Source organism: Beta vulgaris, chromosome 1, assembly GCF_026745355.1.
Source record: "Beta vulgaris subsp. vulgaris cultivar EL10 chromosome 1, EL10.2, whole genome shotgun sequence".
Taxonomy (NCBI): Eukaryota; Viridiplantae; Streptophyta; class Magnoliopsida; order Caryophyllales; family Amaranthaceae; genus Beta; species Beta vulgaris.
The window spans coordinates 33,365,217-33,437,305 of record NC_079202.1 but is presented as its reverse complement, the minus strand read 5'-3'; the positions used below and the strand labels follow the sequence as shown (position 1 = coordinate 33,437,305).

At 33.1% G+C, this 72,089-nt stretch overlaps 1 protein-coding gene across 1 annotated transcript; it reads right to left on the bottom strand.

The window, feature by feature from the left end:
* Nucleotides 1–24,415: 24,415 nt before the first annotated feature.
* On the bottom strand, nt 24,416–25,075 carry LOC104898121 (uncharacterized). Its single transcript, XM_057391781.1, has 2 exons — nt 25,009–25,075; nt 24,416–24,888 (listed from the first exon to the last, which is right to left on the bottom strand). The coding sequence occupies exons 1-2, from the start codon at nt 25,073–25,075 to the stop codon at nt 24,416–24,418; spliced, it is 540 nt and encodes a 179-aa protein (XP_057247764.1).
* Between the last annotated feature and the right edge of the window lie 47,014 nt (nt 25,076–72,089).

The following is a 72,089-nucleotide window of genomic DNA, read 5'->3' as shown; positions in this document are numbered from 1 at the left end:
ATATATATATATTTGTTATGTATAATTTATAACAGTTAGGTTAAGACATGTTATTTAATGTTTAATATTTCTTAAACATATACAATGAGGATAACCTATATGGCAATCAATGATATATTTAAATTTTTCATAAACAATCATGTCGTAACCACAAGAGTTTTGAAATGAATGTATAGGAGAATAACCAAATCCTGAATAAATGTATGCAAATTGTTTAGAAATATAAATAACAACCAAATTAAAACGTTCATCTAATAGTCTATAGATAGACTTTATATATAGTTCTTAATTCAACGACAATATCTAGAGTCCATCTTCTTCTTGAGGCATAACAGACTTGAGTTTCTTGTTAGTTGAAAGCTGCATCCCTAAGGGTGAATGTTCATCAAGTAATGTTGCTCTCTTTTGCGGTGTGATGTGGGATAGAGAAGAGTCTGTCTCCGATTGAAAGAGATCCTATTGAATATGTTGAAAAAATAATGGTTGTTAGAAATGCTAAAAAACAATATATATGTAGATAAATGTGGGTAGACGAAATTAGTTGAAATAGCTAAGTATTACCATGTTCTCTTCACATTCTTGCACGCTTTCTGCCTCACTCTCCTTTTTCACAACAATAGAGTTCTGTTGAAGAAAAAAGTTTACATAAGTAATTACCAATTACTTGTTTACATAATAATAGATAATGAAACTAATTGTAAAATCCTTAGAATTAAATCAAATACCTCCAACTTAACATAAAGTTCAAACCACTTGTTAATTAATTCAGGTTCATCGGACGTAGAATTCACAGTGTAGGAATAATTTTGATCAATGCCATTATTATATGGCACAGTGACCTTAAACAAAAATCTCTTCCCCAATAGACTTTTGAATTCTTCAGGAAACTCATTGTTTTCTACCTACATGTACTTTGATGTTAGCATTTATAAATGTAAATAAGAAACCATGTATTATAATTGACAAATAAATAATGTATGATAACGAACCTGATTTTGAGAGGCAACCATTTCTTTTGCTGTTCTACCAACTAATTTGGACACCTCTTTATCAAACATCATAAAAGTAGCATCTCCAGATTTATCAGCAACAATCAATTTTATCTTGAATCTATAAGAATTTTTAAAAATAGCTATTAAACTATAAAAATGTTCATTTATTGAAACTTGATATTAAATATTACTGTATACTTTGTTTTTATATTAGTAAATTAGAAATAATTACCTTGGTGTTGTACTACGTAACACTACATTCTCCTTTCTACACCGGATGACATCATCTTCCCTAATAACTCCACTCATACATCTGTTGCATCCATCGTAATACCAACTATAACCAACATCTATGTCCTCTATTGTGGCTAGGCAAACGCATACACAAGACTGAGAAATGAAAATGTATACTAAGGATAATTAGTCATTTTTCTTGTGATGTTAATATATATTGTTGCATGAAATGACAAAATTCTCACCTTCTTCATGTTCATAATGTCGAAAATATCTTTTACATATTCTTGCTTCAAAAAGTCATCACTCTCATTCGTCAGTTGAGTTAGTTGGCCAGATATTTGTTGAGTTTTGCAACACATGCTGGAAAACAATCATGTAGCATAATCTTAGACAAATCGTGCTACATGTGTATGCATTTTGTATGTTCCTACTATTTGTATGAGTTTTTTTTATTAATAATGCATTTTCCAAGAGATGATTTTCCTATTTATCTAATAATATACTCAATCTTTCATATGTTCTCATTTTACAACCAAAGTTAGTTGCTAATATATAATGTAGACATATTTGTAGGATATCATGCAACAATATAGAGTCCGAAACTTACATATTTGGTGATATGTGATGAATCGCAGGTATAACTTCTTTAACTTTATATGACACAACATAAATTACATTTATTATTCTATCTATCAATACATGCTTACTATGTGATCCATAACGTATATTTAATTGGTACAATAAATTAAATAATAATACTTAACCATGTTGGTTACTATGAATGGGTAATTATTTTATTCCACCTAATATTAGTTTACTCTATATGTAATTAATAGTTTAAAGCGATGTAATTTGTTGTTAATTTTAATTGTAATAATTATGTATTTGTATTTGATATGATTAGGTGGAATAAAATACACTCATATTCATAGTTCACCTACATGGTTAAGTACAACTATATGACATGCTAATGAATATGCTGTTTTATACAAATAATTAGATGTAGTCACATAATCTCAAATTATATTATTGTGTTAGATAACTTATAATTACATTATATTTTGTTGTTTTTTTTTGTGTCAATTAGGGCAGTTCATATATAACACTAATCATCGCTAAAACTTTAATTATATAAATCTTTAATTATATAAATGTGGCTGATATGTCATCTATTTAAGTGAAAATTAATATAACTTACCTATCTTTAAAAGCAATAATTTCAGATAGTTGTGTGTTAATGAACAATCTTGAAGCATATCGAGAATTTTGAACACGAACACCACCTAGTATAAAAAAAACAGATAAACAAATTTATATCTATAACACAAAAAAAAATTTAAATGAATTAAATCGAATCTAATATACGTATATAATATACGAAGTAGTTACGTTAAATATAAAGTTTAATCACTTTTCTTAAATTATCCGGAATAATAAAAGTAAGCCTGATTATATTTTACTTTTTGCTTGATTCTTCAATACATATTTAATACATAATTAGTACGAACTTTAAATATAATAAAAAGCTTATACGAAAATTAAGAAGCTAAAAGATATTTAATACGAAAAATAAATCGAATCTAATATACATATAAAATACACGAAGTACTTACGTTAAATTTACCATTTAGTCACTTGTATTAAAATATCCGGAAATAAAAAAAATAGTTGTGCATTACATTGAACTTTTTGCTTGATTCTTCAATACAAATTTAATACATAATGAGTCCGAAATTTAAATATAATACAAATCTAATACGAAAATTAAAAAGCTAAAAGATATTTAATACGAAAATTCAAATCGAATCTAATATACATATAAAATACACGAAGTACTTACATTAAATTTTCAATTTAGTCCCTTTTCTTAAAATATCCGGAAAAAAAAATATTAAGTCGTGCATTACATTTAACTTTTTGCTTGAATCTTCAATAAAAATTTAATACATAATTAGTCCGAAATGTAAATTTAATACAAATCTAATACGAAAATTAAAAAAACTAAAAGATATTTAATACGAAAATTGAAATCTATGCGTGGATTAAATAAAACTAAGATTTACCTTTATACATGATTCGTTTTGCAAACTGTAAGATGACAACAATTGCACCATTAGCTCCCTCAGCATTTATGTAATTTATCATCTCATCAGCATATGTGCCCCATAGAACACATGTTAGGTTGTCATTCCTATTTAGAAATAACAATGAAAAAGTTCATAAGTTCTTATATTGAAATTTAAATAAAATTTTTAAAAAATATATCAAAAAAGATGGTCAATAAGTAACAATTTGGTATACACATACGTTGTGTCCATCAGCTCAATAGTCATGCACCTCGATTTAGTGGTCTTGGTTAGTTCACCATACGCAGTCACTTGCCCAATTATATCTATAGGTAGTAAAAAAAAAATTACAACTTAAGGTGTACGTTTCAAAATACCCTAAAAATAATAGAAATAAGGAAATAATTATAGAACAAATTAAACATACCAATGAGATAAACATCAGACCTTTTTTGGCCAAAATATCACCAAATGGAACAAATTCAAAACCATATTGTGGGATATCCAAAGCATTGCAATCCACTATGGACGATCCATAATTCATTGAAATGGTGAATTTATGTTGCGTAGTTAGCTCGTATCCAACATTATCACGTAGCAAAAAATTTAAAATATGTCTAAATCCTCCTTACTCAATCTTAGGCCAGAAAGCAACCATTAGGTTCCTCCGAATACTGGCATGTTTTTTGTACCCTAAAAACACATATAAAATATACGTGAACTATTAGTAAAAGAGACAAATACTCTATAAACACGTATAAATTTTATTTATCTATATACATCCATTAAAATCACTTACATGTACATCCATTAAAATCATTTCAATACTACCAACTTCCAGATTGTTCATAAAGTTTGGCTTCTCATAAACCCGTATTATCCGTACTACAATAGTGATATACTTTGTTCCCTTAACCAAATCAGAAACATTAATTATTTTTTTAATAGGGGCATCATTTTGGGATGTCATTTCCGTAGAGAAATATTATTTTGAAAGATGAAATGAAGAGGTTTTCGAAAAATATGAATTAAGATTATGAGTAATAACTTAGTGTGTATTTATATAAAGTGACGTAAAAGATATTTATGAAGTAGTATTCACGTTAATATGAAGCTGTTTAAGGAAATGATTTGCCATTAATCTAATACCCAATTCGTATAGTGATTGTAAAATATGAATCTATTATTATAATCAACGACAATCTTAATCACAGATTGATAATTGATTACAGTAAGTATTACCTTAATTTATATCATTAAATCACTCAAAATCATATCTTAAATTACATCAATTAATAAGATGTCTCGCCTATTTTAACACAGATAACCCATATATTCCTGAAATACAATTCTTTTCTAAAATTGTATTATTTAAAAGATATTTTTAAAAATATATAGCATCATGATTCTTTCTGAATTAACGTTGAGATCTTAACATTATCTATATATAATCGTACAGTGATTGTATGAATTATTTACCTAAAATATGAATATCTCATAATCAATGACAACCGTAATCACTCGCACATAATGATTTTTTTTTAAATATAGCAATCTTAATCACCGATTTCTAAATTGCTTATAATAAGTAGTTACAATCATTTAAATCATTAAATAACTATTCCAGGATATTATAAACTGCCATAATTAATAACATATATAGCTTATTTTACATTCGAGTAACCCATATATTCCTAAAATACAACTATTAGGTAAATTTGTATTAGTATAAACGATATTTTCAAATTACAGTAGTATCATGCATATATTCCTAAAATCAGATAATCAACTAATAAATTACTAATATATTTAGCCTATTTGTATTTTAGGAATAAAACATATATCTTTAAATACAATTATTACGAAAATTGTAGCATTGAAGTATATATCTTGCGAAATCTTTCCCCACAAAAATCGTAAATTTTGTTTTCTTGTATAGCTAAAAACAATATAAGACATAGAATAACATTTACATAAATTGGCGTAACAATATACAATAGTTGATTGCATTACATACAAAATAATTATTCATTCCATATGTAATAGTGATTTAGCATCGAGAAAACGATCCTTTATTTGGTAAGTATATATTTGAATCTTAAATAAGCGAGCTACATAAAGTAACTTCTTTAAACTTAAACACTTATAAATGTCATTAATCAACAACAAAATTCAAAATTTATTTCAACCGTTTATAAGTTTTTAATTATAAGTGTTTAATTAAATATATATAGATTGCTCTGATATGTGGTCAAACTGAATATAAGTTCATCAGAACTGAACAAATATGATTGTCATTTAGGGTGCGTTCTGTTCAACTTAAAAAATTAAGTTTCAGGTCCAATAAGTTCAGATAAGTTCAGATAAGTTCAGATAAGTTCAGATAAGTTGCAATAAGGTCTAATAAGTGCAATAAGTTCCATAAGGTCTATAAGGTCCAACAAGTTCCAATCAGGTGCAATAAGTTCCAATCAGGTGCAATAAGTTCCAATCAGGTCTAATAAGGTCCAATAAGTTCCAATCAGGTCTAATAAGGTCCAATAAGGTCCAAATAGTCAATGTTTAATAAACATTTGTATTATTGTCCACTATTTTGTTATTCATAATTTCATATTACTATTAGCGGATTATTTATTATTAGAATTTCAATTAAAGTACCACAATGATCATATAGTATTATACTTGTATTAGTGTATATTATTTTATTATTTATTTGTATTATGTCTATTATTTAATTATTTATTTGTATTATGTCTATTATTTTATTATTTATTTGTATTATGTCTATTATTTTATTTTCATATTACTATTAGCTGATTATGTTATTATTAGAATTTTTTATTAAAGTACCACAATGTATAGTATTATACTTGTATTATTGTCTATTATTTGTTATTCATATTGCTATTGAATAATATATATATATGGTCAAATAATTAAGGTTAACAATAATAATAATAATAATAATATATAATATATAATAATAATAATAATAATAATAATAATAATAATAATAAATATAATAATAAATTAATTTTTTGATTTTCTACTAGTGTTTTATAAAATTAAAACAACAACTATTAGATATATTAGTGATGAAAGTTATGTATAGGCAAATATATAAATAGTATTTTTTTTGTTAAATTAATTATCATAAGAGATAATTAATAATAATTATTTTTTAAAGGACAAATTATAATAATAATTATTCCATAAAAAATTTTGAGGGGTAGTATTTACATTAGTGGTAATATTTATGTTATTCATGGTCAATGTTTTTGTCTAATAAGGTCAAATAAATTTCAATCAGGTCCAATAAGGTCTAATAAGTTTCAATCAGGTCCAATAAGGTCTAATAAGTTTCAATCAGGGTCAATAAGTTTCAATAAGGTCTAATAAGGTCAATCAGGTTCAATCAGGTCTAATAAGTTCCAATCAGGTTCAATCAGGTCCAATAAGTTGAATCAGGTCCAATCAGGTCCAATCAGGTTTAATAAGTTCCAATAAGTTCAGTTCAGGTTCAATAAGTTCAGTTCAGATAAGTTCCAATAAGTTCAGGTCCAATAAGTTGAATAGAACGCACCCTTAATATGAAAAATATATAAGATTAATACAAACTTATATTATTGAAATTAAAACTCTTATTATGACAATAAACTTAATACAACTTAAAATTAACCTAGAAATCAATATAAAGCAAAAACTTAAAATAACTATTTCATATCTAAGAAAATCTAGTGGAGCAAGCGTAGAAAAAAGGCTGCTTCGCGATTACATAAGTATGCATCACATAAACTTTTGAGATCATCAGGACCCCATGCGAAGTAATCCCATTTGTCCACAATGTTGTCATATTCATGAAGGTGCTCTTGATCACACTTTACGAATTCATCAGATTCACGAACAGTGGTATTATTTAACCAAAGGGACACCATCATATCTCGTAGAGTTTCTCTTAATTGAACCACTTTATCTATTGGATGCTTGTGAAAAACACTTAGTAATAACGCTACACCCCTTTTTTTGCGCTCTTCATCTGCATTGAATATAAGCAAAAGTCCCAATAAATAGCTGGCCAACACATTGCCCTTTGAAATGTGCCAAGTCGATGTTCTTTAACCCTTCATCTAACATCACATATGTGAAATATTGTACGTATACAAATATAGTTAGTTATGTTCATAATGTAAATAAATAAATAATATACATTTGATAAAATTGCGTTAGTAAAAAAAAAACAACTTTACCATGCCATAACGCAAAAGTGCTTCTGGATTCTTGTATTCCAAGCACAAATCAAAAAACTTTGCTTTATTTTCATCATTACGCATTGAACGCATGTAAAGGTGTTCAAAAGAAACCTTCTTATATATCTTCCCATCGTGTGAAAGTTTATTAATAGCCTTGCAACTGAAAATAAATTAATTTCATAAGATGATAATGTGCAAATTTAAATCTCGTAAAAACAAAAGAATATAAAATATAAAACTCACGTCATTCTGCATGCAAATAAATCAGGAGCATTTGCAGCACCAACGCGTGAAAGAATTTCAATAATAATTTCAGTAGGAAGGGAATGAACAATGTTAGGCTTCTTTGCATTTGGGAATCCCATGTTTGAGAGTGTGAGAATGAAAAAATCGAAATTTTAATTTGGAGGGTGTATTTTGGTTAAATGAATTGTAAAAACTATGCATGTATATTTAGATATATATATATAACATTCATAAAAAAGGCATGCTTAGAGAAAATGAAAAGATGTGTCTTTTGGGAATAATATTTGAGACAATGGAAAGTCAGAAATTAAAATCTAATCATAGCAACATTTCGTAACTGCCAAATATCTATGTATATGCCAATTAATGCTATTTTAATATATGAATTATTAGGAAATTCATAAATAAAAAAAAATTCAAAATTGGTTTTTATTTTTTGTAAAAAACAGGCGGCAGTATTAATGTAAACGTTTGGTAATGTATCAATTTTCTAACCGGAATATATAAATCTGTATATATTTATATATATTTACATTATTATAAATGGTTGTGTCTTTTGGCAATAATATTTGACAAAATGGAAAGTCACTACTTATTGGCAACACCTACCAAAATTTCGTAACTGTCAAATATAAAACTACCCCAATTAGTGCACTATTATATAGGAAATTTTTTCTAAATTCAATTACAAAATTGACGCCAGTTACATTTTTTTTTATTAAGAACGTGACTAATAATTGTATATGGTTGTTTATATATACGTCCAATATTAATTATTGCACTAACTTAGTTTATTATTTTAAGTGTTTGGTAATAAATCAAATTTATAAAGGAATATATAAATACGATTACATATAATATATATATAGATATGATGCTTTATTGGTATTAACTTTTCATTCTATTATGATTTAAGACATAAACAAAGTGCTCGAATTATATAATTAATAACGCATAACAAAAAGTAGTAAACTACATTATAATTGAAACATTTGTAACTAAGAAAATTAAAATAACAAATAAAATATAGAAAAGATTTATATTTTGTGATCCATTTGTTTGCTATAAGTAGGCAACTTGCAAGTAAATTGATAAGCACACTCTTCCGCCCAGTAAACGTGTGTAACATCCACAACTTTATGAACTTTAGATTTAAAACATAGCAATGTCGCTTCAAGTACGAAAACATATGCATCTCCAATATGAGAGAACAGTTTGGTCCGTATGTTGTCCATGTATTTAACCTACAAAAAACAATCATTAGCGATAATGCGAAATTTATATTACAAAGTTGTAGTTGTATCATAGAAGATTATAATATTAACATACATATCTCTTCAGTTCGTTTTGGTAGATCAAGAGTGGACAATTGTAATATAAAACATATTTGCTTGTGAGATAGTCCAACACTTAATGACCCACTTATATCCTTTATTTTGATATGCATGAATACGGAATTCGAACTATTGACTTTATTAATATCATCTATTCTCCCAACAACCCTACACTTGCATCCCTACAATGAAAGAATGAATTTAATTTACATATCTATATAAATATAAACAAACGAATTTAAGATATTATAAAGTAAATATCAGATACGACATACTCCGTTGTATTTGTGAAACTCAGAAATGGATAACCGCATTGAATTCGAGATGCATAGTAATCTATTGAGCGGAAGAGAAGTCTTATTTATCCATAGTGTCTTGTGTCGGACAAATTGGTCGTTACGAAACCTAATTAACCCAATCAAAACATGTATTTAAGAGAACACGTTAAGTTGCGCATGGTTGAAAAAATGATCAAATCGCATGTAAGTATACATAGTAGCTTACCACTGTTTTAGTTTGCTTGCAATCTTTGTCCTAGGATTGATCATGATTTGTGTGTTTCAACAGATTGCAAATAAATGCCTATGAAATGTAGTAAAAATATATACGTAATTCAAATACAGAATTTGAACATATGTTACCTAAATAATACAATTTTCATGCTTACCGTCGTCATTTTTCAAAACCAATCCTCTTGCTAAAACAACCACAACGTCTTGTAATAGGTCAGAACTTAATTGTTGTAAATGGTCAAAAAAATTGTCGACAACACATAGTTTCATAGCAGTATAACTGATATAAGTAGAAACAATGAATCAATTATTAATTATGGCAAGAAAAACGAAAATAACTACAATTACATGTAATATAAATCACGAAATTATAAAATTACCTCTTGTCAATTAGTATGATATATTGTTTTTTGCTTTGTTGATTAATTTTTGATTGAAAACGTCCCATATAGATGAGTACTCCAACAACACCTAACATGTCATTTTTTTAGAATTACACATTTACGAATATTGTCTATTTCACATGCATATAAATTTATGATACTAATAATACTAAACGTGGACAAAAATAAAGAAAAAATCAAACAGAACAAAGAGGCGAAAATTGCTATACTTGTGATAAAAAATCGAAAAAGGATTTATTTAACCTACAATGTAACGATTTCTTATTTACTTGGGACTTCATGTAACAATTTTTTTTGTTTTTTAGAACTACAATGTGATAAAAAATCGAAAAAGGATTTATTTAGGCTACAATGTTTTAACAGAATGTAAAAAAGTAAGGTTTAAAAAAATACGTGTGGAAATAATAATATGGAGTTATATATTATATACCTATTTCCTTATTTTGAACGCGAACTTGCCTCATCAAAGAATTTAGCAATGTTAACTCATTTTTTCGCACCTTATTGACATGAGGATCCATTCACAAAAGAGTAAAACAACTTTTTTGTATGTTCAATATATAAAAAAAAATACAGCAAATAAAAGTATGTGTTGCTTGAAATCACTTAATTTCGGAATCAATCAAAAAAAAAATCACTGGAATATTTCGTTTCAAAACTGCTAAATATAAATGTTCGTAATTAGTGTTTTAATGCTTATGTTTGGTAACGAATAAATATATTAAAAGGTAAATCAAATCAAAATCTTTAACACATATAAGAGTATCCCACGGTGATATGTTCATTGTTAGATCGAAATATACAAACTGATTACGTTAGATTTAAATTTGTAGTCACGTTTTATTTATAGATCCGGAAAAAAAAAAAATCGTGATAATTTCTTTTTCTTTATTGAACTTAATTAATGACCATGATAACTAAAGAGATATACATAATACATATTTAAAATTAATTACTATGAAATTTCACGTAATTAATTTAGTCATGTAGTGCAAGACTTTTGCTGTAATAAACAAAATTCATGACCATCAAAAATAAAAAGAGATATGGAATACATAGTTAATACGGAAATGCAAAACAATACATGAAATAAACTTGAATAACACCACCTAAACTTGAATACTTTTTTTTTCTTGAAGACATAACCTCAGCTTTTCATCCCCAATCGTTGAACACGTTTAAGTACATTAATCATTTATTAGGGAATCCAAATACTGAACTCTTTCCTTTGCTTCTATTGTTGCAAGTTCAATCTTATTACGAAAGGAGATAATCATACCAACATAACCCATGGTTTCCACTTCATCTTCATCATCTAATTTCTCTAGTGCTTTTAGAGATTTCGAAATCTCCTCATCAATGGCAGACCATGCTTCAAAAAATTCATACATAGACTCGTTAATATCATTGACATGTTTTGCAACTCTAGGATCCATTTAATGAAATAAGTTGTTTTTGAGAAATTTGAAGGATAATTAGCTTTGATTTTTAAAACCGGTTTTGATGGATTGGAAGCAAGAGGGTTGAAAAAACCGGATTTTTGCAATCTATATAGGCAAAAAATTTATCATTTAATGTATTGCGCATTAGGTGGTAGATAATATTTAATGGCTTGCATGCATTGGTTGGTATTTAAAAGCTTGAATTTATTACATGTATTAATCACCAACCATGAGTTTTTTTTTATATTAATATTACTACATTAATGTTATCACAAGAGAATTAACATACTAAGAGAATTAACATACATGTATTAAACACGTATATATTTATATTAAGAATAAAAAAAAAATACAACTCTAATTGGACTTATTTTGTAATTCAACTAAGAGAATTAACATACTACATTAATATAAAAGAGTATGTAAAAAAATTGCTAAATATTCCTTGCACAATAATACAATAAAGTTTTATTTCTACTTAATTGAAGAAGATTTCCGTCGACCAAATTCAATTCTTCGAAACACTCATCGCACACTTTATGAATCCTTGGAGGAACAGTGTGTAGGTAGTACGCATCATGTTATCACAATCCAAGTGTACCCTAAACCGAGGTTTTGATGAAGTAACGTCTTCAATAGTATCCATATAGGCGAATCATAACATATATCATGCGTGAATTCTTTTGATACCTTATGACTCAAAAGACGACCCGAACGAAATAGTGTTAACACCATTGCATCAACATCAAAAAAATTAGAATGTGCCAATTTCGGATGCCATGTATCTTCAATTGAGGCGCATTGATTTTCACATGGGACTTCATGAATTACATCTTCAATTACGGACATATCACGTTTATGGTTATTAGATTGATTTCTATTTAGTATTTTTGTGAAGATAATCTCATAAAAACGCATGAAAAAAAATCGAACAAACTGTTTTATAGTGTGCCATGACCATCCTAAAAACGCCATTTGGACTCTCCTCTAATTGTAAAAATTACGGAAGTTATGGATTTGGTGTGGTGTGGTGAGACAAAGCCAAAGAATCATGGATATTTATACTACATATGGCCGAGTATAATTACCATTTTAAATTAATTTTTTTTTTATTATAGAAATGTAAAATTGTTTCCTTAATATTAGCATGGATTGTTGGTTGATTATCAATTACAACCATGATTTATTCCAAATTGATTCGATATTTTTTTGTTTCCATAATACTGTTATTCATATTCATATTTCCTTAATTGATTCCATAATTTATGCGAAAATCTCTCAATTAAGATCGTGATTGATATTTTTTTTTCCTAATTTTCACGTGCAACTTGCTTGACACACATTACGTTATTCCAATAAACGTTTCCTTAATTATGTAGATCACATATCGATTTAAATCCTTGATTGACGCCAATTACATATTCTTTGAACCGTGTGACACGTGGACACCCTCATTGAGCTCGAAAAAAATACTGATCAAAGGAGCATGCCACGTCCTGCCACGTAGGATTGAAATCGATAACAGAACGACATGTGGCCTCAAGGATCCTACTTTAAATATATATATAGATTTTAAGCAAGATTGGAGAGTAAGCTCTTCTTGTTGTGTTATTCATTTTCTCCCCAATCTTCAAAAATTTGATATCTACAACATTCATCATGTTTTTAGAGAAGCAAATTTTGCTGCTGATTGGATGGCTCATCATGGTCATTCGACTACGAATTTGTGTTGCTATTTCACCCCCTTGGATAACTCTTTTTCCCAGATCATCCGTAAGGATGCTTTAGAGTGGCCCGTTAATTGGGTTCCTCCCTAGTTTTCTTTCTGGCTAAAAAAAAAAAATTCATTTTCTCCCGCGAAGTGCGGTATATATAGTGCCGGGTGAATAATTCACCCGGTGATATATCATATCACTGCATAACTGCAGTGTAGTGTCTAATCATGGTTGGCGCCGTTTTATCTGTTCACTGTTTACATATAATATTACAACACTGCCCCTTGAACGGATCTTAAAACATATATTACGGGGTGACAACTGCCTCATTAAAAACTTTACATTTGAAAAACCCTAATGGGATAAAAAACAAATATAAAGAAAAAGAGTACAGTTGGGCTTTGATATGCCTATATGTTTTTCTACCTCGTTAAAACCTTGCCAAGAAAAACCCTATAGGATAAAAACTTGGACGAAGGAAAAAGAGTACAGAGCATATGGTGCTCCCCCTCAATTTAACGTATATCACGAAGGCGACGCGGACCAGTTAGGTGTACAAGCTCTTGGAATTGCTTTGCTGGTAATGCCTTTGTGAGTAGGTCAGCTAAATTGTCGCATGATTGAACTTGTGTGACATTAATTGTTCCTTCCTTCTCCAAATCATGGGTGGAAAAGAATTTAGGATCGATATGCTTTATTCTGTCACCTTTTATATAGCCTTCTTTAATTTGTGCAATGCAAGCGATATTATCTTCATGGATTATAGTTGGACCTTCTTGTGTCTCTTTGATACCACTTTCCCTGAGTATATGATGAGTCAAAGATCTCAACCATACACATTCTCTACCAGCTTCATAAAGTGCGATTAATTCAGCTTGATTTGATGAAGTAGCTGTTAGAGTCTGTTTTGTTGACTTCCAAGAGATTGTTGTATTTCCATAGCTAAAAATATAACCTGTTTGCGATTTTGCTTTGAGTGGATCTGACAGGTAACCTGCGTCGGCATATCCTACAAGGGTAGGATTTCCGTCTTGTGGATAGAATAATCCCATATCCGTTGTCCCGCGTATATAGCGGAGTAAGTGTTTCACTTCACTTCAGTGCCTGTTTGTAGGTTCGGAGCTGTATCTAGCTAATAAATTGACTGAGAATGCAATGTCTGGTCTAGAATTGATGGCTAAGTACAATAAGGCTCCAATGGCACTTAGGTATGGTACTTCAGGACCGAGTATATCCTCACCTTCTTCCCTAGGGCGGAAAGGATCTTCATCAATTTTTAAGCGACGAACAACCATAGGTGAACTCAACGGATGTGATTTGTCCATATAGAACCTTTTTAGCACTTTCTCGGCATAATTGGATTGGTGAACAAAGATTCCATCCTTTAGGTGTTCAATTTGTAATCCAAGACAAAATTTGGTTTTTCCAAGATCTTTCATCTCGAATTCCTTCATCATGCATTTAGCGGTTTCTTCAATTTCATTGGATGTCCCGATGATATTTAAGTCATCAACATATACTGCAATTATAACAAACCCGTTTTCGGTTTGTTTGATGAAGACAGGTGGACAAATTTGGTCGTTCTTGTAGCCTCGATTTATGAGGTATTCACTAAGGGTGCGTTCTATTCAACTTATTGGACCTGAACTTATTGGAACTTATCTGAACTGAACTTATTGAACCTGAACTGAACTTATTGGAACTTATTAAACCTGATTGGACCTGATTCAACTTATTGGACCTGATTGAACCTGATTGGAACTTATTAGACCTGATTGAACCTGATTGACCTTATTAGACCTTATTGGAACTTATTGACCCTGATTGAAACTTATTAGACCTTATTGGACCTGATTGAAACTTATTAGACCTTATTGGACCTGATTGAAATTTATTTGACCTTATTAGACAAAAACATTGACCATGAATAACATAAATATTACCACTAATGTAAATATTACCCTCAAAATTTTTTATGGAATAATTATTATTATAATTCGTCCTTTAAAATATAATGATTATTAATTATCTCTTATGATAATTAATTTAACAAAAAAATTACTATTTATATATTTGCCTATACATAACTTTTATCACTAATATATCTAATAGTGTTGTTTTAATTTTATAAAACACTAGTAGAAAATCAAAAAATTAATTTTATAAAATACTAGTAGTTACTAATTTAAGCTGAGCAAAAGGCAGTGAACTTTCATTGTAAAGGCTTGATTATGGGCCTGATTCTCCTTTTCCTAATCAATGAAAATAAGCTGAACATTTATTGCTAACAACAACTCCTTCATTCATTTCTTCAGCTTTCTTCACCTTTCATTTATTTGAATGTTACTAGAAGAAAGAGAAAAAAATGTTCAAAGTCACAGTAGCTTCAACTCGGGCGAAAATTGCAGATGAAATATGGTTGGCTGTTGATGAAGAAAACGTATTAATTGAAGAGGATGATGTAGAAGATGAAGAAAGATACTCCGATAAAGAAAGATACTCCAGTGATGATAATGAAGCAATCAGTTGATAACTTTTATATCTTTCATAGTTATTAGTAACGAAAACATGTTATCTCTAGTTATTTAAAGACGAATTGCAAAATATTGTAATTATTATTATTATTATTATTATTGTTAACCTTAATTATTTGACCATGATTATAATATTATTCAATAGCAATATGAATAATCAAATAATAGACAATAATACAAGTATAATACTATACATTGTGGTACTTTAATAAAAAATTCTAATAATAACATAATCAGCTAATAGTAATATGAATAATAAAATAATAGACATAATACAATAAATAATAAAATAATGGACATAATACAAATAAATAAAAAATAATAGACATAATAAAATAAATAATAAAATAATAGACACTAATACAAGTATAATACTATATGATCATTGTGGTACTTTAATTGAAATTCTAATAATAACATAATCCGCTAATAGTGATATGAAATTATGAATAACAAAATAGTGGACAATAATACAAATGTTTATTAAACATTGACTATTTGGACCTTATTGGACCTTATTAGACCTGATTGGAACTTATTGGACCTTATTAGACCTGATTGGAACTTATTGCACCTGATTGGAACTTATTGTACCTGATTGGAACTTATTGGACCTTATTAGACCTTATTGGAACTTATTGCACTTATTAGACCTTATTGCAACTTATCTAAACTTATCTGAACTTATCTGAACTTATTGGACCTGAAACTTAATTTTTTGAGTTAAACAGAACGCACCCTAAGACGGTTGTACCACATCCTTCCAGATTGTTTAAAACCGTAAAGTGATTTTTTCAATTTTATGGAATGTAGCTTCCGAGGTTTTGACCTCAAGGATTCAGGTAGTTCAAGTCCTTCTGGGACTCTCATATGGATATCAGTGTCAAGTGACCCATAGAGATATGCTGTCACGACATCCATAAGGCGCATTTGTAGTCCTTTGCATGCAGATAGACTTATAAGGAATCTTAGTGTCGTGGCATCTACCACGGGAGAGTATGTTTCCTCATAGTCAATTCCAGGTCTCTGGGAGAAACCTTGGGCTACAAGTCTGGCCTTGTATCGTGCGATTTCATTTCTCTCGTTTCGCTTTCGCACGAAGACCCATTTATACCCAACGGGTTTTATTCCCTTTGGGGTTTGGGTTATAGGGCCAAACACTTCTCGTTTATTGAGAGATTTCAATTCTACCTGAATGGCCTCTTTCCATTTAGGCCAATCACTCCTTCGTCGACATTCATCCACCGATCTTGGTTCGGTCTCCTCGATATCAGTGGTGATTTCTATGGCTATTGAATATGCAAATATTTCATCAATCAGGGTTTTTACCCTATTCCATTGCTTTCTAGAATGGACAAAATTTATTGAAATTTCGTGATTGTCGATGCTTGTATTTTCATGCTCCTCCTCAGATGCAGCATCTGATTCCTTGAGTTCATTTTCGGGGTTCATGACGTTTTTTGTTGACCCTTGAGTTTTGAAGATGACCTAACCACAAAAGACATAGTATATTTTAATTATGTTGTTGCAAGGTAATTCATGCTCAAGCAAAGAGAATACTTGATTGAAGATTAAAATGGAGAATTAATCAAGATCGAAGTAAAGATGTTCGAGAGATGAAGAATCAAGCATGGAATGAAGATTAGAATACATTATGGTGTATTTATTATCTTCATGTTAAGGTTGAGTAAAAGCTTAATTAAGTTCGTGGTGAATTCTCAAAGGACCTTGGTTCTGTTCCCATGAAAGGAACATACCTGGCACTATAGGAACAAGGTTAGGGAACAAGACTTAAAACTGATTTAGGAACTCCTAAGAGTCTCTCATGTTGTGCGCCTAACTTAAATATGCGCCCAACATGTTAGTTAGAGTTTTTAGGGTTGTTTTAACTAAGATCCACTATTTTAGGAATTTAGTTTAAGTTTGTTAGGAAAAGATTTTAAAAAGATTTTCTGATTTTCATTTAACCGATTTTCAAATCTTATCTTTTTATATTTTATCTTTTATATTTTATTTAAAAGATTTTGTTTTCAAAAATAATATCTTTTCGGTTATTAAAATGTTTCGGTTTTTAAAATATATAAAATTGTTTTTCGATTTTATCAAAGATATTTTAAAAAAAGATAATTTTCCAAAAAACTTGCTAAAGTAAATAAATTATTTTATTTCCTAAAAACTGGATTACACGCCTAAAAGATACTGCTACACGTTTTTGTAGATAGTGGATTTAGTGGCTTAGTTAATTATCCTCCAAGTATTTAATTAATTTAAATGAGTTTAATTATTCTCCAAGTTTTGTAAAACCATGTAATATGTTACTGCTTCCCTTATGGAGTGAAGTAGTGGATTATCACATGGGCAACATCTCACCAATATATGCGGATATTTTTGAGAAGATTTTTTCTTTTCCAAAAAACGTGTACTATACACGGTTTCTTAATTTATTTTCTTTTATTTCCTAACTTTCCTTAAACCAAAAATTAACTTCTTTGTTTTACTTCTCATAAAACCCGAAAACACCTCCACAAAACATGAATCCCAAAAATACTTCTCACTCTCTCTCCTCCCACAAATCCGAAAACCCTCTCCTTCCTCCATTAACATTGAATCACCTACACCCATGGATATCTCACCAAATTCATCAACAAGAATCCTAAGAAAAAGGAAAACAATTGAGGAGGCCGTGGAAATGGAAGTGGAAGATCAACATACAACAAGTGAGGGGGAATCAGATGTTCCTGAGAGAGGAACAACAAGAATTGCTCGAAAAAATACCACGGCATCTAGGTATGTTCATGGTCTTTTCATTGATGTTTCTTGGTGTAAAAGAGTACATTTTCGTCAATTGTTCAATATGATCAAGTTTCAAGGTTGGGAGCATCTTTTTGTGAATTGTTATGGAAATAGTTTAATTCCTAAACTCATGGACGAATTTTGTGAAAACTTTTCCATTGATGAAGAAGGGACATGTTCTACTTTGGTAAAGGGAACACAAATTGATTTTAATGCTAAAACTTTGGGTAAATTGCTTGGTGTTCCTGTGAGAGGAACTGATGTTTATTTTAAGAAGCAACGTGGATCCTATCCATTTTCGGATCTCTTTTGATCAATTGATTGTTAAATATGGTGGTCAAAAGGAAAAAACATTTCTTGATCATAATCTTCTTTCTCCCTACCACAAAATTTTATTTCACATCCTAAAGAAAGCCTTATTGCCTCGTCTTTCTAAACATGCTCAAGTTAGCATGTTGGACTTGATTTATATTCATTGTTTAGCCTCTCATAAACACATAAACTTTCCCTCTTTAATGATTCAACACATGAGTCATTGTATTAAAAATGGTTTTGTTGTTGGTTATGGGGCTCTAATAACCGAAATCCTGCTTAAATTCAATGTGAAAATTTCGGGAACTCAAACCATTGGTGTATCCAAGGGAAATATGTTGAATGCCTTGAATAATTTGAATGTTTGTGTTGTGAATGGGGAAGTAATCAAGGGAAGGGCTAACCTTGATAATGATGAGGATGATGAAGTATATGATGATGTAGACAAAGAAGAAGAAAAAGAAATTGAAGAGAAGAAAATAGAAAAATTGGAAAAAGAATAAGAAAAGGAAATCGAAAAAGAAAAAGAAGAAGCTAAGAAGAAAGGGAAGAAGGTGGTTGAAGAGGTGGTGAAACCGGTTACAAAAAGCACTAGAACTAGTCAAAGAGTTCAAAACATGAAAGTGCTAAATTTTCCTTTGCTTGACGCAGATGAAAGTTTTGAGGAAGATGAAGTTAGGGTGATTGATAAGGAAGATTATGAGTCTAACCTACCTCCTTCTAGGGAACAAACTCCTGTTCCTATGGAAACCAATCCTCCTTTTCCTCCATCTCCACCAAAATCTGTTTCACCTTCTACCATAGCACCACAAAATGATCCTATCCCTCCCTTTACCTCAAAGCCTTCTTGTTCTGTTCCTAAAGATAAGGTAACAGATGATGTTCCTATTCCAGAGGAACAACCTGCTGTTCCCAAACCTAAGGAACAAACAGTCGAACCAAATCCTTCTCAAAATGCTCCCTCGTCTTCTCAAAATCCTACCATTGGTTCTACATACACTCTAGATCATGCTAGAAGATTGGATTATTTGTTCTCTTTGGTTGTGGGTCATTCAGAAGCAATGATGGAGTTTGCCACGGAAGCCAAGGATTTGAATAGGTTAGTGAAAGGGGTAATGCACAGAGTTGACAAAGATTTGGAAGGACAACAAGTGATCATGGATCGACTTAGTGAACTTTCCTCCTCCATCCGTAATGAACTCTCGGCTATTGAAGTTGGAAGATGGTGTGCTCAAGAGTGATCATACCTTGGCCGAAAATCATAAGGAGGTGATGGCTAAGCTTAATGATGTGGTGGAAGAAATCGAGCAACCTCCCTCTCCTAAACCTTAAATCTTTTCTTAGTTTAGTTTTTTTTGGGAACATGAACTTATTAATAATTGTCGTTTCTATCTTTCTCTTTTAATCATGCTACAATGGGACTTGTTAATTTGATAATTCTAGTTTGATCTTTTTGCATGTGTGCGTCTATTGAATGGCTAATATTCTTGGATTGCGGTTTTGAGAGTTGAATGCTTTATTTGCCTATACTAACCAAATTATTTCTCACAAGTTTGGTGGTGTGATGTGTTTAGTAGATAAAATTCATCTTTTTGAAATCGTGAACTAATGTTTTTGAAGATGCCAAAGGGGGAAAGATAAAGGCAATCAGAGTAACTTTTTTTTTGTCATGGATTATGTTCTCATGTTTCTTCTTTACAAAATAAAATAACGAGTCTATAATACTTAATTTAACTTGGTTACATACTTTGTTAAAATTGTTTTTATATGACTTATGTGTATTACATTTTATTATATTATATGCCTTTTGTTGTCATCTTCAAAAAGGGGGAAATTGTTGACCCTTGAGTTTTGAAGATGACCTAACCACAAAAGACATAGTATATTTTATTTATGTTGTTGCAAGGTAATTCATGCTCGAGCTAAGAGAATGCTTGATTGAAGATTAAAACGGAGAATTAATCAAGATCGAAGTAAAGATGTTCGAGAGATGAAGAATCAAGAATGGAATGAAGATTAGAATATATTATGGTGTATTTATTATCTTCATGTTAAGGTTGAGTAAAAGCTTAATTAAGTTCGTGGTGAATTCTCAAAGGAACTTGGTTCTGTTCCCATGAAAGGAACAGACCTGGCACTATAGGAACAAGGTTAGGGAACAAGATTTAAAACTGATTTAGGAACTCCTAAGAGTCTCTAATGTTGCGCGCCTAACTTAAATATGCGCCCAACATGTTAGTTAGAGTTTTTAGGGTTGTTTTAACTAAGATCCACTATTTTAGGAATTTAGTTTAAGTTTGTTAGGAAAAGATTTTAAAAAGATTTTCTGATTTTAATTTAACCGATTTTCAAATCTTATCTTTTTATATTTTATTTAAAAGATTTTGTTTTCAAAAATAATATCTTTTCGGTTTTTAAAATGTTTCGGTTTTTAAAATATAAAATTGTTTTTCGATTTTATCAAAGAAATTTTAAAAAAAAAGATATTTTTCCTAAAAAATAGCTAAAGTAAATAAATTATTTTATTTCCTAAAAACTGGATTACACGCCTAAAAGATACTGCTACACGTTTTTGTAGATAGTGGATTTAGTGGCTTAGTTAATTATCCTCCAAGTATTTAATTAATTTAAATGAGTTTAATTATTATCCAAGTTTTGTAAAACCACGTAATATGTTACTGCTTCCCTTATGGAGTGAAGTAGTGGATTGGTGGGATGTTTTACATGTCATGGAATAATTAATTTAATTTAATTAATTGATTAAAATCATGGACATCCTGTGATAATAGTTTAATTAGTGGAGAACATGTCTTGTCTTAATTGTCTATAAATAGGCGCCTAATTCCTTTGAACAATTTGTGTCTGACTTAGCTAATATTGTCTTAGTTATCTAAAAGAGTCGGTGCCTTTTCCTTAAGAGAATTCATACTTACATTAATCGAGTTTATTACTCTTCCATTATTGTTTTACAAAGTGTATTTTTGAGAAAAGGGTTTGAGTGAACTCTTGTAAGTGTGAGAAGCTTTGAGTGAAGCAAGAGAAAGAGAAAGAGAAAGGAACTTCGAGTGAAGTTTGAGAGGAACGTCAGTTGTGGGAACTATCGTTGGGAACTTGAGTTGAGTGACTTAAGTTGAGAATCGAGAGAAAAGTAATAGGTTTTAATCAGAGTTGTTTTGGCCTATTATAGTGGAAAGTTGTTTAAAATCCCTTGTGGTCGAGGTTGTTTCTTCCTACTAGGCCTAGGAAGTTTTTCCTCGCTAAATCTCTCGTGTTCCCATTATTTGTTCCCAAGTTTACTTTTAATTCCGCAAAAAGTATAGCTTATTCTCTCACTATAATTCACCCCCCTCTTATAGTGCTCATATTATACAACAATTTTATCGTTTGAAAATTGTTCCACTTTAGAAGGATCATCAGTTTTCTCATTATTGGTGTCTATTCTTCTAGACTTCCTCGGTTTCAAGTCTTTGGCTCCGAGTGGTCTTCCACGTCTTTTGCGTATTATAGATTCATTTGCGAGTGGATTTTTCGCTTTTTCTCTTGGGATTTCAACCCGTGCAGGAGCATTTACAGCAGGTATATGTGATTTTATCACTCCTTTTGACTCAGTGAATGCATCTGGCAATTGATTGGCAATGTTTTGCAAGTGTATAATTTTCTGAACTTCTTGCTCACACATATTTGATCTTTGATCAATATATGATAAATTTTTGGCATTCCATGATATTTCATTCCAACATGGGCCTGCTTTATCTCCCCCTAAGGTTGGGAAAATTGTCTCATCAAAGTGACAATCCGCGAACCGAGCGGTGAAAAGATCACCAGTTGATGGTTCTTGATATCTTATGATGGACGGTGATTCAAACCCAACATAGATTCCCAACCTTCTTTGTGGGCCCATCTTAGTACGTTGTGGTGGTGCTATGGGAACGTAGACTGCACACCCAAAAATTCGTAGGTGAGCAAGGCTTGGTTCCTTTCCAACCACTAACTGTAGTGGGGATAGATCATGCTTGGCGCTCGGCCTTAGTCTCAGTAAAGCCGCAGCATATAGTATAGCATGTCCCCATGTAGAAGATGGGAGTTTTGATTTCATGAGTAATGGCCTCGCAACTAATTATAGTCGCTTTATGAATGCTTCCGCTAGGCCGTTTTGTGTGTGAACATGGGATACTGGATGTCCCACGTCTATCCCAATTGACATACAATAGTCATTAAAAGTGCAGGAAGTGAATTCTCTGGCATTATCAAGTCGGATTTTCTTTATGGGATAGTCTGGGAATTGAGCCCTTAGACGCGTAATTTGCGCTAGCAGTTTTGCAAAAGCAACATTCCTTGTTGATAGGAGACTAACGTGAGACCAACGTGTTGATGCGTCTATCAACACCAGAAAGTATCTGAATGGTCCACATGATGGGTGTATTGGCCCGCAAATGTCTCATTGGATTCTTTCTAGGAATGCAAGATTTTCACCTTCAAGTTTATTTTTAGAAGGTCTTATGATTAATTTGCCAAGGGAACAAGCCTTACAATTATGCTCATTTGAGTGTGGGACCTGTATGTTTTTCAACAGATGCCCATTTAAGCTTCGGACGATTTTTGTCATCATGCTTGTTCCTGGGTGACCCAAGCGATCATGGCACAGAGTAAATATTGCTTGGTTGTCTTCCTTATGGTGGGACACCAAATTTGTTTTGACTGGACTGATATAAGTAAAATACAGTCCAGAGGAGTATGATGGCATCCTTTCAAGGATTATTTTCTTGCCATCGTCACATTTAGTGAGATACATGTACTCCTTTCCGTTTTCGTTAATGGTTTCCACATGGTAACCATTTGTGCGCAGATCTTTGAAACTCAATAGATTTCTTTGAGTTTTACCTGAATACAATGCGTTGTTTATAGAGACGTGTGTTCCTTTTGGTAACACTATGCATGCCTTTCCTGAGCCCTCAACCATCTTTGCAGTGCCTGCAATGGTATTGAGTTCGCCTTTTCTTGGCTTGAGGTGAGTGAAGTATGATTTGTTACTCAGGATGGTATGTGTAGTGGCACTATCAATCAGGCATTGTTGGGCGCCTTTGTTTGTCATTATCTTCATTAAAACATAAATTTGTCAAAATCTAAAAATTTATTCATAGAAAGAGGTACATTACATGGAATGATAAAAAGGGAACGCAAGATACAAGAGACATCAAGTAAGACAAGAGTACATGAAGTAAAATGATAAAACAACATCACAGGTTGATCTAAGGGGGATAAGAGGGCTAGGCATTAGAAATATCTTCCATGAGGTAATCAGCTACATCGAGGTCTGGGAGCGGAGGAGTTTCAGTGACTAAATTTGTTTCGCCACGTCTACCTTGACCCTTAGTAGAGGCCACATATAGATCCACAAGATGTTTTGCTGTGCGGCATTCATTTGCCCAATGCCCTTGAATGCCACATTTAAAACATTTTTCTTGTGTTCTTTGTTGGTAGTTTCTTCCTCCGCGTCCTCTATTTGGGCGCCAGTTTTGGCGTTCTCGTCCTCTTCCACTTCCATTGTCATTTCTTTCCCCATTACCCTTATTTTGAACTAGCCATTCCAGTTTGAGTTGCCTCCCCGCTTATTCCAGCGCTTATCACCTCTAGTGGCATTTGTTTCAACTGCTGCTGCGCTGGTACCTGCTGGCCTTTGATTATGAATTGAGAGGAGGATTTGGCTGTTCTGTTCTGCAACCAAAAGGATAGCAATTAGGTCGCAGAACTTTTCGCAACGCCTTTCACGATAATGTTCTTGCTGAACAACATTATAGGCATGCATAGTAGAGAGGGTTTTCTCAATCATGGCTCGTTCAAACACAGGTTCTCCGCACAGCTTTAGCTGTGAGGTGATGCAAAATACTGCAGAATTGTACTCGCGTACTGATGCAAAGTCTTGAAACCTGAGTACTGACCATTCATGTTGGGCCCTTGGAGCGATAATTCTTTGCAAATGCTCAAATCTATCCGTTAGGTTATCCCATAACTCTTTGGGATCTTCCACAAGGATGTATTCAGATTTGAGTTCTTCATGTATATGGTGTTTGAGATACACCAATGCTTTCGCTTGCTCCAAAGGGGTAGGGCACCACCTTCGACAATGGTGTGGTCGAGGCTAAGTGGCTTTAGGTAAGCTTTTGCATCCACCCTCCATTCTAGATACCTTTGGCCTGATTTCAAGGATCTCAAAGTCTCGGTTTGCAAGTCTAGCCATTTCTGAGTTCATGTGATGTTTTAAAAGTATTAGTAGAAAATTAATGCATAAATATATAAAGTTCCGAAAGAAAATCACACTGGGATGTAAGCCATATTGGTCCGAGAATCCTTAACCGTTCAAGAGGTTAAGGGTTCGAAACATGATAAAACATGAAAGGTGAACAATAAATATATAAAAAAGGCTACATTTTTTTTGTTTAACCAGAATGTGACTATCATGTCCAAAATAAACACACATGTGTTAATAGCATATTAATAGAAAATTTACATAATTAAGCATTATATTTGCGTTTTACAATATGCAGAAACATAATTACAATAATTCCTACTAAAACTGTTATAAGTATCATTCCCCAGTAAAACATGACCTTCAACTGTCTGAAAGATTCTAGAAGATCCGTGTGTCGTTTTGAGGACGGCGGTTTCCGGCATTGTACATGGTGGCCGAAATAGTGGAGATAAAATTTGTGAAGTTTATGAGAGAAAATTTTATGGGGTAGAAGTGGTGAGGAGGCGGACAAGAAAATGAGAAGGGTTAAATCCCTTTTATAGTGTGTAAAAACACTATTCACATTTAAACAGGTAAGATATTACTGGTATGTAATACATAACGTGTTTACAAAACAGAAAATAGAGTATTACTATAAGAAATAATAATAATTAGTTTTCCAAAAAAAATTAATTAGCTAACGTATGTTTATGACTAATTCATGGTCTGAAATATTAGATACTAGTCATACCATTTATTGTCTAAAGTGGCTTTTTATATATGCTTTTAAGTCCAAAAGAAAAATAACAAAAGGCATTAAAAAAACAACATAACTTTGGATTCCTTGACTAACGTACAAACTTTACTATGAAATCCCCCCCTTTTTTTGTTTTATTTTTATTTTATAAAAAAATACTTAAACTATCTCTGAAAAGGGGGACATGCATTCAATAACAATCAGAAGAAAACAACTGCACAAGTGAAGGGGACATGCATTTAATAGTAATCAGAAGAAAGCAAATGCACAAGTCAAGTCAAGGGAAAGAAAAATTTGACAGATGCGTATAGTAATGCATTAATAGTACCAATGCAGAAAAAGACAATAGGAAAGAAAATTGACAGATGCATTCAAATAGTAACGTATAGTAATGCATTAGAATACAAAACTTTAAGTTAGTGTTGGAAATAGGTGAAACACAATTAATAAGGACAAGTCATTATGACATTATGTGTCATCACATGGGCATTATAACTAGTAGGCTTTTACAATTTATAGAAAAACTGAAGATAGATGCTATAAGCTGTTTCATTTCGGTGCAAAGAAAAACTAGCTACTCCTTTCATCATTTTCTTTCAATGCTTTCTCCTCCCTTTTTTTTCACAGTTAAAAAGAAATACAAGACATGAATAACAAACAAGAAGGAAAATAGCAGGTAGCTCCACCATTATAGCTATTTTCCGGCAAAAGAATTCATCATCTTTGTAGTGTAAGCCGTCCATCCAGGCGGCGGAGTCCGTCCATTTAGGCGGCAAGTGCAACGTAATAGCCCGTCCATATAGCCCATCCATATATGCGGCTTTGCAAGGTCTCTGACCCTCCATGAAGGTGGCGTGACTTGCTTGGCGGCGGCTGAGCCGATACCGCCAGTTAATTACTTTGCCGTCGCTTGTTGCTGACGGAAGGACCCTCATCGTCCCTACTCCTTTTATTATTATTATTATTATTATTATTAGGAGTTTGCCGGATTTCAGTTGGTGGTTCCGGAGGAGGGTTATCATTGAGGTTAGGGACGATGGTTTGTCGGCGTTCACCGACGTGGCTATTAACGTTAGTATTATGGCGTTGGGGTGTACTACCAACTCCTCGTGCCGGGTTTGTGGTGCAAGGTACACTATTACGTTCTATGATAAAATATATACTACAAAGAGATACATTGTTTAGAATAGTATTGATCCTACACTGGTGATACATTTTTTTTGAAAAAAAATTAGTAGCAATTGAGAATAACTACCTTTTGATAGTAGAGCGAAATCGTGCTGATAACGTGTTTGTATTATAGAGAGATTTTAATCAAGATTGGAAAGTAAGCTCTTGTTGTTGTGTTATTCATTTTCTCCCGCGAAGTGCGGTATATATAGTGCCAGGTGAATAATTCACCTGGTGATACATCATATCACTGCATAACTGCAGTGTAGTGTCTAATCATGGGCGGCGCCGTTTCATTCGTTCACTGTTTACATAGAATATTACAACAAAAGTAGCTTTCTAACATAAGAGTGACATAACTAACAATTATACCGGTTTTTTCACCTGATACCTCCTAGTCGAAATTTAAGTGGAGTGAAAAGTGTGAAGAAGCCTTTCAGATTTTGAAAGAACGTTTAACCTCCGCGCCTGTTTTGAATCTGTCTGATGGGAATGAGGGATTTGAGATATATAGTGATGCTTCGAAAAATGGTTTGGGATGTGTGCTACAGCAGAATGGGAAAGTAATTGCGTATGTATCGCGTCAATTGAAACATTATGAGGCTAATTACCCTACCCATGATCTAGAGTTAGCTGCCATAGTGTTTGCATTCAAGATTTGGAGACATTACCTCTATGGAGAGACTTGTAAGATATTCACAGACCATAAGAACTTGAAGTACATTTTCACCCAAAAAGACCTGAATATGAGGCAAAGAAGATGGCTGGAGTTGATTAAGGATTATGACTTAGACATCCAGTATCATGAGGAGATAGCAAATGTGGTTGCTGATGCCTTGAGTAGAAAATCGAGTCATTGCTTGAGTGCCTTGATAGTCCATGAGGAGTTGTGTCGAGATATGCAAAGGCTGAGCCTAGAAATCTTAAACCCTGAGGAAAGTGAGGCAAGACTGAGCGTTCTATCTTTGGGGTTGTCAGTTTTCGACAAGATCAAAGAGGGTCAAGTTGGGGATGAACACCTAGATAAGATCAAGGAGAAAATGAAGCAAGTAAGGAAGCTGACTTTAAGATTCATGATGATGGGAGTTTAAGGTTTAAAGGGAGGTGGTGTGTACCACAGATGTGCAATAACCTTAAGAGAGGCCTGATGGATGATGGGCGTAATACTCCATATTCTGTGCACACTAGGCGTGACAAGTTGTATAAGGACCTTAAGGGTATTTATTGGTGGCCAAATATGAAGCGAGAGGTAGCTGAGTATGTGCCTAACTGCCTAACCTGTTAGAAGGTGAAGATAGATCATAAGAGAGCCATGGGGAAGGTTCAATCCTTAGAGGTTTCTGGATGGACGTGGTATTCTATTTCTATAGACTTTGTGACTGCTTTGCCTAAAACGAGGACTGGTAATGACACTATTTGGGTTATTGTGGATAGATTGACCAAATCCGTTGTGTTTATACCCATTAAGGAGACATGGAAAAAGAAGCAACTTGCTAAGACATACATTATGCATGTGGTGAGAGACTACATGGAGTTTCAAAGGATATCATTTCTGACTGTGATTCTAGGTTTCTTTCGAAATTTTGGAAAAAGGTTCAATTAAACCTTGGGACAACATTGAAGATGAGTACAACCTTTTACCCTGCGACTGATGGTCAGACTGAGAGGATTAACCAGGCTATGGAGGATATGTTGAGAGCATGTGATATTGACCTTCAAGGTAGTTGGGATGACCAATTAGACCTGATTGAGTTTTCTTATAACACTAGCTATCATGCAAGCATTAAGATGGCACCTTTTTGAGATATAATATGGACGGAAGTGTAGAATTTCCATTTATTGGAATGACTTTAGTGAAAATCTAGTCTTGGGGACAAAATTTATTGAGGAAACCGTCAAGAATGTCATACTGATTCAAGCTGTGCAAGATAGGCAGAAAAGTTATGCTGGCTTGAAACGACGCGAGGATGAGTTTGCCATAGGTCATAAGGTATTCTTGAAAGTATCATCCACTAAGGGGTCATGAGATTTGGGAAAAAGGGCAAGTTAAGTGCTAAATATGTAGGCCCATATGAGATTTTGGAGCGAATTGGGAAAGTAGCCTATAGATTGGCATTGCCAATGGAGTTTAAAGAGATGCATGATGTGTTCCATATTTCCCAACTCAAACGCTATATCCCTAATGAGCGTCATGTCCTAAAGCCTGAACGGATTCAGATCGATAGTAGCCCCACATATGAGGAAAGACCTATCAAGATTCTCGACGGGAAAGTGCGTAGTACACGCAATAAGGACGTCCACATCGTGAAAGTATTTTGGTCTAACCACGAGTCTGAAGAGCCAACTTGGGAAGCCAAAGATGAGATGAAAAAGAAGTATCCGGACTTATTCCATGAGGGTGACTTACGAGGGCGTAACTCGTTTTCTTTAAGGATGGTAGAATGCGATAAATTTCGCTCTTTTGTCTATTTTTATAAGATTTCTATGCATTTCTATGCCTATTTTGGGAAAGTTGCACATATTGGTGCAAAAGAAGTAGATTCTCCGTATAAGAAAACGTGTTTATAAGTAACACAAATGTTTTAAGTTAGTAAATGTGTGCACATAAGTGGCACAATATTTTTCAAAGGAAAGATGAGTTTCAAACTTTTGAAAATGTGTGAGTTTTTTCGTGTCAAGTTTCGGGACGAAACTTCTTTTAAGAGGGGTAGACTGTAATCCCCTGTAATTTTATGGATTTTATAAATATATTTTAGTATTTATACATTTATATTTGAACATAATTTGGTTTTAAATGATTTAATTATTTAAAGAAGGTTGACTATTTTGAAAGTCAAAAGAGATTATTTTAAGGACTTAAGGAAGTTTAAAATATTTAATTTAGGCATGCTTTGAAAAATGTTTGAAATACTAATTTGATTTGGAAAAGAAGTTTAAATGGGATTGAGGAACCCAAAATTCTATGTAGATTAGGAAAATAATTTATATTGATGTTAGGAGTTCTAATTCAATAATCCTATTCATTATCAAACTCAATTTGAGCTCAATCTCCTTTTCCTAAGCCCAAAAGAAAAAATTTCTTTATAAATACATAAACCCAATTATTTTACCATACAAGGAAATTTCTCTCTCCTCACACTAATCGGCTTTAATCTCTCCTCTTCCCACGTGAGTTTTATTTTTTCTCTCAAGTTTCTTTCTTTTTCTTCAAGTAACGTTTCTTCTTATTTTTTCTCTCAAGTTTCTTTCTTTTTCTTCAAGTAACGTTTCTTCTTCAACAAGAAACGTCACCACGCCTTTAAAATCCAATCTTTGTACGCCATTGCTGCTGCGTGCTTCCTTGATTTCGGCGCCCTTCATTGTTCTTCTTGGTTCTTTGAATTGTTGGTTAATTTCTTTTCTTCTTCCTCAAGTTTTCATTAAAGATCATGTTTTTATGTTTTAATTTAATACTAATCATGATTCTTAACTTTAATTTACTATTTTCATGATTAATCTTGATTCATATATATTATGTATTAAAAGAATAAAATTTAAGATTTGTTTATTATTTTTACATTTAGTTTTAATGATTAAAGCATGGATTTTTAGGGTGTTAATTATTGGAAAATCATAGTAATATGTTATAAACTATGAGATTGTTTTAGATTATGAATTTAAGCATGTTTATGTATGTTTAAAGGGAGATTTATAATTTTATAAGTTGCTGGAATTTTAGAAAGATTTTTAATAATGGAGTTTTAAGGATTTTAATTACTAGTATGGTAGTCCTATGCTAGATATTAAAAGTAATTGAAGTTTTAATAGTAAAACAACTTTTGAATATTTTAAAGGGGATTTAAATTATTTTAAAGTTGTTGTATTTTATTTAGAGTATTGATTTTAGTTTATATTGATTATTTTAGGCGGAGAATACTCAATAGGTGACTTTTAAGGAATTAAAGGTGGCCTATCAACTGGTTTACATAAGGTACGTACATACCTATGTGTTATGTGATATAGTATCACGATTTAAGAAGAAAAAGTTGTAGTATCATGTATAGGAACTTTATAAGTTCATATGTGATTTTTAGTATGATTGGATTTTACATGTTTTATGCCTGTGTGCAAGCATGTTAATTATGTGATTGATTATGAGTTAAAGATTATCATGTTTGTATGAAATTGTTGATGCAATCATGTGGATGGGAACTTTAGCTATTAATTCACATGGAGGAATTAATATATTATTGAGATTGAATCATGTTTATTCATGTGTTCCCTTACAGTATTATTTTCACTACTTTATAAAGACTGTGGGCCTTATCTGGTAAGTTGATAAGCTATGCCTTTGAAAGGTAAGATTGATTGTTGACAAGGTTAAACAAATAAGAAAGATTGAAATTAAAGGAAGTAATCTTCGATTGTAAGTTGTGTGATCACTTACTAAATCCTAAGATAAAGGAGAAGTTCAGTTGTGAATGTTTGATTTAATATTTCTGTGTTACTTGTGTGTGTGTGTCATAACAAGTAATAAATTGTAAATCATGTAAAGTGTGACTTGGATAGTCATAAACTTTAGACTGGTGCACGTCTAGAGTTGGACATTTAGGAGTTGGAGTACATGGTGGTAGCCCATGGCTTTTTCTGGAAGATGCATTGATCACCATCCCTATCATTTTTCAAAAGTTCCTCGATATCGCAGGTCATTATACGAAGTAGCGCCCGTATTTCATCTTCCTAGGTGAAGGCAAGTTTAGATGAGACAACTCAAGTCCAATAATTATTCCATTAAAGTAATAAAAAAAGATGTTTAAAGTTTAGTTCAGTAGAAGTTATCTGCATAATGTTATATTATTGTTATATTATTATTTATTTCTACATGTTATTTATTAGTATAATGTTAGGAATGTTTATGTAATGCTATGTAGTACCTAGCTTTGCTGATTACGTGTTTTGTTTGTGATTGTTGATCATAGCTTTGCCTTATTGGTCCTGTTATGACCCATTTTGGTGAGCAGATTCTTTAGAGCATTGACATTTACAGGTTCGCAGATGTTGCATCATTGGGAATCTGGGAATGGAGAGCTTGTGTAATCTTTATCATATTTACTGCTTTAGTAGGAACATATTATAATAAGTTTGATTTGAGTAGACATTTATAGAGTATTTGATTTTAAGAACTTATTTATTTATTTATTTATTATATTAATGTATGAAGTTTAGTTATTTGTTTTCCGCTGCAAAATTCTGAATAAGCCGATACGTTATCACACGGGCAATAATGCTTTGGTAATTCTCTATGTTTTATATTGAAAAGGTATTTCTGAAAAGAGAGAATTATCGGGGGGTTACATGCACACCTGTAGATGTCAATGCACTAAAGAGTCTGCTCACCAAGAATGGGTCATCACATGATCAATGAGGCAAAGCCAAGATTAACACATACAAACAAAGCACGTAATTAGCAAAGCTGAGTACTACATGATAATAAATAAACATTTCTAACATGATATTAATAAATATAAGCAGGGATAAATAACAAAATAATAATATGCAGAAAACTTTTACCGAACTAAACTTTAACAATTTTTTTAATACTTTAATGGAATAGTTATTGGACCGAGTTGTCTCATCTAAAATCAGCATTCCATTTGGAAAACGAAATACGGGCGCGACTCCGTGTTTTATAATGACCTACGATATCGAGGAACCTTTATATAAAAATAGGAATGATGATCAATCCAATTCCCAGAAAAAGTCATGGCACGACCACCATGAACCCCAACTCCTGATTGTCCAACTTCAGACGTGCACCAGTCTTTTACTATCCAAGTTTCACTTTACATGATTTACCAATTATTACTTGTTATCACACACAAGCAATACATATAATATATAATCAAACATTTACAATTTTATTCCTTTTTATCTTAGGATTAAATAAGTGATCATACAACCGAAGATTAATTCCTTTTTTAATCCAATCATTCTTATTTGTTGAACCTAGCCAACAACCAACTTACCTTTCAAAGGTAGAAATTATCAACTTACCAAATAAGGCCCACAATCCTCATAGAGTTGTGAAAATAATAATATAAAGGAACACATGATTCAATCATGATCCAACTGATAAATATATTAAATTCCCCATGTGAATTAATAAATAAAGTTTTCAACCAACATGCTTGTATCAATATTCCATACAAACATGATATTAATCTCATAATCAAATCTCATACTTAATATGTTCGCACATAGGCATAAAACATGTAAAATCCAATCATAATATGAACTCAGAAAGCTCCTATACATGATACTACATAACTTTTCCTTCCTAAAATCATGATACTACATCAAACAACACATAGGTATGTATGTACCTTGTGCTGACAAATTGATAGGCCACTTTTAATACTTTAGAAGTCGCCTACAAAGTAATCTCTGCCTAAAACAACCAATAGAATTTATAATCAATACTCCAAATAAATTCCAACAACTTTAAAATACTTTAAATTCCCTTTAAAAATATTTAAAAGTTATTTTTATCATTAAAACCTCAATTACTCATATTCCCTAGCATAGTACTACTATACTAGTCATGAAAACCCATAAAACTCCGTTATTAAGAACCTTTCTAAAATTCCAGCAACTTATAAATTATTAGAACTCCCTTTAAACATATTTAAACATGGTTCAATTCATAAGTTAAATCAATTTCATAGTTTATAACATGCTACTATGATTTTCCCATCTTTAACACCGTAAAAATCCATACTTTGATGATTGAAAATCCAATTTAAACATAATAATCAAATCTGAATTTTTATTCTTTCAATAGACAATTGATATAATCATAGATTCATCATTAAAACCTCAAATCTTCTAATCATAATTAGTACTAAAACAAAACATAAAAACATAATCTTTAATCAAAACTTAAGGAAGAAGAAAAGTAAACAAACCAATTCAAGAAAGAGAACAAAAGAGAAGGTCGCCAGCGAGGACTAGCAGCAGCGGCGATAGCGGGTCGACCGTGGTGGTGGTGTTTGTGGAGTGGTGGTGTTTCTTGGTTAAGAAGAAAGTATTTCTTGAAGAAGAAGAAAGAAAGAAGAAAGAAGAAATAACGTGGAAGGAAGAGAAGAATAGTGGCCGGCTGTTTTGAGTGGGAGGAGGAGAGAGAGTACTTTTTTGTGGGTAAAATATTTGGGCTTAATGATATTTATAGGCAAGCTTTCCTATTGGGTTCAGGAAAAGGCAATTGGATCCTAAGTAGGATAGAATAATGAATAGGATTGATGAATAAACTCTTAACATTACTAGAAGCTCCTTTTCCTAGCCCAATTAGTACTTGGGTTCCTTAATCCCATTTAAAATCCTTTTTCAAATCCAATTAATATTTCAATTATTTTTCAAAGCATGCCTTAACAAAATATTTTAACTTCCTTAAATCTTTAAAATAATTCCTTTGACTTTCAAAATAGTCAACCTTTTAAATAAATAATTTTTTAAAAAACTAAATTATATCTAAATATAAATATATATACTAAAATATATCTATAAAATCCATAAATGTACGGAGATTATAAGGGGGTAGGGTGAGGTGGGGTGGGGTGGATGGAGGGGAGGGGGGGTGGTGGGGTTAGGGTTAGGGTTTGAAATTAGGGGTCAAGGTTAGAGTTAGGGTAGGATTAGAAGTTAGATGTTAGGGTTTAGTTAGGTTAATTAGGGCTAATTAGAGTTTAATGAGGTTTAAGACCAATGATGTTAATCTCTGTTAGTCATTAAGGGCATTTGAGTATATTATTATGAAACTTAGGGGTACCTGGTGAATTTTGAAAACATGGAGGGTAACAGGTGAATTTTTTGAAAACTCTGGGGTATTTGGTGAAAAAATCGAATTATATACTTCATGACTTCATGTGGTAAGGTCTATCATAATATTGTAATATAGCATATAAACAATTTTCATAAGTTCCTGGAAAAAATTGATGGAAATAATCTAACCTTTCGTCAATCTGCTCAAAATAGTCCCACCTTTCGAAATTCTAGCAATAATCCCGATTTATGGTGTATCTGCTCAAAATAGTCCATTTAATTAATGACTTGTTTGACCTTTAAAAAAAAACTTTTTGACCTATATTTTCTTCAGAATTAAATTATTAAATCTAGTTTTTTTTAAAAAATTTAACCCTCCCATTCCTTCCTACATTGTCCTTCCTCTTCCTCCCCAACCACCTGTCAATTTGCCACCACCACTAAGTAGCAGCCAGTCAGCCACCCAACTCTCTCTACCCCTCTTTCTTTCCACCACAACCCTCTCCCACCCCACCCCTTGTTGTTGCCTCCCACGCATCCCGCCACCAACTTCAAATCATTCCCCCACAGAAACAAACACATCAAGCACCCACTACTATGTTATCACAAATCCTAAAATCCCACACCCATATGCAGCAAAAAGCACACTTACAAGCAAAACCAGCACAATAAAAATCACGTTAACCCAATTCTAAACCTGTCCAAAAAACCTGAAATCAAAAACATTTTCTCTCTCCACCTTAATTTCTGCATCATTGATATAACTCATCATTCTGTTATCCATTTAATCCAATTGAATTCTTGACAACCTAAATCGAAGATTAAAATAGTGGGCAGTAAGAGGGTAGCATTGGAAAAATAGTTACGGTGACTGAACGAAAGATACTGGTGGTCGTCATCGGAGAAGAAATCATCTTCTAGGGGTGGTCGGGGAAGGGATTTCAGGTGTGGCTGTTGCTGGCAAGGGTGGCTACTGTAGACACCAAAATTAGAACCCTTGTTATATATAAAATGTCGCAATAAAGTTTTTTGAAAATAAATAAAATAATGAGAACCGTCGTATATCGTGGAGCATGCGTCCCGTCATAGGCACGTTTCGTCTCCGGACGTGAGTTTCATTCTGTGGTGTAGTTTTCCTTTTTTACGTATTCGTCACACAATTGCAGTTTAGAAATATAATTTTTCGAAAAGGGTAGTCAACGACTACAACCACCGATTTTAATAAAATGATTTGTTGAGAAATCATGCGCGTCTTTAATAATCTAACGAATGTTCGTTAATTGTTTCAAGTTACCTTTTCGAAAATATGAAAAAACGAGTCGTGATTAGGCACCGAAATTTTAATCGTCTCTCCAAACTGACATGAATCAATTTTCTTGATGGTCTAGTTATTGTTTATTGGATAAAGAATAAGAATATATTCTTTACCCACTAATCACATCCCTTATCTATTAGTTAAGGAATAAGAATCATGAAAATGAGTGAAATAAGAATCAAATCCCATGTGTAAGAGCCAGCGATCTAATTTTTTTCGAAAGATTCGAGCCATGCGTCAGGCACATGATCATGCGCCCAACGCACAACAACTTTGAGCGCTAGACGCATGCTTGTGCGCCAAGCGCACAAGGCTGTCTAACATAGGGCTCTGCGCTGCGCGCAAGTGCCCAGTCACTTTTTCCCCCACGTTTTTCGATGTATTTTTACTTATTAGGATGTATTTAGGGAGAGAACATTTTCTAAAGATTTGATTTTGCCTCATTAATGAAAAAAAATCAAATCTAATCTAAAGAGAATAAGAATAGTTGTATTTATTGATGTTATTAATGTAGTTTAGGATGGGAAATAAGATCTTTGGGTTAAAAATCTGATTTTCTACTTCATTCAAACCCTAATCCATCACTTGATTTTCCTATAAATACCCCCCTTTGATTCATTAACCACACAACTAAACTTGCCACACAACTTGATATACAACCCACTTAATTTTATAACTTCTCTCACTCTCATCGTCTCTACTTCCGTTCTCCAAGAAAAAATCTCATTCAAGAAAAAGAAAGAAAAAATTTAGAAAAGTTTGAGTTAAGAATTCAAAGAAAAACACAAAAAGGGATTTTAGTTAGTAATTAAGTGAACTTAGAAACTCACTTAGAAACTAAGAAAATCACAAAAAAAAAGTAGAAAACTTTGCAAAGGAATTACATCATTGAGTTAGAAAGGTAAAATTAAGTTTTTATTATTTTTATTAATTATCTTCTTGATCATATAATAACTTTCTCTTTGTTTTCTCTTATCATTCTTTAATCTTTGGAGTGATTTGGATACGTAGGAGTCCTGATAGGCTCCCAATCTTAAATCATCCCACATAGTCAACTCTAATGGGGAGACTCTTAGGAAACAATGTGTTTATGTGATTTTTCTTAATCAAGTTATTGTTCATCAACAAAAACATGTTTTCATAAAAAAATTCAAGTAGAGTTGTGTATGAATATCTACATAAAAAAGAAAATGTGGTGATGTAATTATAATCAGTTTTAAATTTGTACTTCATTTCATTTTTCTTCTGTATTATATAAATAGTTTATAGGATGTAATATTTTTACTATGAAGTTCAAGATGTTTCCAGCAATTGGGATTTGGAATTTTTGAAAAAATAATTTTTTTTACAGTTAATTAAAAATCACACAAAATTGTTGTGAAAAACTGATTTTATCTAGTAGTACCACATAAGCTTGTTCTTTCAATAAAGTTCAAACTAACCTTATTTAGTTAAACCTAAAAACATAAACATTAAAATAGAAATCAATAAATTTTCAAAAATATAAAAATCATTTGAATTTGAATTTTATACAATTTTATTTCAGTTTTACAAAATCATTCATGCAAATCATTAAATTTCAGAAAATCGATTTTCTCTTCAGTTAAAAAAATTAATAAAAATAAGGGTCTTAAAAATGTCCAATTCAAGTTAACATTTTCAGTCTAGTTCTTCAAAGATCCTAGAAATTTCATACCAAAATTCACTTTAAAATATGTTCAATAAGTTAGGTTTCAAAGAACAAATTTGATAGTGATCCTATTTTGACCGATTTTAGTATAAAATTCACCATAATTCGAGTATTCACTAAACGCTTGTGAAATTTTGAAACAACATAAATAACTTACTGACCTATCCATAGGTATATTACATGTTCAATTTTACGATTTATACATAAAGTTATGAATTTTTTAAGTTAGTACAAGAACAAAAGTGCAATCTGAAAAATGAAATAAAGTAATCAACTCAAACTCAAGTTTCATAAAAGTGTTTTCTTTTGTTACGAAAATGTTAATTACAAGTTATTAAATTTTAATTTTCTCGTAAAATATCTCATATTTATTAAGTAAATAAAAATCATTAAAAAATCAAATTAAAGAAGTTAATTAATCTTTAACTTTCACAAGTTTACAAAGAAACATGAATTCCAAAGCCCATTCAAAGAGATGAAGATCAAGGAGAGAATCATGGTGAAGATCAAGATAGAATATTTTTATATATCATAGAATTTGTACATTTTGTTATAATAATAGTTTCTTTGTAAATAATTATTGCATCACTCAATTAATGGATAATATGGAGATGTTTATGCAGAATTATCATTAATAATTCTACAATTCTTTTTGAATAAAATGAGCAACCAATGTCATAAATATTGTATGTTGGGCCCAATATATCATAGTATATGAATTAAATGACACAATCTCAATTAAGAGAAAAAATTGCAAATCTAACTAAGTTAAATTGTATGACGATCCATCTTACATTTTCGAAATTGTTTTGCATAATCTTCAAATGGATCAATTAATGTGACATAATTATAAAGGTAATTATGATCTCCTAAGTGATTTTAGGTCATTTCATGTGTCTCGCTTTAAATGGCCGAATTCCGATTAGCCAAACACAATCTCGAAAGTCCATCTCAAATTGATCATCTTGCTAAAAATGACGTATTAATTTTCAATTAAGATTCTTTCTCATCCATATAAAAGCTTTCAATTAGGAAGCAAATCTCTTCTATTTTTAAAAGACCTCTTTTTAAAAGATCCTAAGTTTAATTACTAATTAAGGTGATAATTTCAACTCCCATTCAATCACTAATTTGGGTGATTATCTTCTTCATATTTAATAACTAATTAGGGTAGTGATTATCTTAAACCTTGGTTAATCACTAATTATGATGATTATCTTAATTTCCTTGAAGTTTAATCACAAATTAGGGTAATTATCTTAAATCTTGATTAATCACTAATTAGAGTAATTATCCCAACCTTTCATCATATTTAATCACTAATTAGGGTAATTATCTTAAACCTTGAATACTCACTAATTAGGGTGGTTATTTCCTAACCTTCATTTTGATCGCTGATTGAGGTGATTATCTTTCCTCTCTTTAATCACTAATTAAAGTGATTATCTTAATCATTCATTTTAATCAATAATTAGGGTGATTATTTGAATCTCATTTGAATCACTAATTGGAGTGATTACCTCATTTTCCAACAAATTTGTTTTAATTCTAAAGGTGAGTTATTCATAATCTGTTTTCTTTTCTTCCCTAATAGAATTGGCCGTTTAGGGTGAGACATATATCGAACTACGCTGGTTTTGATCCATTAGTGGATTCCGATCCCACAATGATTGGTAAGTAGTGCAACTTCGATGCTCAAACCTAACATGTATAAATAATATATTGGTCCTAAATCAAATGGTTGATGTGTATATGTGCAAACAATGTGATTTTCTTTCTTTTGAATGTGCAAACAATATGGTTGTGTAGACACAAAATCAAGTCTGCCCATGTAGCACCTTATAATGAAACATACTGTCGTCCTAATTGGTTCGGTCCAAAGGAAGAGCAATATGAAAAGCTAAGCTCAAATGCGTTTCGAAAATATAAAGTTTATTTATTAAATATAATCTCAATTCTAAAAGCCCAATTAATTATTCCAAATGATTAATTTTATTTTTAATAGTAGTTTAATATTAATTATTCTTGATAATTATTTTTTAAAGGATATTTCTAAAATCATATTTTTATTCATAAAGATAGCTGATTCGGATTCCAAAGGATAGATTTTACCGAGGGTAAAAAAGAATCTTAAAACAATAAAAAAAAACCCAGCCAGAAAGCCAATGTGCGCGATGCACAAGCTGTGTGCCTAACACACAAGTTGTGCATCTGGCGCCGTCAAGCACAACCAAGCGCACAATTTTTCTTTATATTTTTGCTCCCTTTTAGCTTCCTTTGCCTATAAATAGCTCGTTTCTTCTCACGACTTACCATAATGCTTTCCTACAACTTCTACACATATTCTAGTATACTTAAACACATTAAAACACTTAAACTCATATTCAAACATATTTAAATGCATTCAAACATATTCATACCTTCGAATTTCTTATTTCAAGCTTCAAAACTGCTCACCCTACAGACTGTAATACAAGACCCAAGTGACAAAGATATAGTTCATGAGGGTTAAGTCCAACTTAGATCCTTTTTTCTACTAACAATTTACTTGCCACAATATGAGTCTTGAAGGAATTAACACTCTCTTGTACCTTCTTCCCTAAATCTTCTCTTTTTATTTATTTTCTTTATTATTCATATGCATAATTGTAAGTTTTAATGTTTTCATCACCTAACATGATTATTTTTGACCTAAAGAAGTGTTCTAATGCCTAATAAGATAATTGGACAACTTGTTAGGATCCCATTAATTTTAATTCCTTTAATAACATGTCACAAAAAATTAGTCTTTTGTTTGTTTCATGAACTAACATAGATTAATATTCAAATATCATTAGAATATTATGTGATTATTTAATTGCATAAATCTTGGCATGAATCAATGCTATGTAGAGGCCAACAACTGGTGAATGTGATTCCTCATCATGTTCGTACACTCACCTATGAACTCAATCTATGGTTCATTGACCATTCATGGAGTCATGACGCGGAAATCTACAGTGGACAAGTCCCTAAGTTGTCCCTACGATATTTCAATATACAATTAGGTTTATGAGTCTTCCTTTAAAGACTTGTTGGCGACTTCAAAACATTTTTAATAAAACCTTTACAATGAGATAGTCAAATACACGCTCATCCCGCGTAAGCGAAACAAAAGCACGCCTACAAGTTGTAATGGGCCTCTAGGTGGCAGCTCGATGTGAGGGAAATCCATATAGGACTTATTCTTACCTATTTTGTTAAAAAAATACAGGTCATGACCTATCTTAAGTAGACAAATCACAAAATTTGGATTATTGCCATAATTTAAAAACATGAGACTATTTTGAGCAGATTAGCCAAAGATGGGATTATTTCTATTAATTTTCCTAAGTTTTATTTCTTCTTTTTTTTAAAAGATCCCATTATTTAGGTGGTTTATCATATTACTCCCGCTTTGTTCCCTTTTTCAGATTGACAATATGGTCAACGATAATAAAAGATAAAAATGAGGATCTCTTTCAAAAAACTGAATTTCGAAAATTCTAAACCTAAGTTAATCCAATCAACCGAGTCCAATCAAACTAATCCAGTCAACCCAATCCAAGCCCATCTGCATTCATCTTAGGCTCATGTGCATTAGAGTCTATGCATTCATCTTAAGTCGTTTCAAATTTGAGTCCCTGAGTTCATATTAGGCTCAATTGCATTAAAGTTCATCTTAGGCCAATGTATTCTTATGTCAAAATCTAGACTCATTTTCATCTTTATGTAAACCTAGTTTATGTCAAACCCATTTAGGCCCAATCTAATCCCAGTAAAATCCAAAATTCAGTTTAGGTGCTACTCTAAACCCATATAGGCGTAGTTCATACCCTAGGTTTATAGGCCCTAGTCAAACTCTAATTCCAAATTTAAGTCCATAAAAGTAGTCTAGAGTGCATTTTGGACCACACTAAACCACAACCCAAACCATTTTTTCGCGGTTTGGGTTGGTTTGCGGTTTGGGTTATGATTTCAAGCAAACTGTGGTTTGCGGTTTGGGTTGGGTTTTTATTTTTGTAAATCGAAACCGCAGCGTAAACAACAATTTTGTATGATTTTTTAAATTTTTTAAAAATACACTTAGCATACAAGTATACAACTAAAAAAAGAAGTTTCAGGTAAGAACTTGAACACTTTTCATAAATTATTATTTATGTTTCATTATGAAGTCAAACTTCATATTTATTTGGACTCTTTATATTTATTAATAATTTTTTTTACTCTTAGATTACAAAATTAATGTCGCGGAGGAAAAAATGGTTAATCGCAAACCAAGCCACACCAAACCGTTTTGCGCGGTTTAATTTGGGTTGGTTTGGCCAAAAGTGTGGTGTGGTTTGGGTTGGAAAAATGTCAAACCGTATATTTGCAGTTTGGGTTGGGTTACATCCCAAACCGCACCAACCCAAACCGCGAACACCCCTACATACAGGCCAATTCATACTCTATATCTATCTTGCATCTCCATGTATGACCTAATCAAGTCTAATTCTAAACCTAATCCCATGTAGCCACAATTCAAATTCCAGGTCTAGTTTTACCATGTAAGCCCTAGTAAAGTCCAATTCCAAACCAATATAAAATGAAGTCCAAACTCTAAAATCTAACAATCCTTTGGTCTAGTTTACTTTCCATCAAAATCTAGACATCCTTGTCGCCATAACCACTAAAGGGAAAAAGCCCAACTTATCCGATCAAATTGTGCTTAACTGATGAGGTTTTGAACCTGATCAGTTGGGCTCAGAACGATTGACGGATTAAACTGATTCGGTTCAAAACCTGATCAATTAACAATTAATTGGTCCGACTTTGAGGTGAAAACCATCAGTGAATGGTTAGCTGTCCAGTTTTAACCTTAAAATCGGGTCAGTTGGTTTGTGTCAAAAAAAGTGTAGCTAATAGTACATTCCACAACTCAATCTCTCGAAATCTCAACTTATAACTAAAAAACATGTACAAAAATATACAAAAATACATATTTATGAAAATTGTAAATAAATACATAGAAACAACAACTTAATATAATTACAGAAAATTACATTAATACATAAAAATAACAATTTAACATAAATACAAAAAATCATAATATATATGAAAATTATACAACGATAATTACACAACTCAACTTATAACTGTATGAAAATTGTACAAGATTACATCAATTACACAGTTTATAACCAAAATTAGAAAACGAAAAATGAAAAATTGTAATTAAATACGAAAATTATACACCAATTACACAAAATCATACTGAATTACTAAAATTATCAAAAATTGCCTAACAAAATTACACAACTCAACTTATACACAAATTAAGAGGCGAAAAAAATCAAATGAAAATCAAAATTTAAAAACAAAAAAATGAAAAAAACTACTTACTCCTTTTCGTTTTAAATGCAACAAATGAATTTTTTATATCTCACAAATAATACCCCTTTGTTGCATTTAAAACGAAACGGAGAAGGTATATCCAAAACCCAGATTCAAAAGCTAAATCTCGAAAAAACTCAAACAAGATGGAAGGAAAGCAAATGAATGAACCCAACTCTTTATGGGTCGCCAACTTAGGCCGCTTCATCAACCAATCAATGCCGGCGTCGGTAGATGCTGGAACGAAAGTGACGAAACCCTAATAGTAGAAGATGGAGAGAAGAAGAGAGAGAGAACGGTGACGACAATGTGAGAGGAGGAGGAGACTGAAAAAGGGTGAGAGCGGAGATGAAAGAAGAGGAGATGAGTAGGGACTAGGGGGTAAGGTTTAGCTTGAGAGATGAGATGAGAGGGAGGCTAAGGTTCAACATGAAAAGGAGCGTGAAATGAGAGAGGAGAGGGATTAGGCACTTAACTATAGAGTTTATAAGTGAACTGATCTGGACATGAGCCCACCAGATCAGTTGAGAGAGAAGAGAGGATGAGATTGTAAAAGTTGGGCCAACCAAGAACTAAACTGATCAGGGCATGGTCCAACCAAATCAATTGACTTTGACTTACCCGGTTTAGGAAAAACCGGATCAGTTTAGTTGTGTCTGTAACACCCCCGATAATTCTCTCTTTTTAGAAAATACTTTTATAATATACAAGTAGAGAATTACCCAAGTATTATCGCCCGTGTGATAACGTATCGGCTTATTCAAAATTTTGCAGCGGAAAATAATTAACTAAACTTTAACTTTATTATAACTCAAAATGAATAACAAGTGTTTAGGACTTAAACAAACCAACTTAATTAACTCAAACAACCTAAAAAAAATGTGTTCTCAACAAAGCAGAAATTAAACTATGCTAGTACACAATCTCTTCACTCCGGATTCCCAATGATCCACATCTGCGAACCTGTAACGTCAATGTTGTACTGAATCTGCTCACCATAAAGGATCATCACAGGATCAATAAGGCAAATCCATGATCACACACACAAACAACACACGTAATCAGCAAAGTTGAGTACTACATATCAAACATAAGCATTCCTAAACATGATACTACGTAAATAACATGCAGGGATAAATAATAATATAATCATATAACATTTTGCAGATAACTTTTACTGAACTAAACTCTAAACATCATTTCTCACTTTAATGGAATAATTATTGGAACTGAGTTGTCTTATCTACTAATGTCTTCACCTACGAAGACGAAACACGGGTGCTACTAGGCACTACAACATATTTCAGATTGACCTACGATATCGAGGAACTTTTGCTAACTCAAATAGAAATGGTGATCAATCCATTCCTGTAAAAAGCCATGGCTCGCTCACCATGTACTCCAACTCCTAATGTCCAACTCTAGAGGTGCACCAATCTAAAGTCTATAACTATTCTCGTTACACTTTACGTTATTTACATATTATCACTTGTTATGACACACACAAGCAACACATAAATAATAATCAGACAGTCACAACTGAACTTCCTTTATCTTCGGATTTAACAAGTGATCACAACTTACAATCCAAGAATACTTCCTTTTTAATCTCAACTTTCTTTACTTGTTGAACCTAGCCAACAATAATCTTACCTTTATATAGACATAACTTATCAAACTTACCAAATAAGGTCCACAATCCTCATAAGATAATAAAATAATACTCATCAAGGAATACATGAATAACATGGTTCAATTCTATAACATATATTAATTCTTCATGCGAATTGATAAATAAACTTTCTTTTCATGCTTGCATCAATTATTCCATGCAAACATACAATCTAGTATTCATAAAAAATCTCAAATCACATGCTTGCACACAGGCATAAAACATGTAAATCAAATACTAGAAATCACATATATATGAACAAAATAAGATCCTATACATGATACTAAAATTTATTCCTCCTTAAAACATGATACTAATCACATATCACGTAATTATGTACGTACCTCATGTAAACAAGCCTGTAGACCACTTTTAATCCTTTAAAAGTTCCCTACGAGATATTCTCCGCCTAAAAATCAATATAACCGAAGAAATTAATAACTTTAAATAAAAATTACAGCATCCTTAAAGTACTTAAAACCCCCTTTAAAAAGTTTAAAAGTCGATTTTAATATCAAACTTGAATTATTTTTAATTCCTAACATAGTACTACCATACTAGTAATTAAAAACTCTTAAAAACTCTATAAATAAACCCTTTCTGAAACTACAACAACTTTAAAAATTAATAAACCTCCTTTAAACATATAAAACATATTTAAAATCATATTCTAAGTTAATCTCATAGTATCTAGTATGCTACTATGGTTTTCTAGTAATTTAAAACCCTAAAAATTCATGTTTTCATGATTAAAACTAAAATCTAATCATAATAACAAATCTGAAAATTTTCTTATAATATAAACTATAGATGAATCGAAATTACTTATTAAAACAATAGTCTAAACTAATAATCATGATTAACAACAATAGAAAACATAAAAAATATAGTCTTTAATGGAATCTTAAGAAGGAAGAAAAGAAAACAACCAACAAAGGGGAGAACAAAGAGGCGCCGGCAATAACAGACCGTGGTAGCAGCACGACGGCAGCAACTCGGCAACTTTAGGAAGGCTTGTGATGTTTCTTGTTGAAGAAGAAACATTACTTGAAGAACAAGAAAGGAATTTGGAAGAGAAAAGAAGAAAACCGTGGAAGAGAAAAGAGGGAGAATGTCGTGTGGGTGAGGAGGAGAGAGAAAATTTTTCTTTTGTGTGGGATAAAATAATTGAGTAATAAGGTATTTATAAGGCTCCCCCTTTTTGGGCTTAGGAAAAGAGATAAAGTTTAATGAAAATTGATGATGAACGAGATAATTAATTCGGGACGTTAATCATCACTAGGACTCTTTTCCTCTTTATCCTTTTAGGATTTTCAATTCCATTAGACTTCTTTTTCAATATAAATATTTTCAACTTTATTACATCATGAAAATAATTTCATTTGACTTTTACAGATAGTCAACCTTTTAAATAGTCAAATCATTTTAAAACTCATTTGTGTGGGATAAAATATAAATATATAAATACTTAAATATATTTATAAAATCCTTTAAAATTATGGGGGATACAGTGTCATTTTATGTTTTTTTCCTCTAGTGAAAGGCCCAAATTTCGAGTCTAGCTTGCTTATTCTAAATCTAAGTTCAAAGTCTAGTCTCCCATATTGTTTATTCTACTTATCCTCTATAAATTCAAAGTTTAGTCACACTTATTATCTAGTCTGCTTACTCTCATGTAAGTTAAAAATCTAGCCACCCTTTAAGTCTAACTTGCTTATTCTAGATGTAAGTTTAAAGTTTAGTCTTCCTTATTATGTAGCTTACTTACTCTAAATAATGTAAGTTCAAAGTCTACCTTGTTGTCTAGCCTACTTACACCAAATATAAGTTTAAAGCATAGTCTCCCTCATGCCTAGCGTACTTATTCTAAATATAATTTCAAAGTCTAGTCACCCCTAAGTTTAGCTTGCTTATATTATTCTAAACTAGCCTTTTGTGCACGCGATGCGTGCGATGATATTTTTAGGTCTAATACTAAGTAGTAAACATACTGAAAATGCAAGTTAGTATTTAAGCTCACCTCCATTTTGTGAATAATATTCTTTCATGTTCTTTTTATCTTGTTATTCATTTTTGTGATTTTGAATAATTTTTTGTTTCTCAAGTCTTATATGTACATGTTCTTCTATAATCAGTATGATGTTCTTGACTAAATATCGTCATGTTTTTTTTTTTTGGTTTTATTCATTTTTGTAATTTATAATAGTTTTTGATATGAATTTCAGTAATTTCTCTATGATCCCAAAATTGTAACCGAAAAGTATAAGACAATTTCAGCTTTTTTTCCTTGTCTAACTTCTAAATTATGATTTCACAAATTGATATTTAAAAATTTTCATCATTTTAATTTTTCTCCTTTTCTAAATGTTCACACTTTGAGTTTCAATTATATTTGAAATGAAATTTTAAGTTTTTCATACACAATCTGATTTCGCATGGAATGTTAATTGTTTATTATTCTCCTTTTCTAAATTTTAACACTTTGAGTTTCAATTATAGGTGAAATGAAATTTAAAATTTTTCATACACAATCTGATTTCGCAAATTAATGAAATTTTTTTTTTCTAGAAAATGGATTTTTGCAAAAGTTGTTCGCAAAAAGGTTTGATATTGTTTTGTTTTTCAAAATTTATTTCTGAACATGGATATTTTGCAAAAGTTTTGGGCAAATATTTATATTGAAATTTTTAAAAAAGAACTAAATTTGTAACTTTTTCATCAGTGTCATAAATTAATCAAATTTCATACACATCTTGTTTTCAGATTTTATATGAAAGTGAATAAAACTTAAGTCTAATTATATAAAAGCCCTTTTCAACTAATTCCTATTATCTCCATTTTTTCAACTACATAACAATCGACTAATGTGAAATAACTTTGAAAATTAAAAGAATTATGTACATGTTTGAAAGTTCGCAAATCGTCGATGGACGAATATGTGATGTCACTGTCGAAATCTTATGTTTTTCTCAGATTTGTGTTTATAAGCAATTTTTGTGAGTATGTAATTGTGAATGGTTATTGAGAATAATGATTTGTAAGTGAATTTTGTGAATGTTTTTGTATGTATTGACATCCTAGTATATTAGTTTTAGTTTGTAAGTTAATTTTTAGTTTTTGTAAAGTTTCCTGATCATTTGAGTGATTTCTTTCTCGATTCTATGAGTGATTTGCAAAGTTTCCTCATATAAGTGATTTCTGAGTGATTGTTAAAATTAATTTTTGGTGGCTTTGTTTGACCCTCATTTTGGTATTGAAATTTCTTTTGTAATTTAGAAAGGGAAAAGGGGCAAAATAGTCAGTTCAAAAGAGGACACTGTTGCTCCCCCCTTCCCTTATGTAATAGAGATATAAGTTCAAAATCTAGTCTTCTTAGTCTACCTATTCTCCTAGTCTTACCTATTTTATAGTCTGCTTACTTTTCCATTAGTTCAAAGTCTAGTATTTCTCAAGTCCATAATGACACAATTTTGACTCTAGTCTGCTTACTCTACCTGTAAGTTCAATGTCTAGTCTTCCCCCAAAGATCCAGTCATGGAGTCAAGTCTGCTTGTATATATAGTCTAGTCCATATCTGTATATGCATATAGTTAGTGTAATCCCCCACAATTTTAAAGAATTTTATAAATATATTTAAGTATTTATATAGTTATATTTAAATCCAAATGAGTTTGGAAAATGATTTGACTATTTAAAAAGGGTTGACTATTTTAAAAGTCAAATGAAATTATTTTTCATAGCTTAATAAAATTAGAAATATTTTAATTAAGCATGTTTTAATAAAGTTTTACATATTAAAGTATATTGAAAAAGAAGTTTAATGGAATCGAAAATCCAAAAAGGATAAAAGGGAAAGAGTCATTTGATGACTAAAGTCTTAAATTGTCCATCTTATTAGTCATCAATTTCATTAAACAATATCTCTTTTCCTAAGCCCATAAAGGGAAGCCTTTATATAACTATCCTAAAAACCCAAATTTTTCACCCTACACATTATTTCTCTCAAACTCACGTCATTCTCTCTCCTCACTCCTTCGACTTTTCTCTTCCTCTTGTCGTGCGTTTCTTATTCTCTCTCAAATTCGTTTCTTCTTCTTCAAGTAACGTTTCTTGTTCAACAAGAAACGTCACAAATTTCTCAAGAACCGAAATGTTGCGCCGTGCCTGCCGCGCTGCTGCTGCTGTCCGGCCCTCTTTCCTCCATTGTTGTGGTTGTTTTCTTTCTTCCTTCCTAAGATTCCATTAAAAGACTAGTTTTTATGTTATTTTATTATTATTTATCATGTTTATCAATTAAATTACTTTTTATATATATTATAATTTCGTTTATAGTTTATATTATAATAAATTTCAGATTTATTATATTGAGTTTATTTTTAGTTTTAATCATAGAAATAAGAGTTTTTAGGGTTTTTATTTGCTAGAAACTAAAGAAATATATTATAAACTATGAGATTTGTTTAGTACGTAATTTTAAATACGTTGTATATTTTAGAAGGAGTTATTAGATTTTAAAAGTGCTGTAATTTCAGAAAGAAGTATTTATGGAGTTTTTAAGGATTTTTAATTGCTAGAATAGTAGTACTATACTAGGAATTAAAAATAACTTAAGTTTGAACTTAAAAACGATTTTAAAACGTTTTTAAGGGGTTTTAATCGTTTTAAAGCTGCTGTAATTTTTGTTCAAGTTATTAATTTTAGTTACTTTATTTTCTAGGCGGAGATTACGTTGTAGGAGACTTTTAACGATTTAAAAGTGGCCTACAGGCTAGTATATACAAGGTACGTACATTATTTACGTGCTATGTGGTTTAGAAGCATGTTCTAAGGAGTATTTAAATATTAGTATCATGTATAGGAACCTATTTGTTCATATATGTGATTGCTGGAATTTATTTTACATGTTATATGCCTGTGTGCAACATGTGATCTAGAAGTGATTATGTTATCAGATTATAATGTTTGTATGGAATATTGATGCAAGCATGTTAAGTTAGTTTATTTATTAATTCTATAAGAATTATATATGTTAAAGTGAATCATGTAATGCATGTATTCTTTGAGAAGTATATTTTATTATCTTATGAGGCCGTGGACCTTATTTGGTAAGTTACAAGTTATACCTATATAAAGGTAAAGTTTATCGTTGGCTAGGTTCAACAAGTAAGTGAGTAAAGAATAAAAAGGAATTAAAGTAGTCTTGGATTGTAAGTTGTGATCACTTGTTAATCCAAAGATAAAAGAAGTTCTGTTATGACTATTTGATTATTAATTATGTGTTACTTGTCGTTGTGTCAACACAAGTAATAAATGTAATAACGTAAAGTGTAACGAGAATAAGTTATAGACTTTAGACTGGTGCACGTCTAGAGTTGGACACTAAGGGTTGGAGTACATGGTGGTAGCCCATGGCTTTTCTAGGAATGGATTGATCACCATCCCTCTTTCAGTTCAAAGGTTCCTCGATATCGCAGGTCATTTCTGGAATACGTGGTAGCTCCCGTATTTCATATTATTAGTTAAGTCAACTCGTCCAATAACTATTCCATTAAAGGAAGAAATAAGTTTAGAGTCTAGTTCAGTAAAAGTGTCTGCAATTATTATATGCTTATATTATTATTTATACTTGCATTTATTTATGTAGTATCATGTTTAGATTATTTATGTCTGATATGTAGTACTCAGCTTTGTGATTACGTGCTTGTTTGTGTGTGTGATCATGGCTTGCCTATTGATCTGTGATGATCCTTCTGGTGAGCAGAGTCGATATTGCATTGACATTACAGGTTCGCAGATGTGCATCACATTGGGAATCTGGAAGTGGAGAGCTATTTATATATCTAGCATAGTTTAAGTTTGTTTTCATAGGAACATCTTTATTTCAGTTGTGGTTTATTTAAGTTGGTTGTTTAAGTTTCAAACACTTGTCTTTATTTAGTGAGTTTTAATAAAGTTGGTTTTTGTAAATTGTTTCCGCTGCAAAATTCTGAATAAGCCGATACGTTATCACACGGGCGATAATGCCTGGGTAATTCTCTAAGTTTTATATTATAAAGGTATTTCTAAAAAGAGAGAATTATCGGGGTGTTACAGTTAGGCCCATTTATCCATCATGGTCAAGCCCAAACTACTCCAAAACATATATCCTTTTCAAATAATCCATCTCAAAATCATTTCCCATTTTCATTTTCATTTCTCATTTCCAATATCATTTATAAAAGCTTACAAGTAAGGTTTATTTAATTTATGTTCAGAGGTCATGAGGTTACAACTTACGAACGCCCAACAGAAAAAAGGTCAACCCACTACTAGACTGGTTAAACAAACTATCACCCTTTTCAGACGAGTATTGAAACTTTGAATCATCAGCTGAAATGGGAGATACTTCTGAACAGCTCAATGCCATCATGGCTGAACTCCAACTGATGAACTCTTGTCTAGAAGAACAATACAAAAAGCTTAAAATAATAAGGGAAAAGCTAACAATTGAGGAAAAACAACGGGAAGAGACTTCACCACCACCACCTCCTGTCAAGTCCGAGATTGACTTGAGGTTTGAAAAGCTCGAGTACTTGATCTAATCAATTCCTGCACTTGAGAGTCAGGCTCATGGCCATGATGATATTGATCCTAAAATGAAGGAAAAGCTCGCTAAAAAGTTAGCATTAGGTGACCTCCAAAAATTCAAGGGGGTCAAAGGCAGATAGTCATTTTAGAGCCTTCTCCATTTCTATAGCTCTCGAAGGCATGAGCAAGGACATGCTTGCTTATGTCTTTCCCTTAACCTAGGATGCACATCCATCCAAGTCGTTCAGATTACTGAATAAAACAAAGCTGAATCACTTAGACTACGTCAAACAAGAGTTCCACAAACAATGTCGATACAACACTCAACTTCCTTCTAGTCTTCGTGATTAGAATTAACCAAGCAAAACCACAACGAAGACTTCATCACTTTCCCTTATAGATGGAGGGAAAAGGCCGGCCAAATGACTAATAGTCCATAAAGAGGATCAAGTCCTAGTGGTGATCTATAACTTGCAGCCCAAATATGAAGATCATATTAAATTTTAACCTATAGAGTCTTTCACGATGTTATACAAGGTTGGTCTACTGATAGAAGAAGAGGTACAAACCTCTAGAAATAGAGGTTACAACAACAATAACTCTTCCCATGCATAACAGTAACAACAATTCTTCTGGCTCCAAGAGCAATAAAGTCAATGCCCTAAATACTGAAATTAGGGGTTATCAAGTACTGATAGAAGAAGAGGTACAAACCTCTAGAAATAGAGGTTACAACAACAATAACTCTTCCAATAAGAGTAACAACACTTCTTTTAGCTCCAAAAGAAATAAAGTCAATTCCCTAAATACTGAAATTAGGGGTTATTAAGTACCAAAATCCCAAAGAACCTTCAATTTCCTAGGCATGACTTTGGAGGAATCGTTCAATAGGCTACATGCAAGAGGAGCACTTGATAGGCGTGTTGTGTACCTAATAAAAATAAATAACCTAACTAATCCTTCTAATAATGTAGTATGGTAAGTCAGAGTCGATCCCATAGACATAAAGTTGTTCTATGATTAGCCTTTATATGTGATGATGTTATGACTAAAAAAGATTAATATCAATGATGGTATAATTAACTATACTAAATCTCTACACACACACACACACACACACACGCACACACGCACACACACACACACACACACACACACAGATGTTATGACTAAAAAAGATTAATATCAATGATGGTATAATTAACTATACTAAATCTCTACACACACACACACACACACACACACACACACACACACACACACACACATATATATATATATATATATATATATATATATATATTATATAATTATATATATATATATATTACATATATATATATATATACACTATATATATATATATACACATATATTTATATACATATATATATATATATACATATATATATATATATATACATATATATATATATATACATTATATAATATATATTATTATATTATATTTTGAGAATGCCTTCTTACATGAGAACTGAAAATGAATCTCAACCACACGATTTGATTAGAGTTGCATCATTTGTTCATTAGAGTTATACTCTTGAAACAACTTAAAGCCCAAAAAAATTATTTTTTTTTCGATTTTTTTTTCTAATATTCTTTTTTTTGGAGTTCCATCACTTTTTCATTAGAGTTGCATCTCTTGTTCATTAGAATTATAGTGCGTAAAACCCAATCTCATTTCTCATGTAAGTATGCATTCTCATATGAACTCATTTCTTTCTCTCTCACTCTCTCTCACACATTCTTTCTCTCTCTATCTTTCTCTACAAAAGAATCTACAGTTAAGTATCCCCACTAGCATGAATCAATACAATAATTATCCCTATCCCAAACTAATCAGTTAAAAGTTCTCAAGGAACGGTGACCTTATAAAAGACCATAAACCTCTCCTTATTATCTATGTCACTAGTGGAAAAAACCTTATATGACACAACAAAACTGATCCGATTCTCTCAAAACAGGATCAGTAAATCCACTAAATTATGGGCACTAAACTTTGGGTCAATTAACTGATTCAGTTGGGAGGAAAAACGGATCAGTTATTTTCATTAACTAATTCGGTTCGTCCCAATCGGATCAATAACTACCCAAAATGAACGGCCCAAAATAAAATGCCCAGCCTCTCCTTTCTCACTTCACTTACCAGACCCCTTTCCTTTCTCATTTCACCCTACCAGACCCCTTTCCTCTCACTCTCTCTCCTTAACATAACCCTAGAACACTTACACTCTCTCACCCAGCTATCTGCCTTTCATCTCTAACCTCTCAGCCAACCATCTCTCTCCTCCCATTAAACCCTAACCGACGACATCCATCTATCTCCTTACCCCCCTTTCATCTCTTAACACTTGTATCTCATCCTCTCCTCCTCTCTTCACTCCCAATTGAAAAACAAAGTAAATTTGATCTTCACCGCCATCAGCATCGCCATCTTTCTCTCTTCATCTCCTCCTCTCTTCACCAACAACGCCATCAGAGAAGACCAACAACTCAGCGAGGCGATTTTAATTGATGTGATTTTGTTTTATTTTCCTGCCATCAGTTAGTTGTTTCATTTCTTTTTATAGTTTAGTGGCGATTTCAAATCTTCTGTTCATTTTTTAGGGTTTAGAATGATAGTTAGATGCAATTCTAATTCTTTTTTCGTTTTTATAGGGTTTAAAGTTATAGTTTAGATGTGATTTCATTTTCTCGTTTTTCCCTTGATACACTAGTGGAAAAAACCTTATATGTTACTTAGTATCATATGCGGTTTTTGTAAAATCGTATCCAAAAATCAACCAAAATATGGGAGGGAAATTTGGCCAAAAAAATCTGATGTGGTCCTAAAAAAACTGCACCAGATTAAAAAACCGATGCGATTTTTTTTAAAAATCTGATGCCGTTTGGTGGACCGCATCAGATTTGTGTGATTTTTTTAATTTGGCACAACACAATAGGCCCAGCTCAACGAGTTTTAAGCCTAGCTGATTTTAAGCCTCCTCCCATAACCTCATCTCTCTCTCCTCTAACCCATAACCCTAACTCCCTCAATCCCTCTCATCTCTCTCTCCTTTAACCCATAACCCTAAAACCCTCTCATCTCTCTCTCTCTCTCTCTCCCTATAACCCTCGGAGCTTTCCTACTTCGTCGGTGCTCTTTGTGTGCTACAGCTCGTCGCTGCTTCGCTTCTTCCTCTCTTCGTTCGTTGGTGTTGTTGGTGGTGTTGTGGTCACCACCGAGGTCTCCTCCCCTGCTATTGTTTTCTCTCCCCTACTCTTGTGTCGTTACCAGTATTGGCTGTTGTTATTGTTGTGCTGCCGTCGCATGTCGGCATCTCCCTCTCTCCTCTAACTCGCCGTCTCGCCGTCGTCTTCACGAACTCGCCGAAGCCTTCATCCTTCGACAGATTCCAGATCTAGTTAGATTTTTTTGTTTTATAATTTTCTTTTCCTTTTTTTTCCCTTTTTTTTATATTTTCGTTCATTTTCTGTCATTTATGTTTTTAGTTAGATTTAGTTCGCTTTTTTTTTCAATTTTCGTTCATTTTCTGTAATTTATATTTTTAGTTAGATTAAGTTAGTTTTTATTTTTCAATTTTCGTTCATTATTTTTCAATTTTTGTTTATTTTCTATAATTTATATTTTTTAGTTAGATCTATTTTGGTTTTTACTATCATTTTCAATTTTTTTCATTTTACTGTCATTTTTCTTCCTTTTTTTTGTTTATTTTCATTGTTGAATTGGAATTGTATATGTATTTTTAGATATATATATACATATATACACATATATATATATACATATATATACATATATATATATACATATATATATATTGTTATGGTATATATATGTATAAACGATTTTTTTATACAAATCCGTTGTTGTTTGCTGGGTATGAAAGTGAGCGTGAAATTAAAGGTGAGTGTTGTGATATGAAAAAGGTTGCAGACATGAAGGTGGCAGGTCTGTAACTTTTTTTTGGCAAAATATTTGGCAAGCTGATGCGGTTCATGGAGAAATCAGATTATGGTTTTTTGATGCGATTTTGGACCACATCAGAATTTATTAGACACCTGATGCGGACCAAAACCGCATCTGAAAGGCTAGTTTTGACCGCATCAGGTGGGGGTTTTTTCTACTAGTGATAGCTTGCTGGATACAAATAGTTGCCTGAGTTCTTGAGTCTTTGGTTTGTCTTGATATAATCGAGATAAGTCCATAGCATCCTTCAATTTTAGTCGAAGGTGCTTGTAGGCGTGTTTTTATTTTGCCTACGCAGAATGAACGCATATTTGTATTTGACTACCTCACTGTAAAGGTTTTGTACTGAAAATTATTTTGAAGTCGCCTACAAGTCTTTAAAAGAAGACTCATAAACCTAATTGGATATTGGCAAACTGTAGGGACAAATTAGGGACTTACGCAATGTAGATTTCCCCGTCTAGACTCGATATACGGTCAAAAGTGAACCAAAGATTGAAATATGGGGTGAGGGTACAACACAGTAAGGAACTATGTTGTCCATTGTTGGCCTCTACTAAATATCGATTCATGTCAATTATTATGCAAAAGAATAACCACATAATATTTTAAGCACCCTAAAAATAATTAGTCTTGGTTGGTTTAGGAAACACATAAAAAGACTATTTAATTAGTGATATGTTATTATGCAATCATATTACAAGGAACCTAACAGGTTGTCCAAATTAATCTGATTAAGGTTAGAACAATTCTTTAGGTCTTGATTAGTAGGAATAACATATGGGTGATAAAAGCAATAAATTAGTACAATCATATAATATGCATAGAATAATCAGGCAGACATATAATAATGTATGAAAATAAATAAAAAGAAATAAATAGGTTTAGAATATACAACAGAACGATTTTATATTAAAGATCTACATCAAGAAAGAAAACAGTTAGTAACTTCGACATAAAAATAGAGAATTTATTTAAGGACCCTCGGGATTATACCGTGGCTTGGGTTTGCGAGATTGACAACCTTCGTGACGAGCAATCGTGAAGCCTAAAAATTTGAATGTATGAAAGTATGTAGATTATATGTGTTTGTGTTTGAAAGGTATGAGTTTTGTAGGAAGGTTTTTGAAGTTCGTAGAGAGGTTCGTAAAGTATTCGTTGAGTGTTACGAAAAATCCGTCTTGAAATCTATACGAAAATCAGGCTTATTTATAGGGAAAACATCACTGCACCCGCTGCTTCTGACACAGGCTGACGTGTCAAGCGCATGACGTAGCATGCCCAGTAGAAAGCGTACATGTGGTACGCGTTTTGAAAAAGATAAGAAAGAAAAGCCGCATCTCACACAGAGAATTGCGCTTGACGCAGAGCAGTGGGCCAAGCGCACGACACAGTGCATGACATAGTGTGTGGCACAATGCCACGTATTAGGAAAAGTTGCGTCTGATGCAACAAGGTGCACCAGGTGCAAGGTTGTGCGCCAGGCACCAGCCTGACTTTTAACACGCCTTTGCCATCTTTTTTGAAAATGCGTTTAAAAAAATTTCTTTTATCCTTTAATTGCGAAAATATGATTTTACGAGATAAATATCTAATCTTAACTATACAAAAAATATCTTTTGAAAATATTTATTTATTAAAAATAAAACCATTAGTTATTGTTAAATACTTAATTGGACTTTTCAAATAATTGCGCTCAAAATACAATTAATTAGCATGAACAATTAATTGGGTTTTAAAATAGGATTTTAACATTTTTTGAAATGATTTTGAATGGCTTCTTAGACAGCTTTACCCTTGGATCGGACCAATTAAGACCATGTTATGTTTTATCATCAAACTCTTAAATGGGGATATACAATTATGTGTCTATAGTACTCATGTTTCCTTTGAAAATTTACAGATTTTGTGGTAGGGATGTTCATGGGATACCTGCCAGAAAATGCTTAGGCAACATCGAATATAGAGATCAGGTTGTCATTACAGCAGCTCTGGAAGCTTTAATTGTTGTGGTAAACTCTCAACTTTTTTTTGGTACCATGTTAGCCAATAATTGTGATTGCTGTAGTCTAGATTTCAATTTGAGTTTGACTATGTTCTAGTCTGAAGATTCCAGATTTGGTTGTCTCAACTTTTAGGATAGTTTAAAACTTCCTTTGACTAGAAACTGTTATTATGATGAAGATATGTTTAATTAATTTATTGTTGCTGTTGTTTTAGCCTTTGGGTACTTACTTGTAGGAGGACCTCTTCTAGGAAATGCATTGGAGTAGAAGTCGGTTTGGTAAGTGATAACATCTATAGGTAATATTTTGAAGCGGTCATTTAGTTGAATATAAGAAGTATCAAAAGATTTCTTTCTCCATGAATTTGTACTTTTTAGAATTAGAAATTAGATGCGATTTATTCTTTGATTTTTTTAGTTCAAATGTAATTCATAAGAATTAGACTTTCTAATCTTCAATTGAATTTACTTAATTGATTTGATTTTTACTTATCGAAATTGATTTCTACTCGTCTAAATGGATTTTTTTTCTGATTATAACTAGGTTTCTTGAATATTTTTTTTCTAAATTAATGAGAATAAGTGAAATTGATTATAACTAGGTTACTTTAGTTGAAACTGAATTGGCTAGGTGTTTGATGGGTTTATTAGTTAATTTAAAAATGAATATCTATTTTAATTGGTTACTTTAGTTGAATTTCATGCTATTTATGTAATGATTTGGCTCTAATTAGTTCATGTTGTGTGGTTTTGACTATGTTCATAATCATTGATGAATTTGGGAAGGGGGTTGTGTGGGCAGCGACCGATAGGGGATGCGCAACGCACGAGGGGGGTGGAAGGGGATGTCGGGGGTTGTGCAATGCAAGAGGGGGCTGGCAGAAGGCTATGAATAGTGGATATGTGAAGGGGGTGGATGTGGAGGTGTGTGAAGGGTGGGAATTACTGCCATTCTTGGTATTGCTGCAAATTACTGCTTTCCAAGTATCTTTCTAGGTAAGATTTAAAATGAACACCTGTATCACATGTAACCCAACTATTCAATCATCATAATGCAATATTCTTGCTTGCAGCTTCTGTATCTCGCTTTCGCCTCTTTGTTGTTATGCCAAACTGGCTGGCCAACTAACTACGTGAGAGCCTTGTAGGTGGTGACTTCTGTCTGCTAATTTGCATATTACTTTTTATAATGGAGATACATGCAAATGGAGGATGCAACAACCGTTTATGTACTGTGCACTGCTGTACATTTTGGTTCAAAATGGCTCTTGTCTTCTTCTTTACAATACTTTATCTATGTTTAGGATCTTGGTAAGTAACTAGAATCTCAGCAGGATGAAGATCCTGTTGCAATCATGCTATGTGCTGATTGAGATTCAATTTCTCATGGATTATAGATCTCTAAATTCTTTGTATATACACAAGAATCATATGTATAGATCACTTAAACAAACTAGAAAGTTTTTCAAAAAATTGAGTTTCTCTATACAGGTTGCAGGCTTGTTTATGCTTGCATTTGTTCCTGAAATAATGTGCTCCTTCTTTGGTCTGATTACCCCCTCCCTTCCAAGGAAAAGAAAAGAAAATTTTGTTGGTTCCTAGAGTTTTTGATTTTAGAATTTAATAGTTGTTTTATTAACAGTGATGTTTTGAGATCCTATAGGACAACAATGAAGACGTGATTTAGTGCGTCCATTCTGTAGAAATTGGATTCACTTTCTAGTGGTTGGAGAATGGAAGAAAAGTGGAAGTGCCTAATATTGCTTTTAGATTTTAGTTTAAGCTGATGAATTAGTTAGCATGGTTTATAGAGCTATGGAGTGAGTTAATAAATGTACGATGGCAAAAATGACGTGGATGGTGTAAGATTTGTGCAATATATGAAGGGTTAAGACTCACTTGAACACTGAATCTTAGAGACTAGGTGTGTGTGTGTGTGTGTGTGTGTGCGCATGTCAATGTGAATGGTGTGTGCAACGGGTCTGTGTGCAGGTGGTAGGTGTGCAGGTGGGTGTACAAGTGGGGGTGTTAGTTTTTGTTGAAATGTGAGTGATGGAATTAGTAGGAAAATAAGGAAGGATTAGGGGAGTGGGGGTCTATGATTCTTTGGATTTTTCGACACGAGTCCTACATCTTTCTCTATATCACTCTCTCTTTCCACTTTACTAGTAGAATGAGTATGAATGAATTTGGGACTTAGTTCAGATATGAATCCACCCTCTTTTTTTTATTTTTTTCCCTGTACGCGTAAGTTATTTTAATGAATTTTGATGCTGCCCGTTTTTGGTAATGGATTGACTAGGTATTGTGTTTCTGATTGTATGTTTTCAAACGCTTCGCCTCATGCCGTCCTTGAGGATGTTTAATGAATGTATAACATGTATGATGTAACATATTATTTTTTCAAGTGTTTGCTCGAGTGGTTATTCAAGTGTTGCTTACTGTGCAAGGTCTGATTTTCTTGGACTTAGGCTGTAATACAATGCATATGGTCACTATACTTTTTCTCATGTGCAAGCTGCACAACGTAGAGGGAATACATCTTCTTTTATGGGTTGGTTGCTAGTTGTTACCTTGTTGGATAAGTATTGCAAGGTTCTTTTGCAAATACTTGAATTAATGGATGAAAGGTAGAGTCTTGAATAACAATTTAGATCTACAATTTCCCCTCTCTAACTTTTCTCTCTAAAAAACCTAAATTTACTAATAGTGATGATAATAATCTCCTATCCCTGAAATAATGTTTTAAAGGCCTATTTATAAGCTGAGTATAATATAAACTGACATATGTTAGGTCACGCGGAAAATTCGTCAATAAAGCAGGTTGCACGGTCCAACAACTTTTCGCACGGTCGTGCGAGGTCTTGCACAGTCTAGCAAGATTTCGCTCGATCAAGCGAGCAAGGCATAAGCTTCAGTGGCTTTTGATTGCAGAGTTGCACGGTCGAACACAAATTCAAACGGTCGTGCAGGCGAGGCAGAGGCTTCAGCTCAACTTTGAACAACTATAACTTTTAATCTAGAGCTTTTTTGGCACATGTAATATATCATTGGAGAGCTCTTTGATAAGTGTGTCACGCACCTAATAAAGATAATTCCTAACTAACCCGCTAACTATGTAGCAGTTCAAGTCAAGGTCTAATCCACATAGACAAACTATATCAGACACTAGAAATCTCGACTCAAACTAACTAGACATGTGACAAACAACGGTGAAAGAGATGTTGAACTAACTAGTTGTAATACCCCCATAAATTTATGAATTCTATATTTAAAAAAAATTATATATATTTATATTTAACTATAATTTAATTTAAAATAATTTATTTCTTTAAAAGATTGACTATATGAAAGCCAAAGGAATTATTTCAAGGATTTAAGGAAGTTAAAATATTTTGTTAAGGCATGCTTTGTAAAACATTTAAAATACTATTTGAATTTGAAAAAGGAGTTTAAGTGGGCTTGAATACTAATTGGATTAGGAAAAAGACTTCTAGTGTGTGTTAGGAGTTACAATCATCAATCCTACTCATCATTAAACTCTATTTAAAGCCCAATTGTCTTTTCCTACGCCCAAAAGGAAAATACATATATAAATACATTACACACAAATTTTTCCCATACATAATTATATATCTCTCTCCTCACTTCCCCAAAACCAGCGCCCATTATCTCCCTTCCTCTCTCACGTTTTCTTTCTTTCTTTATTTCTTCTCTTCTAAAAAAAAATTTCTTCCACAACAAGAAACCTTCCTCCCTCAATTCAAGCCACCGCATATTTTTGTCGCTGCTGCCATCTCCACGCCGGCGGTCCCCTTTTACCTTTTTCTTCTTTTGTTTTGGTTTGATCACCTTTCTTCCTCCTCAAGTTTTATTATTTAAAGATTATGTTTTAAGATATATTTTGGGTTTGATTATGTTTAAAAGCTTTAATTTGATGATTTAATTGTGAATCTATGATTATATAATTTATGTGTTGAAGAAATAAAAATTCAGATTTAATTATTATGTTTAAATTAGATTTTTAGATTGGAAAATCATAGTAGTATGTTATAAACTATGGAATTGATTATACTTATAAGTTTAAGTATGTTTAAGTATGTTTAAAGGGAGTTTTAATAAATTATATGTTGCTGAAAATTTTAAAAATAATATTATTAATGGAGTTTTAAGGATTTTAATGACTTGTACAGTAGTACTATGCTAGGAAGTATTAGTAATTTAAGCTTTAATGATGGAAACAACTTTTTAAATATTTTTAGAGGTTTAAAGTATTTTAAAGTTGTTGGAATTTATTTGAGTATTGATTATAAATTTTTATTAGTTGTTTTAGGCGGAGAATTATCTCTAGTCGACTTCTAAGGTTATTAAAGTGGCCTATCAATTTATCTACTGCTTCTTTTATGTTCCTTTGATTGTACCCTTGATTTATTTTGATGATGCCGAAAGGGGGAAGCAGGTGTGAAGTTCTGTGATCTTTTCCACCTAATCTTTGGGGGAAGTAGATCTGGTGCTATAACCTGTGTGCGTTGCAGCAACTAGAACAAGGCTGAGTGCCTTGTTAGTGGTGACAAACCAGAAGTGGTTTGGATTTGAGTGTATTCAAAGCACTTTACTTCTTTTCACCCTAATGACTTAGAAATAAGTCTGAACACTACTGATGTTCTTCTTGCGGATGCATGTTTAAGTCTAAGAGCTCTGAGTCTAATCAGTATTTGCCAATGGTACTTAGAAACTCTTTCTTAAACTGCTGTCAGTTAGTTGTGAACTGGTGTACTTGTAAATGATGCTTAATCTGCAGGAACAATACGAGACCAGTGCTTTGAGTTCTTATCTTAAGAATTCAATTTGTTTGAAAAAGGTTCCCAAAACTGATGATATTATTTGCAGGGGGAACTTAAGGGTTTGTCATCATCAAAAAGGGGGAATTTGTTATGTTCCCTATTTTGAGTTTTGAATGATGACAAACCACATTGAACTATTATATTGCATGTATGTTTCTGTTTACATGTGTAGGTGCCAAAGTATGAGTTCAATGAAAGAAAGACGAAGCTAGTGAAGCCAAGTCTTGAAGAATTGCATGAAACCAAGATCAAGCTGTAGCTTTTAGGTCTTAGATGCAATGTAAGTGGTATAAAGGTTTTAATGCACTATAAAGGTTGAAACTAGAGAGATGAGGTAGTTGTGGATGACAAGAAACATCGGATACTTGTCATACACAACTACAAGTAAAACTTGGTTGATTGGAACAATCTGGGAACAGATCTGAACCAGTCCTCTAAGATTTACTTCATGCATTCGTATTTTAGGAAAGTTTCTTTCCGCGTAAAATTTATTTTCAAAATACACGGATGCATGGTTTTTATGCGAGCAAGATTTCTTAAGTATGGTAAGTGTGTTATATGATATTATACTGAGTATATTTTCCTTGGAATAATTTCCATACTTCCGAGGAAAGTATACTCTCATAATATCATGTAACACTAACTTACCAAAGGCTTATTTAGAAGTTCTGCTAGCATTCAAACCTTAAGCTTTTGCACGATAATTTTTGAGTATTCTCTCAGCAAAAGTTTCTCTCTCAAGATTCAAACCTAGCATAAACCCTAATACCACATAGATCAAAACTACTCTCATTCTAAGCATATTAGGTTGTTTGTTCGTGAGAGAAAAACTTGTTATATTTGAGCATCCTGTGAGTTCAGGTTGTTGGGGAAGTTGATCAGGGATAACTTCATTTGAACCATCATAGTTGGTGGTTGAGTCGAACTTCCATAGGTGGAAGTTGGGGAATCATCTTGTGCATAGGTGCATAAGTGATTGAGTGTAATTCTTTTGTTATTCTGAGTTGATTAATAAAAGAGTGAGTGAGTGGAGGACGTAGACTTATTTGAAGTCGAACCTCGTTAAATCCTTGTGTTGTTTATTCATTGCTTTTATTTCCGCTGCTAAAGAACTGTTTCTTTTACTGTTCTTACATTAATCGAAAAAGTTACAACATTCGGACAAACACTCAATTCACCCCCCTCTTGAGTGTCTCTTGCACTTACAATTGGTATCAGAGCCTAACTTCTTGAAAGGGTAACACCTAGAGAAGGAGGACATAATGACTACTCAAGAAATGACTAGTGGACCCGGAGGATCAAGGCTACCAAAGTTCAATGGAACTAACTATCCTTGGTGGAAGAATTGCATGAGAAATCTGATCATTGGCAAGACTATGAGTGCTGGATGATCATCAAGAATGGACCAAGAAGGTGGCTAAAATTCGATGGAACAAGAAGAAGGAGAGTGAGTAACTACTACAGATCTGAAGACCTTCGAGAAGAATGCAAAGGCCATGTCTCTTCTTCAACAAGGTATTGCTGATAATGAGGTAAGTCGTATATTAGCATCTCTACTGCTAAGGAAATATGGGAAACCTTAGAATTAGCCTATGAAGGCACTAGTGAAGTCAGGAGATCTAAAGTTGATATGCTTATGTCTAAATATGAAACTTTTGATATGAACCGAGATGAAAATATAAGAGATATGTTTACTCGTTTCATGACAATTATCAATGAACTTAAATCTCTTGGAAAAGACTTTACTAATGAAGATTTGGTGAGAAAGATCTTGAGAAGTTTGACAGGTAAATGGCTGCCCAAGGTGACTGCTATTCAGGAGGCTAAGGATCTAACGACCTTGTCCATAGAACAACTTATTGGGTCATTAATGACTCATGAGATGTTGGTGGAGTCAAAAGAGGAAACACAACAAAAAGTCGTGGGTTAGCTTTGAAGGGTGAGGAAAATGATGAAGATCTGATGATATTGGTCTCATGGCTAAGAGGTTTGAGAGGAGTCTCAGAACGCAGTTCAAGGGGAAGTCTTGGAAGAACAAGGGCAACTTGAAAAGACCAGTTCCAGCACTGGTTGCTTCAAATGTGGAGAAACTGGACACATGATCAAGGATTGTCCAGCATGGAAGAATGAAAAGGAGGACAGAGAGAAAGAAAATGACTAAGAGGGTATGCTAGCCGCCTGGGGTGATTCTGATTCAGGTGGTGAAAGCGAGGAAGATGAAGCCCTAATGTGTGTGACTGCTTGATTGGAGACATAGACCAGAAGCAGACCAGTTTGGAAAGAAAGGACACATGTGTCTCATGGCAGGAAGCAGCTCTTCCGACGAAGAACAGGTAACTATTTCTAATATGCAAGAACAAATGAGATATTGTGATAGAGATGAGTTACTGATTTTATTGATTCTGCTATTGAACAAAATGTTAAAGGTAATGCTGCTTATAAAGCTAACAAAAAGAAGTTAGAGAAGTAACTCGAAACTTAGACCTAAGTGAAAGCCGTCTGCTGAACTTGAACTTATTTGTACAGAACTGAAAGAAAAAATTTCAGAGCTTGAAATAAGTTTGGATCAGAAGAATATTGAGCTTGAGATGCTAAGACCTCAATCAGATTTTTCAAAAACTGATTTTTATCAAAACATTGATAGAGGATTTAGTAAACTCAAGGAGGCTGAAGTTGAAGGTATAAATTTCAAGTTACTCAAACAGAAAGGCTTCTACTTTAGAACATTCTGATTTAATTTGGCTCATAATTATCTGATTGATGATGTGGAAGAATTTTCAATGAGTATGTGGATTTGAAAGCTTCTTTGCTAGCAAAGTGGTCCTAGTGTTAATGTCGAAGACTTATGTTTGGAATATGAGGGTAAGATCTGTGATCTTCAATCCGAATTATACGAACTAAGAAAAGGCAAGAACATTGCGACCACTTCTGAACAGATCCGAACTGGTTTCAAAACTTAAGGATGAGCTTCATAAGGCAAAGTTGGATCTTGCCATTGCTGCAGAATTTAATGAAGCTCAACTTAAGAAACTTGAAACCAAGGAACAGGATTTGAGTGATGCTTGAGACAGATGAACAGGTTGCTCGATGCTCAGAGTACTTTAAACATTCTGACCTCACAACCTGGTAATCCTCAGAGGTTTGGATTAGGGTATTCTGGAACCAGTTCCCAACAGCCACCAAAGTTGGGAAGAGATGAGACTTGGATTTCTGAATTCAAGAGAGGTAAGTACGTGTTTGCAAAGGAATGCACGTTGTACCTACTGGGTAAGAATGGTCATGTTATTAATACTTGTTGGACTAAGCAAAAACATGATAAAAGAAACCAGTCTCATGTTCACAAGTTCATATCAGAAGGTCACACACACATTGGTCTAACAATGGAAAACATGATAAAACTAAGAAGACCAATGTAAAACAAATCTGGGTTAGAAAGGACAGAGTCAAACCAGTTGCCAAGGACAAGGAACCCAAGAAAGTCTGGGTTCCTAAAACTAAACCTTGATTTGTTTATGCAGGTTAGAGTGAGAGCAAAACCATACTGGTATTTGGACAGTGGTTGCTCGAGACACATGTCAGGAGATAAAAGTCAATTTCTCTCACTCGTAGCCTATGAAGGAGGAAGTGTCACCTTTGGAGACAATAGCAAAGGTTTGATTAAAGGTATAGGTAAAGTTGGTAAGACACTTTCTCAAGCGATTAATGATGTTTACTATGTAGAAGGTTTGAAACATAACCTCTTGAGCATTTCTCAACTATGTGACAAAGGAAACCATGTTGAATTTGAAACCAATCTTTGTCATATAGTCAACACTGAAACAAGGGAACTGGTCTGCAAGGGATTTCGACATAACAATGTTTACATAACATTTTTAAGTCAGATTCCAAAGACCAGTGCCACTTGTCTTAGTGTTATAAAGGATGATCATTGGCTGTGGCATAAGAGACTTGGACATGTGAGTTTTTCTTATTAAATAAACTGAGATCTCAAGACTTGGTGACAGGTTTACCAACATCAAGTTTGCTGCAGATCATATTTGTCATGAATGTGCTAAATGTAAACATGTCAAGTCCTCTTTTCAGCCAAAGAAGTTTGTAAGCACAACTAGACCTTTCGAACTTGTACACATGGACTTGTGTGGCCCATGCGTGTGCAAAGTCGAAATGGTCATAGTTATGTGTTTGTGTTAGTTGATGATTATTCTCGTTTCACTTGGACAATCTTTTGAAGTTTAAAAATGAAACTTTTGAAGAATTTGAAATTCTGGTAAAACAAGTCCAAAACAAGATTAGTCATCAACTGGTCTCTATCCGGTCTGATCATGGTTCTGAATTTGACAATGTCAGCTTCGTAACCTACTGTAATGATCATGGTGTATCTCACAATTTTTCAGCTCCTAGAACTCCACAACAAAATGGAGTGGTTGAAAGGAAAAATCGCACTCTAGAAGAAATGGCAAGAACAATGCTTCTAGAGAGTGGTCTTCCTCGAGGCTGTGAGTATTGCATGTTATATTTTGAATAGGGTAATGTTGAGACCTTTACTTAAGAAAACACCTTATGAGCTCCTTAGAGGAAGAAAACCAAACATTGCACATTTACGATTTTTGGGTGCAAATTTTTGTACACAACAATGGTAAATCAAGTTTGGACAAGTTTGACCCTAGGAGTGATGAGGCTGTTTTCGTTGGATACTCTTCACACAGCAAGGCATACAAAGTTTTCAATAAAAGAACCTTGTGTGTTGAAGAAAGTATCCATGTCTTGTTTGATGAGACTAACATGTTCAGCAAGCATGTGCAGGTTGAAGATGTGATGAGTTCGAAATTGGTATGCTGAATTTACAGGGCTAAGGATGAAGAGGTGCTGAACCAGGCTCACCACACAACTCTCATAGAGAGGAAGAGTCTGGTCCAGCACAGAATCAGGTAGCTCAAGAGGTAAGGGAAGGAGATAGTGACTCAGATGCTCATCCACATGAAGATGATGCAAATGAGACCACTATGGAAACTGGTTCACCTGCTCAAAACAACAATGAGACAGGGGGAACCAGTACAGGAACAGGTTCAACATTAGAAGGCACAAATGAAACATTGATATAAACAAATCTTTTAAGTACAAGTCCTCTCACCCCACTGATCTAATCATTAGTGACATTAACAAGGGGGTGCAGACAAGGAATTCTACTTTGCAAAACTTTTGTGCATTCTATTCCTTCTTATCAATGTTGAACCTACTGACTATAAGGTTGCTTTAACGATCCAGATTGGGTTTAGCCATGCAAGATGAACTCAATCAGTTTGAGAGAAATCAAGTATGGCATCTTGAACCCAGGACGGAGAAATGTCTGTTATTGGAACTAAATGGGTGTTCAGGAACAAATTGGACGATTCAGGAATTATAGTCAGAAACAAAGCTAGGCTAGTGGTTCAAGGGTTTAATCAACAGGAAGGAATTGATTATGATGAAACCTTTGCTCCAGTAGCCAGGCTTGAAGCTATCAGGATATTAATTGCATTTGCTGCTCAAATGAATTTAAACTCTTTCAAATGGACGTTAAGACAGCCTTTCTTAATGGCTATTTGAAAGAAGATGTTTATGTAAAGCAGCCCCCTGGTTTGAGAGATAGTGATTGCCAAATCATGTTTTTAAACTCGATAAAGTCTCTATGGTCTCAAACAAGTCCCAGAGCTTGGTATGAGAGACTTTCCAGTTTTCTTTTAGAAAATGGTTATAAGAGAGGATCAGTTGACAAGACACTATTCTTGAAAGAAAGGGGTCTGATCTGTTAGTGGTCCAAATATATGTTGATGATATTTTGTTTGGAGCTACTAATCCTGATTTGTTAAAGAGTTTGCAGATTTGATGAAGAGCGAATTTGAGATGAGTATGATGGGAGAGCTTGGATTCTTCCTTGGTCTTCAAATCAAGCAACCAAAGATGGAATCATGATCCATCAAAGAAATACCTCAAGGAGCTGCTGAAGAGGTATGGTCTGCAAGATAGCAAGTCCTATGAAACACCTATTCCAACTTCTACAAAATTGAGCCTTGATGAGAAGGGAAAGGATGTTGAGGGCACGCTATACAGAGGTATGATTGGCTCATTGCTTTACTTAACAGCCAGTAGGCCAGATATAGTGTTTTCAGTAGGGTTGTGTGCGAGATTTCAAAGCAACCCTAAAGAATCTCACCTAAAGGCTGTTAAAAGGATTCTTAGATATCTCAATGGACTGATGATTTGTGTTTGTGGTATCCAAAGGGCAGCAGCATGAGCCTCATTGGATACACAGATGCTGACTTTGCTGGTTTTATTGTGGACAGGAAAAGTACTTCTGGAATGGCCCACTTCTTAGGTTCTTGTCTCATTTCATGGGGATCTAAGAAACAAAATTCTGTAGCATTATCCACAGCTGAGTCTGAGTACATTGCTGCTGCTTTGTGCTGTGCTCAACTCTTGTGGATAAAGTCACAACTAAAGGATTTTGGGGTCTTTTCGGAAGTGTTCCGATTTTATGTGATAACACAAGTGCAATCAATATTTCGAAAAACCTGTCCAGCATTCTAAAACCAAGCATATTGAGATAAGGCATCATTTTCTAAGGGACAATGTTGAAAAAGGTAATGTTGAGTTGGAGTTTTGCAGGTCAGAATCAATTGCTGACATATTTACAAAACCTTTGAGCAGAGAAGTGTTCATCAAGCTTCGTACCTTGTTGGGTATGATTAAGATTAGACAATGAGCTCTTAGGTCTTGACTTATCCCTTTGGCTTGTCAAATGATGTCATTTGTGTATATATTTTTCTGCTGTACATATTTTTTTGGCCTTTTTAGGGCTTACAAAGTTCTTATGCGATGCTGAACTGATCATCTTAGTACTTGGGTACTTAAGCATAAATCTTAAAAGGGTAAGTTGGCACAGACCAGTTGCAGACCACTTGGGAACCAGATTCTTGAGGCGGTTATCTCTGAATACTTGGTTTATTTTTCAAATTTCAAATTAGGAAAATAAATGAAGTGACGGTTGTAATTAAGGCAACTGTAGTTTGCGATGAACGGATATATCCTTGCATGTGATCATACTTTCCTTATTTCTCTCTCATTATCTTTGATCACAGATTTTCTTGCTTTTGTTTTCTTTAGTTGCGTTCTTTCATTCGATCAAACCCTATTTTCTTCTACTCTTTTCTTTCTCGAATTCTTGAAACACAAATTGTTCAAGTTTTCTTTTCTTGTTCTCAAGTGCTCACAACAGAGTAAATTCAGTCTCATCATGTCAAAAAGAAGGAGTTCAAGGTTGGTTGAAAAGGAGGTTGAAGAATCTCCTGAAATTGAAACAAAGCAAGCAACGAAAGTGGTTGATCCGATTGTAGAAGAGATTGAAGAAGAAGAAGAAGAAGAAGAAGAAGAAGAAGTACCTCTGATATGTAGGTCTTCAAAGAAGCCAGCCCCTGTAAAATCCATCACTTCAAAATCAACCACACCAAAAACCACCACAAAAGCAGTTACTTCCACATCAACCGCCAAAACCATCAAACCTGCCACCACCAAAATTACAAAAACCACCACTCCCAAAAAGCCTGTCACACCAAAATCAAAGGCTCTCTCTCCAAAATCGGTTGAGGAGTCTAAGCCAGAGGAGTCGGAGAAGATAGAGGAGTCAGAATCTGAAAAGGAGTCGGAACCAGCTGGTGAGTCAGAACCGAAAAATCAGGAGTTAGAGGAAGAAGAAGTCGAGAAGGAGGATGTTGTAGTTGAAAAGGAAAAGAAGGTTGCCGCCAAGAAACCGCCATCAAAAGCGGTTAAGTCTGTTGAGAAGACGGTTACCAAACCCATTCCCTCAAAATCACCAGTCAAAACAACCAAGTCCAAAATATCTACCCCTACAATTTCACCCAAACTAGTGGAGAAATTAAAAAAGAAGGCAGATGCTGATATTGAGGGGGAAGTTTCTAAGAAGGCAGGGGTTAAGGCTGGTGCTAGCAAGGGCCCTAAGATCAAGACGGTTGCCAAGAAGAGTGATGAATCTTCTAAAGGCAAAGAGATCATGGAGCAGGAACCAGAACCAGACCGGTTCCCTGCTGACAAAAAGAGGAAGGTGTCTGCTACTGCTGCTGCTGAGGGTTCTAAATCCATGAACACCTGCATACTAAGGACGATGGGTCCTACTTTGCTTTTGTTAAGGGCACTCCCATTAATTTGTCTGAGAAGAGTTTGGCTGACATTCTCAAAGTCCCCCACAAGGGACTGGATGAGTACTCAAGGGAGAACTGGCCCACAGTTAAAGGCCTCACAGCAGAACAGATCCAGACCAGGTTATTCACTGGTCCTCCTGACCCTAAGCAGGGGTACCTCATTGGCCATCTAAAGGAGCCCATCATGAGGATCTTTCATACCATAGCCTCAAAGATTGTGTTTCCCAGAGCCCAGGGGCGCATGAGTATTAGGTTGATGGACAGTGTTCTTATTTACTGTCTCATGGAACATATTCCCGTCAATCTCCCTGCTATGATCTTGGGTCACATGATCTCTGTGTGGAAAAGGCCAAGCATGCACTGCCCTATGGAGGATGGCTGACCTTAGTGTTCACTCATTGGAAAATTCGTATGTGGAGACTATGGCACCATGTCTCACCTTACGAATCAGATTATAGGTCAGAAGGGCATGTCATATGCAGGAGGTGTTCTGAAAATGAAAAGTGCCACAAAGGATGATGCTATTGGTGCGGGGACCAATACGGAATCAGTTCAGGCTACTTATGCCTTGGTGAAGCAGTTCAGTGACCAGAATCAGATGATGCAGAATATGCTGAATAGTGTCACTCAGCTTTATACTGCTCTTCAGGAATCCTACAAGAGAGTTGAGGTTTGCCTTGACAGGGCTGGTATTCAGGGTCGAGAGGATTATGAGGAAAAGGATGAGTCATCCCATGCTGCTGGTGATGAAGATGATGAAGAGGAGGAGGCAGGATAGGAGGAGGCAGAGCAAGATGAACAAGAAGAAGATGCTTCAGAGAACCTTGAGGAGGAAGAAGATGATGGGACTGAAAATGACTCTGGAGCTGATTGATTTATTTTCTTTTCTTCTTATTATCTTTTGCTGCTAACCCCTCTTTCCTTAAACTTTCTATCTGGTTACCCCCTTTCCCAAATTACAAAAACAATTGATCTTCTGTAATTTTGTCTACTACTGGTCTGTAATAACTCTTAATTAGGACGAGTAGCTTTTGGTACTCTGCAGGAACACTGGTAGCATCAGCATCCCTAGAATGTTGTCTTAGCTGTCTATTTGGCTTGACTTAGTAGTTATCTACTGCTGCTTTTATGTTCCTTTGATTGTACCCTTGATTTATTTTGATGATGCCAAAAGGGGGAAGCAGGTGTGAAGTTTTGTGATCTTTTCCACCTAATCTTAGGGGGAAGTAGATCTGGTGCTATAACCTGTGTGTGTTGCAGCAATTAGAACAAGGCTGAGTGCCTTGTTTAGTGGTGACAGACCAGAAGTGGTTTGGATTTGAGTGTATTCAAAGCACTTTACTTCTTTTCACCCTAATGACTTAGAAATAAGTCTGAACACTACTGATGTTCTTCTTGCGGATGCATGTTTAAGTCTAAGAGCTCTGAGTCTAATCAGTATTTGCCTATGGTACTTAGAAACTCTTTCTTAAACTGCTGTCAGTTAGTTGTAAACTGGTGTACTTGTAAATGATGCTTAATCTGCAGGAACAAGTACGAGACCAGTGCTTTGAGTTCTTATCTTAAGAATTCAATTTGTTTGAAAAAGGTTCCCAAAACTAATGATATTATTTGCAGGGGGAACTT

What these genes read in the sequence shown, in the direction of transcription:
- LOC104898121 (XM_057391781.1), bottom strand. Translation starts at nt 25,075, where the DNA reads ATGGCTAGACTTGCAAACCGAGACTTTGAGATCCTTGAAATCAGGCCA. An exon ending in AAAGGTATCTAGAATGGAGG is followed by an intron (nt 24,889 to 25,008) that starts GTGGATGCAAAA and finishes ATATACATGAAG; the next exon opens with AACTCAAATCTGAATACATC.